Genomic DNA, 72,089 nt, shown 5'->3' with positions numbered 1-72,089 from the left:
AGTAGTAAGGGCGTGGAATGCCCTGCCTGCAACAGTAGTGGACTCGCCAACACTAAACGCATTCAAATGGTCATTGGATAGGCATATGGACGATAAGGGAATAGTGTAGATGGGGTTTAGAGGGGCTTCACGGTCGGCGCAACATTGGGGGCCGAAGGGCCTGTACTGCGCTGTAATGTTCTATGTTCTGTGTACTCCCATGCTGAAGGAAGCAGATTTAAAGGGATTTAAAAAAGCAAATGTGAGAAACATCTTTTCCACACAGCAGGTGGTTTGGTTCTGGTATGCGCTGACTGGGCGTGTGGTGGAGGCAGCTTCAATCGGGACTTTCCAGAGGGTATTGGGTGATTATTTTCAGGGGTCTGGGGAAATGGCAGGGGAACGGCAATGAGTCATGATGCTTGTTTGGAGATCCGGCTTCGACAAGATGTGCCGCATGGTCTCATTCTGCACTGATTTCTGGATAAGTCACTCTCGGCAATGGATTTAATGGAAAATTCTGCTCAGTGTCTGGGCTGTCACACCTACAACAGCGAACAGCCACTCAAGTCAGGTGCCCAGCCTGCGATCCGGGAGATATACCGTACCGTGTGTCAGAGCCCTGACAGCGAGAGAGAGAAACGGGGTCTGGAGAAGACACAATCTCACTGATACACATTGTCGTGTTATGTACTCTGGGATAACACAGGCTGCAACTGGATGCAGCTTTGGCCAAAAGATACTCCAGACCTTGAAGTTAGTTCAATCTGATTTATTGAACCTGTAGCACAGTTAGCACAGTTCTCTCTGAGTTCGGCTCTCTGCTAAACTAAGTGTGGTTACTCTATCTGACTGAACCACGTGCCACGTGCTGGAGGTGTGATACTGTACATACACCCTGACTCACTCTGTAGATGTTCATCAGTGGAAAGAGGCGGAATGTGAGCGCCTCGTGCCTTTTATAGTGAGATCCCACCCCTGAGTGTCCTGCCTGCTCATTGGTCATGTCCTGTTCTCTGTGTTGATTAGCTGCCTGAGTGTGCCTGTCGGTATATCATTATCTGCATGTCTGAATACCATGACATCTCCCTTTTTTTTCAAGTATGATACATGTGGTATCATATATTAACATATTTACAAGCGGTGGCATATGTAAACATATTTACAGGTGAAGACAGCTGTCTAATGTGAGAAAACAGAACACAGCAAACAAAACAAATGTTCATAAGTCCAGTCTCTGGGGCTTGCGTCTGATCCTTGCCGACCGCCGGAGAGGTGGTGGTGGGGACGACGGAGCCTTGACAAGTGGGACGGAAGCCTGACTGGTGGCCTCATAGTTCGAGGTATCAGGAGGTGGCAAAACAACGGACAGAAACAGAGAAGAAAGCGGTTGCGGGCAGGCAACTTTGCGCAGTGCCCGTCTGTTTTGTTGCACAACAGAACCATCAGCCATACGTTCAACATACGAGCGGGGCACAGCTGGAGCAGACTAGCCACCATCTGGTATCTTGATCCTGGCAGTGTCTGCCGGGGATAACACGGGCAAATCGGTGGCATGAGCATCATAGCCCTGCGTTTGCTGGTTTCGGAGCAGCTGCACCTTCTGCAGCACCGGGAGGTGAACAAAGAACAAAGAACAAAGAAAAATTACAGCACAGGAACAGGCCCTTCGTCCCTCCCAGCCTGCGCCGATCCAGATCCTCTATCTAAACCTGTCGCCTATATTTTAAGGATCTGTATCCCTCTGTTCCCGCCCATTCATGTATCTGTCCAGATACATCTTAAATGATGCTATCATGCCCGCCTCTACCACCTCCGCCGGCAATGCATTCCAGGCACCCACCACCCTCTGCACATCTCTCCACGCACATCTCCCTTAAACTTTTCCCCTCTCACCTTGAACTTGTGACCCCTAGTAATTGAGTCCTCCACTCTGGGAAAAAGCTTCTTGCTATCCATCCTGTCCATACCTCTCATAATTTTGTAGACCTCAATGACGTCCCCCCTCAACCTCTGCCTTTCTAATGAAAATAATCCTAATCTACTCAACCTCTCTTCATAGCTATCACCCTCCATACCAGGCAACATCCTGGTGAACCTCCTCTGCACCTTCTCCAAAGCATCCACATCCTTCTGGTAATGTGGCGACCAGAACTGCAGGGAGTATTCCAAATGTGGCCGAACCAAAGTCTTATATAACTGTAACATGACCTGCCGACTCTTGTACTCAATACCCCGTCCGATGAAGGCAAGCATGCTGTATGCCTTCTTGACCACTCTATCAACCTGCGTTGCCACCTTCAGGGTACAATGGACCTGAACTCCCAGATCTCTCTGTACATCAATTTTCCCCAGGACTCTTCCATTGACCATATAGTCGTGAATTGGATCTTCCAAAATGCATCACCTCGCATTTGCCTGGATTGAACTATATCTGCCATTTCTCTGCCCAACTCTCCAATTCATCTATATTTTGTTGTATTCTCTGACAGTCCCCTTCGCTACCTGCTACTCCACCAATCTTAGTGTCATCTGCAAACTTCCTAATCAGATCACCTATACCTGCCTCCAGATCCTCCAGAGGATCTCCAGAGGGGCTGGTTTAGCTGACTGGGCTAAATCGCTGGATTTTAAAGCAGGCCAGCAGCACGGTTCTATTCCCGTACCAGCCTCCCCAGATAGGCACCGGAATGTGGCGACTACGGGCTTTTCACAGTAACTTCATTGAAGCCTACTTGTGACAATAAGCAATTTTCATTTCATTTCATTTTTCATTTCCGATCCTATATGTGTATCACAAACAGTGGTCTGAGCACGGATCCCTGTGGAACACTACTGGTCACAGTTCTTCATTTTGAGAAACTCCCTTCCACCACTACTCTCTGTCTCCTGTTGCCCAGCCAGTTCTTCATCCATCTAGCTAGCGCACCCTGGACCCCATGAGACTTCACTTTCTCCATCAGCCTACCATGGGGAACCTTATCAAATGCCTTACTGAAGTCCATGTATATGACATTTACAGCCCTTCCCTCATCGATCAACTTTGTCACTTCCTCAAAGAATTCTATTAAGTTGGTAAGACATGACCTTCCCTACACAAAACCATGTTCTCTATCACTGATAAGCCCATTTTCTTCCAAATGGGAATAGATCCTATCCCTCAGTATCTTCTCCAGCAGCTTCCCTACCACTGACGTCAGGCTCACCGGTCTATAATTATCTGAATTATCCCTGCTACCCTTCTTAAACAAGGGGACAACATTAGCAATTCTCCAGTCCTCTGGTACCTCACCCGTGCTCAAGGATGCTGCAAAGATATCTGTTAAGGCCCCAGCTATTTCCTCTCACTTCCCTCAGGAACCTGGGATAGCTCCCATCCGGACCTGGGGACTTGTCCACCTTAATGTCTTTTAGAATACCCAACACACCTTCTCTCTTTATGCCGACTTGAGCTAGAGTAATCAAACATCTATCCCTAACCTCAACATCCGTCATGTCCCTCTTCTTGGTGAATACCGATGCAAAGTACTCGTTAAGAATCTCACCCATTTTCTCTGACTCCATGCATAACTTTCCTCCTTTGTCCTTGAGTGGGCCAATCCTTTCTCCAGTTACCCTCTTGCACCTTATATATGAATAAAAGGCTTTGGGATTTTCATTAACCCTGTTTGCTAAAGATATTTCATGACCCCTTTTAGTCCTCTTGATTCCTCGTTTCAGATTGGTCCTACATTCCCGATATTCTTCCAAAGCTTCGTCTGTCTTCAGTCGCCCAGACCTTATGTATGCTTCCTTTTTCCTCTTAGCTAGTCTCACAATTTCACCCGTCATCCATGGTTCCCTAATCTTGCCATTTCTATCCCTCATTTTCACAGGGACATGTCTGTCCTGCACTCTGATCAACCTCTCTTTAAAAGCCTCCCACATATCAAATGTGGATTTACCTTTAAACAGCTTCTCCCAATCCACATTCCCTAGCTCCTGCCGAATTTTGGTATAGTTGGCCTTCCCAAATTTAGCACTCTTCCTTTAGGACCACTGTCGCCTTTGTCCATGAGTATTCTAACACTTAGGGAATTGTGATCACTATTCCCAGAGTAATCCCCGACTGAAACTTTAACCCACCTGGTCGGGATCATTCTGCTGGTGATCCAGGTTGGGCAAGTGTATGGCTGCAAGTGTCGTTCGCAGGTCCCAGTTGATCAGGAGTTGAGCCGGCGACATGCCAGTGGACAGTGGGGTCGCCCTGTACGCAAGCAACGCAAGGTAGATATCAGAAGCAGAATCCGCGGCCTTGCAAATAAGCTGTTTCACAATGTGCATCCCTTTTTCAACCTTCCCATTGGACTGCGGATAGTGTGGGCTGGAAGTGACATGTTTGAAATGGTGTGACTTGGCAAACATAGACCACTCGTAGCTGTTGAAGCACGGGCCATTGTCACTCATGACAGTGAGTGTCCTGCCTGCTCATTGGTCATTCCTGTTCTCTGTGTTGATTAGCTGCCTGTCTGTGCCTGTCTGTATATCATTATCTGCATGTTTAAATATCATGACACACATCACGGCTGAAAGTTTCATACTTATCTTCAGTGAAGCAGATAACAGAATCCTGGAGCAAAGTCAAACGACCTTTGAGTACTTTGGAGGTACTCCCCATTAATCTTTATGGTTTATTAACAATTGCAGAGAATTGCACAAAAGTATTTGTATCGTTCATAGAATCATAGAATTTACAGTGCAGAAGGAGGCCGTTCGGCCCATCGAGTCTGGAGAGACTCTTGCAAAGAGCACCCTACCCAAGCCCACACCTCCACCCTATCCCCATAACCCAGTAACCCCACCCAACACTAAGGGGCAATTTATCATGGCCAATCCACCTAACCTGCACATCTTTGGATTGTGGGAGGAAACCGGAGCACCCGGAGGAAACCCACGCAGACACGAGGAGAACGTGCAGACTCCACACAGACAGTGACCCAGCGGGGAATCGAATCTGGGACCCTGGAGCAGTGAAGCAATTGTGCTAACCACTGTGCTGCTGTGCTGCGCTCCTTTCCTTTCTACTTCTCTTTCTTAATATTTGACTTCATCAAAGGCCGTGACCTTTCAAAGCCTCTCGAGTGTTTTCAGCGGCCCGTTCTCTGTGATCCCCTTACCCCATGTTCAGCATTTGGGCTGTTCGATGGGGTTGGTATTTTTCCCCATTTCCCTCGGCAGTAATGAAGATTGTTGGAGGATAATCGGCACTATGGCCCCTGTACGTCTAACGCTACACCATTCTTACGTAAGATGCCAAGCTACTTATCTGCTGGGGATTGGCATATCAGGACCTCATTCCTTTCACATCCAACATCCGTCGGGAAACACTGGCACGCGATGCAGGGGGTTGGACCCAGGCAGATTGTCCTTCACTCAGCGAGGAATAGCAGCTGGTCCTCTGTCTTGCTGCTGCAGGATCGGAGGTGAGGGATTGTGCCTGGATCTCCTGGTCTGTGTCAGCCATGCCTCAGTGTCTCACACAGCAGCCTCTCAGTCACAACGCTCCAGTGGCATAATCGAGGAAGTGCTGGTGGGGTTGTGGTGCTGTCCCTTGAGACACATTAACCCGAGGCCCCATCTACCCTCTCAGACAATCACTAATGGTCCCTTTTCAAAGACACTTGCCGTTATTAATCAAGATTACAAAAGCAGGGAGGTCATGTTGGAGTTGTGTAGAACTTTGGTGAGGTCACAGCTGGAGTACTGTGTGCAATTCTGGTAATCACATTATAGGAAGGATATGATTGTACTGGAGGAGGTAGCATAGGGCAGTACGGTAGCACAGTGGTTAGCACAGTTGCTTCACGGCTCCAGGGTCCTAGGTTCGAATTCCCGGCTTGCGTCACTGTCTGTGCGGAGTCTGCACGTTCTCCCCGTGTGTGCGTGGGTTTCCCCCGGGTGCTCCGGTTTCCTCCCACAGTCCAAAGATGTGCAGGTTAGGTGGATTGGCCATGATAAATTGCTCTTAGTGTCCAAAAATGGTTAGGTGGGGCTACGGGGTTATGGGGATAGGGTGGAGGTGTGCGCTTGGGTAGGGTGCTCTTTCCAAAGGCTGGTGCAGGCTCGATGGGCCGAATGGCCTCCTTCTGCACAGTAAATTCTATGATTCTATGATCCATGTAAACCGCTAACTGCTCTGGGGACATGGGTTCAAATCCCAGCACGGCAACTAGTGGAGTTTAAATTCAATGAATAAATCTGGAATATGAAGCTAGTCTCAGTAACAAAAACCCATCTGGTTCAGTAACGTCCTATCGGGAAGGAAATCTGCCGTCCTCACCATGTCTGGCCAACATCTGACTCCAGACCCACAGCAATGGGTTTGACTCGTAACTGCCCCCCTCTGGAATGGCCAAAAAGGTTAAAGTGGGGTTACTGGGTAACGGGGATAGGATGGAAGTGTGGGCTTGGGTAGGATGCTCTTTCCAAGGGCCGGTGCAGACTCAATGGGCCGAATGGACTCCTTCTGCACTGTAAATTCTATGAAAACAAAAATTCTATGAGGTGCAGAGGTGATTCACTGGGATGGAACTTATAGTTATGAAGAGAAGTTGGATAGGCTTGGGCTGTTTTCACTGGAGCAGAGACTGAGGGGCGGCCTGATCGAGGTGAACAAGATTGTGAGGGGCATGGACAGGGTGGATAGGTTAGCACGGTGGCGCAGTGGGTTAGCACTGCTGCCTCACGGCGCTGAGGTCCCAGGTTCGATCCCGGCTCTGGGTCACTGTCCGTGTGGAGTTTGAACATCCTCCCCGTGTCTGCGTGGGTTTCACCCCCACAACCCAAAGATGTGCAGGGAAGGTGGATTGGCCATGATAAATTGCCCTTATTGTTGGGTGGGGTTACTGGGTTACGGGGATAGGGTGGAGGTGTGGGCTTGTGGGATGCTCTTTCCAAGAGCCAGTGCAGACTCGATGGGCCGAATGGCCTCCTTCTCCACATAATTTTTATGAGCTGTTCCCGTTAGTTAAAGGGTCAGTTATGAGGGGGACACAAGTTCAAGGTGAGGGGCAGGGAGTTTAGGGGGGATTTGAGGAAAAACCTTTTTACCCAGAAGGTGGTGAGGGTCTGGAACGCGCTGCCTGGGAGGTGGGTAGAGGACGGGTTGCCTCACACCCTTTAAAAAGTACCTGGAAGGGCACTTGGCCTGTCCCAACATTCCAGGCAATGGACCAAGGCTATGGACCAAGTGCTGGCAAATGGGATTATGTCGGCAGGTCAGGTGTTTTTCTTGCGTCAGTGCAGACTAGATGGGCCAAAGGGCCTCTTCTATGTTCATAGAATTTACAGTGCTGGAGGAGGCCATTCAGCCCATCGCGTCTGCACCAGCCCTTACAAAGAGCACCCTATTCACGCCCACGTAACCTGCACTTAACCTTTTTGGACACCAAGGGCAATTTAGCATTGTCAATCCACCTAACCTGCACGCCTTTGGACTGTGGGAGGAAACCGGAGCACCCGGAGGGAACCTACACACACGGGGAGAACGTGCAGACTCCGCACAGACAGTGACCCAGCGGGGAATCGAACCTGGGATGCTGGAGCTGTGAAGCAACTGTGCTAACCACTGTGCTACCATGGTGTTGTATTATTCTGTGATCCTGTGATGCAGATGGAGGCTGTCACAATGTTGAGCTGTTGAGAAAATAAACTTGCTGAAGGTAAAAAAACAAGATTCAGATTTATTCCGTCACAATGTCCTTTTACTGGAATTAGCATAAAAGAAAGGACTTTGTGTTGTGAACGATGCTGTAAAAATGGAAGACTGGCTTTGTCATTGTTATATATCTTGGCCGGGATTTTCCAAGCTTCTGCACCGAAATGGCATTTGGCGCGGGGGCGGAGAATGGAGCCTCTGACCCGCGATTGGGTCCGACGCCGGGATGCGATTCTCCGGCGACCAGAGGATCGGTGGCAGTTGCGTGCGCGAGGTTAACGCGCCGCTGATTAGGGGCCGTTGAAAGAGGCCCCCGCAGTGAGTCTCCGCGGTCGACTGGCCGAGTTCCCGCTGGCATGGTTCACGTATGGTTCCACCTGGCAGGGGCTCGGAGTCGCGGCTGCCGTGGCCGTCCTGGTGAGGGGCTTCCACAATCGAGGGCGACTGATTGGCAGGCGTGCACGATCTGTGGGTGGCATACCTTCTTCCGAGCCAGCCTGCTGTGTGGCTCCGCCATGTTGCATGGCGCTGGCGTGGAATATCCGCCGCGTGCATGCGCGGACCCGCGGACGGCAGTGCAGGGCTGCGTATGGGAGCATGCGCAGCACGATGCACTCCTGCATCGTGCTGGCCCCTTATGGCTTCCATAATGGCTGGGCCAAGAGGCCCATTGACGGCGACGTGAAATACTCTGGTGTTTACATCAGCGTAAACACTTAGCCGCATTTTGGAGAATCCCGGCCCTTATATCTCACATCTGTGCAGAGAAAATCCAAAAACGAGGATTCAACGTAGTATCCATGAGGCGCTGTGGGCCATCAGGGCAGCACGGTAGCATTGTGGATAGCACAATCGCTTCACAGCTCCAGGGTCCCAGGTTCGATTCCGGCTTGGGTCACTGTCTGTGCGGAGCCTGCACATCCTCCCCGTGTGTGCGTGGGTTTCCTCCGGGTGCTCCGGTTTCCTCCCACAGTCCAAAGATGTGCGGGTTAGGGTGCATTGGCCATGATAAATTGCCCATAGTGTCCAAAATTGCCCTTAGTGTTGGGTGGGGTTACTGGGTTATGGGGATAGGGATGAGGTGTGGACCTTGGGTAGGGTGCTCTTTCCAAGAGCTGGTGCTGACCCGATGGGCCGAATGGCCTCCTTCTGCACTGTAAATTCTATGTAAATCAAATCAGCAGCAGCAGAATTGTATTCAATCACAATCTGTAACTTCATGGCCCAGCATATCCCCCACTCTACCATTACCACCCAGCCGGGGGATCAACCCTGGTTCAATGAAGAGTGCAGGGGAGCATGGCAGGGGAAACATCAAGCATAGCGGATAATGAGGTGTAAACCTGGTGAAGATACAACACAGGATTACCCGTGTGTCAAACAGCATAAGCAGCAAGTAATGGACAGAGCTCAGCAATTCCACAACAAACGCATCAGTCCTAAGCTCTGCAGTCCTCCCACATCCAGCCGTGAATGGTGGGGGACAATTAAACGACTCACTGGAGGAGGAGGCTCCACAAATATCCCCATCCTCAATGATGGGGGAGCCCAGCACATCTGTGCAAAAGACAAAGCTGAGGCATTCGCAACAATCTTCAGCCAGAAATGCCGAGTGGATGATCCATCTTGGTCTCCTCCGGAGATTCCCAGCATCACAGATGTCAGTCTTCAGCCAATTCGATTCACTCCATGTGAATGGCTGAAGGCACTGGATACTGCAAAGGCTCTGGGTCCTGATAATATTCCGGTAATAGTGCTGAAGACTTGTGCTCCAGAACTCGCCGCACCCCCCAGCCAAGCTGTTCCTGTACAGCTACAACACTGGCATCTACCCAGAAATGTGGGAAACTGCCCAGGTGTGTCCTGTACACAAGAAACAAGACACATCCAACCCAGCCGATTACCGCCCTATCAGTCTACTCTCCATCATCAGCAAAGTGATGGAAGGAGTCATCAACAGTGCGATCAAGCAGCACGTACTCACCAATAACCTGCTCACGGACACTCAGTTTGGGTTCCGCCAGGGTCACTCAGCTCCTGATCTCATTACAGCCTTGGATCAAACATGGACAAAAGAGCTGAATGCCAGAGGTGAGGTGAGAGTGACTGCTCTTGACATCAAGGCAACATTTGACCGAGTGTGGCATCAAGCAGCCCGAGCTAAACTGGAGTCAATGAGAATCAGAGGGGGAAACTCTCTGCTGGTTGGAGTCATACCCGGCACAAAGGAAGATGGTTGCCTGATGGTTGTGTCAATCATCTCGGCTCCAGGACCTCACTGCAGGAGTTCCTCAGGATAGTGTCTTCAACCCAACCATCTTCAGCTCTTCATCAGTGACCTCCCTTTCATCATAAGGTCAGAAGTGCACAATGTTCAGCACTATTCGCAACTCCTCAGGTAATGAAGCAGTCCATGGCCAAATGCAGCAAGACCCGGACAATATCCAGGCTCGAGGCTGACAAGCGGCAAGTTACATTCAGACCACACAAGTGCCCGGCAATGACCATCTCCTACAGGAGAGGATCGAACCATCGCCCCTTGACATTCAATGGCATTACCATCACTGAACCCCCCCCCACCATCAACATCCTGGGTGTTACCATTGATCAGAAACCGAACTGGACCCAGCCACATTAATACTGTGGCTACCAGGGCAGGTCAGAGGCTGGGAATCCTGTGGTGAGTAACTCACTTCCTAGACCCCAAACTGCCACACCTCACATCCCCCACCCCCGTCCCCTACCCCCTATTTCCCCACCCCCATACTCCCCACCTCCCATCCCCCCTCATCCCCCAGTCCGCATCCCTCCCATCCCCCACCCCCGTCCTCACCACAATCTCCAATCCCCCTTCCCCACCCCATCCCCCACTCCCATCTCCCACCCCCCTTCCCCACCCCCCTTCCCCACCACCATCTCCCACCCCCTATTTCCCCACCCTCCCAATGCTCCCCACCACCCCATCCCCACCCCCTATTTCCCCACCACCCCAATGCTCCCCACCTCCCCATCCCCCACCCCATCACCCACCCCCCCTTCCCCACCCCCCTTCCCCACCCCCATCTCCCACCCCCCTTCCCCACCCCTATCCCCCACCCCCATCCCCACTCCCAAACCTCTCCCACTCTAACCGCCTGGCATTGCCGTGGTTGGACGGATTTTACAGGTTGATTCTCAACCTGTTTGGCCACTTTATGAACCCACCTTCCTCGGCCATCGAGTCCTGGGCTGGGAACCCAGAGCTCCTGGCCCAGAGGGAGGGTCCTGGCCAAGAGGGAGGGTCCTGGCCCAGAGGGAGGGTCCTGGCCCAGAGGCAGGGTCCTGGCCCAGAGAGAGGGTCCTGGCCCAGAGGGAGGGTCCTGGCCCAGAGAGAGGGTCCTGGCCCAGAGGGAGGGTAGCTGACCCAGAGGGAGGGTCCTGGCCCAGAGGGAGGGTAGCTAACCCAGAGGGAGGGTCCTGACCCAGAGGGTAGCTGACCCAGAGGGAGGGTCCTGGCCCAGAGGGAGGGTCTTGGCCCAGAGGGAGGGTCCTGGCCCAGAGGGAGGGTCCTGGCCCAGAGGGAGGGTAGCTAACCCAGAGGGAGGGTCCTGACCCAGAGGGTAGCTGACCCAGAGGGAGGGTCCTGGCCCAGAGGGAGGGTCCTGGCCCAGAGGGAGGACCCTGGACCAGAAGGAGGGTAGCTGACCCAGGGGGAGGGTCCTGACCCAGAGGGAGGGTCCTGGCTCAGAGGGAGGGTCTTGGCCCAGAGGGAGGGTCCTGGCCCAGAGGGAGGGTAGCTGACCCAGAGGGTCCTGGCCCAGAGGGAGGGTCCTGGCCCAGAGGGAGGGTCCTGGCCCAGAGGGAGGGTCCTGACCCAGAGGGAGGGTCCTGGCCCAGAGGGAGGGTCCTGGCCCAGAGGGAGGGTCCTGGCCCAGAGGGAGGGTCCTGGCCCAGAGGGAGGGTCCTGACCCAGAGGGAGGGTCCTGGCCCAGAGGGAGGGTCCTGGCCCAGAGGGAGGGTCCTGGCCCAGAGGGAGGGTCCTAGCCCAGAGGGAAGGTAGCTGACCCAGAGGGAGGGTCCTGGCCCAGAGGTAGCTAACCCAGAGGGAGGGTCCTGGCCCAGAGGGAGGGTCCTGGCCCAGAGGGAGGGTCCTGGCCCAGAGGGAGGGTAGCTGACCCAGAGGGTCCTGGCCCAGAGGGAGGGTCCTGGCCCAGAGGGAGGGTCCTGGCCCAGAGGGAGGGTCCTAGCCCAGAGGGAAGGTAGCTGACCCAGAGGGAGGGTCCTGACCCAGAGGGAGGGTCCTGGCCCAGAGGGAGGGTCCTGGCCCATAGGGAGGGTTGCTGACCCAGAGGGAGGGTCCTGGCCCAGAGGGAGGGTCCTGGCCCAGAGGGAGGGTTCTGGCCCAGAGGGAGGGTCCTGGCCCAGAGGGAGGGTCCTGGCCCAGAGGGAGGGTCCTGGCCCAGAGGGAGGGTCCTAGCCCAGAGGGAGGGTCCTGGCCCAGAGGGAGGGTCCTGGCCCAGAGGGAGGGTAGCTGACCCAGAGGGAGGGTCCTGGCGCAGAGGGAGGGTAGCTGACCCAGAGGGAGGGTAGCTGACCCAGAGGGAGGGTCCTGGCCCTGAGGGAGGGTCCTGGCCCAGAGGGAGGGTAGCTGACCCAGAGGGAGGGTCCTGACCCAGAGGGAGGGTCCTGGCCCAGAGGGAGGGTCCTGGCCCAGAGGGAGGGTAGCTGACCCAGAGGGAGGGTCCTGGCCCAGAGGGAGGGTCCTGGCCCAGAGGGAGGGTCCTGGCCCAGAGGGAGGGTCCTGGCCCAGAGGGAGGGTTGCTGACCCAGAGGGAGGGTCCTAGCCCAGAGGGAGGGTCCTGGCCCAGAGGGAGGGTAGCTGACCCAGAGGGAGGGTCCTGTCCCAGAGGGAGGGTAGCTGACCCAGAGGGAGGGTCCTGTCCCAGAGGGAGGGTCCTGACCCAGAGGGAGGTTCCTGGCCCAGAGGGAGGGTCCTGGCCCAGAGGGAGGGTCCTGGCCCAGAGGGAGGGTCCTAGCCCAGAGGGAGGGTCCTGGCCCAGAGGGAGGGTCCTGGCCCAGAGGGAGGGTCCTGGCCCAGAGGGAGGTTCCTGGCCCAGAGGGAGGGTCCTGGCCCAGAGGGAGGGTCCTGGCCCAGAGGGAGGGTCCTAGCCCAGAGGGAGGGTCCTGGCCCAGATGGAGGGTCCTGGCCCAGAGGGAGGGTCCTGGCCCAGAGGGAGGGTAGCTGACCCAGAGGGAGGGTCCTGGCCCAGAGGGAGGGTAGCCAACCCAGAGGGAGGGTCCTGGCGCAGAGGGAGGGTAGCTGACCCAGAGGGAGGGTAGCTGACCCAGAGGGAGGGTCCAGGCCCAGAGGGAGGGTAGCTGACCCAGAGGGAGGGTCCTGGCCCTGAGGGAGGGTCCTGGCCCAGAGGGAGGGTAGCTGACCCAGAGGGAGGGTCCTGGCCCTGAGGGAGGGTCCTGGCCCAGAGGGAGGGTAGCTGACCCAGAGGGAGGGTCCTGACCCAGAGGGAGGGTCCTGGCCCAGAGGGAGGGTCCTGGCCCAGAGGGAGGGTAGCTGACCCAGAGGGAGGGTCCTGGCCCAGAGGGAGGGTCCTGGCCCAGAGGGAGGGTTGCTGACCCAGAGGGAGGGTCCTAGCCCAGAGGGAGGGTAGCTGACCCAGAGGGAGGGTCCTGTCCCAGAGGGAGGGTAGCTGACCCAGAGGGAGGGTCCTGTCCCAGAGGGAGGGTCCTGACCCAGAGGGAGGGTCCTGGCCCAGAGGGAGGGTAGCTGGCCCAGAGGGAGGGTCCTGACCCAGAGGGAGGGTCCTGGCCCAGAGGGAGGGTCCTGGCCCAGAGGGAGGGTTCCTGGCCCAGAGGGAGGGTCCTGGCCCAGATGGAGGGTCCTGGCCCAGAGGGAGGGTCCTGGCCCAGAGGGAGGGTAGCTGACCCAGAGGGAGGGTCCTGGCCCAGATGGAGGGTCCTGGCCCAGAGGGAGGGTCCTGGCCCAGAGGGAGGGTAGCTGACCCAGAGGGAGGGTCCTGGCCCAGAGGGAGGGTCCTGGCCCAGAGGGAGGGTAGCTGACCCAGAGGGAGGGTCCTGGCCCAGAGGGAGGGTCCTGGCCCAGAGGGAGGGTCCTGGCCCAGAGGGAGGGTAGCTGACCTACTGAGCCACAGGGAACCACACAAATTATTCAATATTCTCAGGTCCCCGCTGAGAAAGAGCCATTTTGGAAGTGTTATCACCGTTTTAACAATGTGGGTTTACTGGGAGGTAAGTTCTGAGATGGCAAATGAGGCGCATTCAATCTGTGGAATTAATCATTCATCTAATTGCTGGCGTTTTTGCCCATTAACTAGCAAGAAGTGGTGACAGAAATCTTTTTAAAGAAAGCAATAGCTTCTCGAAACTAAGATTTCTGACCAATTATTTTTAAAATTCTGTTCGGAAACCAAGTCCGAAATAAAGTTTGCCGACAAAATCAGCAGGAGTTTGATCAGCTGGGAGGAATGACTGCATCGACCATGTCGCTACAGAGACGATTCAACATTCCTGCCACAAGAAATGTGACATTTCATTAATTCAACTTAATTGCAAAGACAGGCACAGTTAGACCTGCCTTGATCATTAGGCAGTGAGTTTATTATTCATGTCCAGCTTCCCACTCTACTGCCCAGAGCAATATCCCACCAATGTGAGTATCTACAGTTAACCCAACCATGAAAGGCATTGCAACTGAATGTTCGGCAAAGCAGCACCGGCTCGAAGGCAGAACTGAAAACGCCTCTTTCTCAACGCAAAGTTGGCAGCAGGTGGGGGAACACTGTGGATTCCACAAGAACCTGCTTACAGTCTGACCCACGTGGAACATAATTATCCTTTCCCTTATGGCTGTCGGGGTCCACCTGGGGGCAAACACAAATCACCCACAACAATATATTTATATAATGTCTTAGCACTGCTGTCTCACAGAGTCAGGGACCTGGGTTCAATTCTACCGAGTCTGCACGTTCTCCCCGTGTCTCCGTTCCTCCGGGTGCTCCGGTTTCCTCCCACAGTCCAAAGATGTGCAGGTTAGGTGGCGCTCCAGGGATAGGGCGGGGGTGGACAGGTGCTCCTTCAGAGGGTCAGTGCAGACTCGATGGGCCGAATGGCCTGCTTCTGCACTGCAGGAATTCTATGGTTCTCTGCATGGTGTTTATTGTGATATCAGAATGGATGCCGTAATGTTCACAAAGACGACAGGAGCTAAATTCAACAACAAAGCTAGCATTTAATTCACTGCTTATTAAAACTCGACTACATACTCCTATAGCAAGTAATAATCTAGTAATCTACAATCTACACTCCACTAACACTTAGTCTCTATACTCTCTCTATAACTGTACTCTGAACTGTCTAGGCATCTCCTCTGCACACTCACTGCTCTCTCTCCTCTGCACACTCACTGCTCTCTCTCCTCTGCACACTCACTGCTCTCTCTCCTCTGCACACTCACTGCTCTCTCTCCTCTGCACTCTCTCTGCTCTCTCTCCTCTGCACACTCACTGCTCTCTCTCCTCTGCACTCTCTCTGCACTCTCTCCTCTGCACTCTCTCTGCTCTCTCTCCTCTGCACACTCACTGCTCTCTCTCCTCTGCACTCTCTCTGCTCTCTCTCCTCTGCACTCTCTCCAGCCTTCTCCCAGAAACCTGAGTCTGTGCTTTCTCTAGAATCATAGAATTTACAGTGCAGAAGGAGGCCATTCGGCCCATCGTGTCTGCACCGGCTCCTGGAAAGAGCACCCTACCCAAGCCCACACCACCCTATCCACGGAACCCAGTAACCCCACCCAACCCAACCTTTTTTTGAACACTCAAGGCAATTTATCATGGCCAATCCACCTAACCTGCACATCTGATGTTGAGAGTAGTGAGGTCAGGGATAGGGTTAAAAGGTCGAAAGAGGGCACCGGCAAGCAGGACGCTGGTTTGACGTGTGTCTACTTCAACGCCAGGAGCATCCGGAATGAGGTGGGTGAGCTTGCAGCATGGGTTGGTACCTGGGATCTCGATGTTGTGGCGATTTCGGAGACATGGGTAGAGCAGGGACAGGAATGGTTGTTGCAGGTTCCAGGATTTAGATGTTTCAGTAAGAACAGAGAAGATGGTAAAAGAGGGGGTGTGGCATTGTTAATCAAGGAAAGTATTACAGCGGTAGAAAGGACACTTGAGGACTCGTCTACTGAGGCAGTATGGGCCGAGGTTAGGAACAGTAGAGGAGAGGTCACCCTGTTGGGAGTTGTCTATAGACCTCCGAATAATTCCAGAGATGTAGAGGAAAGGATTGCAAAGATGATTCTTGACAGGAGCGAGAGTAACAGGGTAGTTGTTATGGGGGACTTTAACTTTCCAAATATTGACTGGAAATACTATAGTTCGAGTACTATAGATGGGTCAGTTTTTGTGCAGTGTGTGCAGGAGGGTTTTCTGACACAGTATGTAGACAGGCCAACAAGGGGCGAGGCCACATTGGATTTGGTACTGGGTAATGAAACCGGCCAGGTGTTAGATTTAGATGTAGGTGAGCACTTTGGTGATAGTGATCACAACTCGGTTATGTTTACTTTAGCAATGGGCAGGGATAGGTATATACCGCAAGGCAAGAATTATAGCTGGGGGAAAGGCAATTATGATGCTATTCGGCCAAAATTTAGGATGTATAGGATGGGGAAGGAAACTGCAGGGGATGGGTACAATCGAAATGTGGAGCTTTTTCAAGGAACAGCTACTGCGTGTCCTTGATAAGTATGTACCTGTCAGGCAGGGAGGAAGTTGTCGAGCAAGGGAACCGTGGTTTACTAAGGAAGTTGAAGCACTTGTCAAGAGGAAGAAGAAGGCTTATGTTAGGATGAGACATGAAGGCTCATTTAGGGCACTTGAGAGTTACAAGTTAGCCAGGAAGGACCTAAAGGGAGAGTTAAGAAGAGTGAGGAGAGGACTCAAAAAGTCGTTGGCGGATAGGATCAAGGAAAACCCTAAGGCTTTCTATAGGTATATCAGGAACAAAAGAATGACTAGAGTAAGATTAGGGCCAATCAAGGATAGTAGTGGAAAGTTGTGTGTGGAATCAGAGGAGATAGGGGAATCATTAAATGGATATTTTTGGTCAGTGTTTACACTGGAGAAAGACAATGTTGTCGAGGAGAAAACCCAGGTTCAGTCGACCAGGCTAGATGGAATTGAGGTTCAAAAGGAGGAGGTGTTAGCAATTTTGGAAAATGTCAAAATAGATAAGTCCCCTGGGCCAGATGGGATTTATCCTAGGATTCTCTGGGAAGCCAGGGAGGAGATTGCTGAGCCTTTGTCCTTGATCTTTATGTCGTCTTTGTCGACAGGAATAGTGCCGGAAGACTGGAGGATAGCAAATGTTGTCCCCTTGTTCAAGAAGGGGAGTAGAGACAACCCTAGTAATTATAGACCTGTGAGCCTTACTTCGGTTGTGGGTAAAATGTTGGAAAAGGTTATAAGAGATAGGGTTTATAATCATCTTGAAAAGAACAAGTTGATTAGCGATACTCAACACGGTTTTGTGAAGGGTAGGTCATGCCTCACAAACCTTATTGAGTTTTTTGAGAAGGTGACCAAACAGGTGGATGAGGGTAAAGCTGTTGATGTGGTGTATATGGATTTCAGTAAGGCGTTTGATAAGGTTCCCCACGGTAGGCTATTGCAGAAAATAAGGAAGTATGGAATTGAAGGTGATTTAGCGGTTTGGATCAGTAATTGGCTAGCTGAAAGAAGACAGAGGGTGGTGGTTGATGGCAAATGTTCATCCTGGAGTTCAGTTACTAGTGGTGTACCGCAAGGATCTGTTTTGGGGCCACTGCTGTTTGTCATTTTTATAAATGACCTGGAAGAGGGTGTAGAAGGATGGGTTAGTAAATTTGCAGATGACACGAAGGTCGGTGGAGTTGTGGATAGTGCTGAAGGATGTTATAGGATACAGAGGGACATAGATAAGCTGCAGAGCTGGGCTGAGAGGTGGCAGATGGAGTTTAATGCGGAAAAGTGTGAGGTGGTTCACTTTGGAAGGAGTAACAGGAATGCAGAATGGGCTAATGGCAAGATTCTTGGTAGTGTATATTAAACAGAGAGATCTCGGCATCCAGGTACATAAATCCCTGAAAGTTGCCACCCAGGTTAATAGGGCTGTTAAGAAGGCATATGGTGTGCTAGCCTTTATAAGCAGGGGGATTGAGTTTCGGAACCACAAGGTCATGCTGCAGCAGTACATAACTCTGGTGCGGCCGCTCCTGGAGTACTGCGTGCAGTTCTGGTCACCACATTATAGGAAGGATGTGGAAGCTTTGGAAAGGGTTCAGAGGAGATTTACTAGGATGTTGCCTGGTATGGAGGGAAGGTCTTACGAGGAAAGGCTCAGGGAATTGAGGTTGTTTTCGTTAGAGAGGAGAAGGCTGAGAGGTGACTTAATAGAGACATATAAGATAGTCAGCGGGTTAGATAGGGTGGACAGTGAGAGTCTTTTTCCTCGGATGGTGATGACCAACACGAGGGGACATAGCTTTAAATTGAGGGGTGATAGATATAGGACAGATGTCAGAGGCAGTTTCTTTACTCGGAGAGTAGTTGGGGTGTGGAACGCCCTGCCTGCAACAATAGTAGACTCGCCAACTTTAAGGGCATTTAAGTGGTCACTGGATAGACATATGGATGAAAATGGAATAGTGTAGGTCAGATAGGCTTCAGATGGTTTCACAGGTCGGCGCAACATCGAGGGCCGAAGGGCCCGTACTGCGCTGTAGTGTTCTATGTTCTATGTTCTATGTTCTATCTTTGGACTGTGGGAGGAAACCGGAGCACCCGGAGGAAACCCACGCACACACGGGGAGGACGTGCAGGCTCCACACAGACAGTTACCCAAGCCAGAATCGAACCTGGGACCCTGGAGCTGTGCAGCAACTGTGCTAACCACTGTGCTACCGTGCTCTCCCATATTACTGCATCTAGCTCCATCTAGTGGTCAATTATGATATTACATTAACCCTTTATATTCTATGATATGGAGATGCCGGCATTGGACTGGGGTGAGCACAGTAAGAAGTCTTACAACACCAGGTTAAAGTCCAACAGGTTTGTTTCAAACACTAGCTTTCGGAGCACAGCTCCTTCCTCAGGTGAATGGAGAGGCATGTTCCAGAAACATATATCTAGACAAAGTCAGAAATGCTGGACAATGCTTGGAATGCGAGCATTTGCAGGTAATCAAATCATTACAGATCCAGGGAGAGGGATAATCACAGGTTAAAGAAGTGTAAATTGTCTCACGCCCGAACAGTTGGTAGGATTTTGCAAGTCCAGGCCAGATGGTGGGGGGTGGATGTAATGCGACATGAATCCAAGATTCCTGTTGAGGCCGCACTCATGCGTGCGGAACTTAGCTATAAGTTTTTGCTCGGCGATTCTGCGTTGTCGCGCGTCCTGAAGACTGCCTTGGAGAACGCTTACCCGGAGATCAGAGGCTGAATGCCCTTGACTGCTGAAGTGTTCCCCGACTGGAAGGGAACATTCCTGCCTGGTGATTGTTGCGCGATGTCCATTCATTCGTTGTCGCAGTGTCTGCATGGTGTACCACGCTTCGGGACATCCTTTCCTGCAGCGTAAGAGGTAGACTACATTGGTCGAGTCGCACGAGTATGTGCCGTGTACCTGGTGGGTGGTGTTACCACGTGTAATGGTGGTATCCATGTCGATGATCTGGCATGTCTTGCAGAGATTGCCCTGGCAGGGTTGTGTGGTGTTGTGGTTGCTGTTCTGAAGGCTGGGTAATTTGCTGCAAACAATGGTTTGTTTGAGGTTGCGCGGTTGTTTGAAGGCCAGTAGTGGGGGTGTGAGGATGACCTTGGCAAGATGTTCATCTTCATTGATGATGTGTTGAAGGCTGCGAAGAAGATGTCGTAGTTTCTCCGCCCTAGGAAAGTACTGGACGACGAAGGGCACTCTGTCAGTTGTGTCCTGTGTTTGTCTTCTGAGGAGGTCGGTGCGGTTTTTTGCTGTGGCGCGTTGGAACTGTCGATCGATGAGTCAAGCGCCATATCCCGTTCGTACGAGAGCATCCTTCAGCGTCTGTAGGTGTCTGTTACGCTCCTCCTCGTCTGAGCAGATCCTGTGTATACGGAGGGCTTGTCCATAGGGGATGGCTTCTTTAATGTGTTTCGGGTGAAAGCTGGAGAAGTGGAGCATCATACATAGAACATAGAACATAGAACAGTACAGCACAGAACAGGCCCTTCGGCCCTCGATGTTGTGCCGAGCAATGATCACCCTACAAACCCACGTATCCACCCTATACCCGTATCCCAACAACCCCCCCCCTTAACCTTACTTTTTAGGACACTACGGGCAATTTAGCATGGCCAATCCACCTAACCCGCACATCTTTGGACTGTGGGAGGAAACCGGAGCACCCGGGGGAAACCCACGCACACACGGGGAGGACGTCGTGAGGTTGTCTGTGGGCTTTCGGTAGAGCGAAGTGCTAAGGTGACCGTCCTTGATGGAGATGAATGTGTCCAAGAATGCAACAGAATTTGGAGAATAGGCCATGGTGAGTCTGATGGTGGGATGGAACTTATTGATCTCATCGTGTAGTCGTTTCAGTGATTCTTCGCTGTGGGTCCAAAGGAAAAAATTGTCATCGATGTATCTGGTGTATAACATCGGTTGCAGGTCCTGTGTGGTGATTAAGTCTTGTTTAAACTTGTGCATGAAGATGTTGGCATATTGAGGTGCGAATCTGGTCCCCATGGCTGTTCCATGCATTTGGATGAAGAATTTGTTGTCGAAGGTGAAGACGTTGTGATCTAGAATGAAGCGGATGAGTTGCAGAATTGTGTCTGGGGAGATTGACAGTTGTCAGTGTTGAGTACTGAGGCTGTTGCAGCAATGTCGTCATCATGGGGGATGCTGGTGTAGAGTGCCGAGACATCCATTGTGACGAGGAATGTTCCTGGTTCAACTGGTCCATGGGTGCTGAGTTTCTGTAGGAAGTCCATCGTGTCGCGACAGAAGCTGGGTGTACCCTGTACGATGGGTTTCAAGATGCCCTCGATGTAGCCAGAGAGGTTCTCACACAGGGTCCCATTGCCTGAAACGATAGGACGGCCTGGTGTGTTGGCCTTGTGTATTTTCGGGAGGCAGTAGAGATCTCCAGTGCGGGGATTACGTGGGATGAGAGCACATAGGGTGTTCCTTGGTTGGATCTGCGGGTAACTGTCTGCAGTGTTCCTGGTTGTTGAGTTGTCGGTATACTTCTTTGCAGTAGTCCGTTCTGTTCAGTATGACGGTGGCCCCTCCTTTGTCTGCTGGTTTGATGACGATGTTGCGGTTGGTTTTGAGAGCACGGATGGCGTTGCGTTGTACTTGGGTGACGTTCGGGGCTGTCTTGTGAATGCGACTGATGAATCTGGCATTGACATGACTTCTGACGGATTCAGCATACATGTCGAGTTTAGGGCAGCGGCCTTCCGGAGGGGTCCAATTGGACTCTTTCCTTTTAGTTTGCTGCACCGCAGATCTTGCGTCCGCTGTTCCTCTTTACACCTCTTTAACCTGTGATTATCCCTCTCCCTGGATCTGTAATGATTTGATCACCTGCAAATGCTCGCATTCCAAGCATTGTCCAGCATCTCTGACTTTGTCTATATAAATGTTTCTGGAACATACCTCTCCATTCACCCGAGGAAGGAACTGCTCTCCGAAAGCTAGTGTTTGTAACAAACCTGTTGGACTTTAACCTGATGTTGTCAGACTTCTTACTTTATATTCTAGACATTCACCATAATGTCACACTTTGTTTCTACCGCAACGCACTTCATAGGAACATTATTGGATCACATGATTAAACGGCAGGTCAGAGGGAGTCGGTTTTAAGGAGTGTCTTTGAAGGACGGAGGTGGGGTAGTGAGGGAGAGAGGTTGAGGGAGAGAATTCTGGAGCTCGGGGCCCAGGGAACTGAAGGCACGGCTGCCATTGGTGGAGTGATTGTAGTCAGTGATTCACATGTGGCCAGACTTAGAGGATCTGAGAGGCCTCCTGGGGTTGGCGGAGATTACAGAGATGGGAGGGGGGAGGGCACCACAACTTCATGGAGGGATTTCAAAACTTTAAAATTAAGACGTTGTTTAACTGGGAATCAGTGTGTGGTCAGTGTGGGGTCAATGTAGGGTCAGTGCGGGGTCAGTGTGGGTCAGTGTGGGGTCAGTGTGGGGTCAGTGTAGGGTCAGTGCGGGGTCAGTGTGGGGTCAGTGTGGGGTCAGTGTGTGGGGTCAGTGTGTGAGGTCAGTGTGGGGTCAGTGTGGGGTCAGCGCAGGGTCTGTGTGGGGTCAGTTTGGGGTCAGTTTGGTTCCGTGTGGGGTCAGTGTGGGGTCAGTGTGGGGTAAGTGCGGGGTCAGTGTGTGGTCAGGGTGGGTCCCTCGCTCCTCCGGCAGCGAGTTCCAGGCACCCACTGCCCTCTGTGTAAAAAAACTTGCCTCGTACATGTAATGAACTCCAATTGGCTTTATTGGTTGGCCAATTGGAGTATGAGCTCCCTCAATGAGACCTCATTGAGGGGGCCCAGATAAGCACCTGTGTAGGCTTTGTGAGCCAGTCTTAAGTTGACTGGACTGCCAGCAGCACTGTTTGTAGCTGCTCCTGTAATATCGTATTGTAAATAAATATTGGTGTGGTGACCGAACTCCTGCCTCCCGTAGATTACTACAGTGGCGACGAGGTAAACTAAGAATTTTGCGGAGACCAGCTGCCGCACTCGGAGGTGCCATTTTACAAATGTCGTTTTTTTGGGAGGTTAGAGGCATTCGACCCGGCTATTGAGGACTGGTCCCAGTAAGTGGAGAGAATGTGTTACTTCTTCCGGGCCAATGATATACTGATGGACAAAAGGAGACGGCTTATCCTGCTGTCGGTCGGCGTGCGGACCCTCCGCTTTCGCCATTATACGTAGTCTGACTTATCCCGATGCGCCGGACACGAAAACTTTCCAAGAATTAACAGAATTGGTGAAAGAGCACTACGACCCAAACCCACCCCTCAATTTGCGTAGGTACAGATTCTACACAGCGAAGCGGGAAGACAGGGAGTCAGTCACGAATTTCTTGACCCGCCTGTGAAGGCTGGCGGAAAAATGTGAGTTCGGCCCGACGCTAAATGAAATGCTTCGGGACCGGTTAGTGTGTGGTATAAACGACCTTACAATACAGAAACGCCTGTTGGCGGAAACGGAGCTAGACTGCAGGCAGGTATTACAGCTCGCACTGTCCCTAGAAAAGGCAGCAAGTGGGGCGCAGGAACTACAGGGCACGCCAATGGAGGTAGATACCTGTGAGAGGGACTACCACAACGGGTCCTGCTACCAGATAGCCACTCTCAGGAAAAGCCTGAGGAATAGAGGGAAAAAGGAAAACCCCAGAACTGCCCCCAAGTCTGCCAGGACTAACTGGAGACAGAGGGAAGTACCGGCTGAGGCTCCCCCAACAGAGAAGGACCGTTTCTGGCACCAGACAGAGTGGGGTAACAGCGATAGAAACCCTAGAAGGAGGTGGCAAAAGAGGAATAGCAGGTGGGGACGCAGGGAAGTACACAACCTAGACGCCCCATCCTCCTCCGAAGGGGAACAATTATATAACATTGCAACGAAGAAATCAGAACCCATTAAGATTACCCCACGGGTGAACGGGCGGCCGACAATAATGGAAATAGACACGGGTGCGGCCGAATCAGTAATCGGAGTGGCAGCATTTAGAAAAATCAAAGATGGACTCCAGCCACTAACCCTAACAAAAACATCGACAAAACTTAAAACCTACACGGGGGAACCCCTGGAAGTACTAGGCACGACTCATGTACCCGTGGAATATGAGAAAGAATTGCTCAGATTACCGTTGACGATAGTAGAGGGCTCCGGACCGAGCTTAATTGGACGGAACTGGCTGAAAGACCTAAAATTAGATTGGATGAAAATTTTCCAGAGTGGAAGCGGGCAGTTGAGTGGAGTACTCCAAAAATACCCGGAGGTCTTCCAGGAAGGTTTAGGGGAAATCATAGGAGCCAAAGCAACTTTGCACGTGGACCCAAAAGCTCTTCCGAAATTTTGTAAGGCCAGGCCGGTACCTTTTGCATTAAGGAAGAAAGTAGATGATGAAACGGAAAGGTTACGGCGCGACGGCATTATCAAAGAACAAAGAAAATTACAGCACAGGAACAGGCCCTTCGGCCCTCCCAGCCTGCGCCGATCCAGAACCTTTATCTAAACCTGTCTCCTATTTTCCAAGGTCTACTTCCCTCTGTTCCCGCCCATTCATATACCTGTCTAGATGCTTCTTAAATGATGCTATCATGCCCGCCTCTACCACCTCCGCTGGTAAAGCGTTCCAGGCACCCACCACCCTCTGCGTAAAAAACTTTCCACGCAAATCTCCCTTAAACTTTCCCCCTCTCACCTTGAAATCGTGACCCCTTGTAACTGACACCCCCACTCTTGGGAAAAGCTTGTTGCTATCCACCCTGTCCATACCTCTCATAATTTTGTAGACCTCAATCAGGTCCCCCCTCAACCTCCGTCTTTCCAACAAAAACAATCCTAATCTACTCAACCTTTCTTCATAGCTAGCACCCTCCATACCAGACAACATCCTGGTGAACCTCCTCTGCACCCTCTCCAAGGCATCCACATCCTTCTGGTAATGTGGCGACCAGAATTGCACACAGTCTTCCAAATGTGGCCTAACCAAAGTCCTATACAACTGAAACATGACCTGCCAACTCTTGTACTCAATACCCCGTCCGATGAAGGCAAGCATGCTGTATGCCTTCTTGACCACTCTATCAACCTGCGTTGCCACCTTCAGGGTACAATGGACCTGAACTCCCAGATCTCTCTGCACATCAATTTTCCCCAAGACCCTTCCATTGACCATATAGTCCGCTCTTGAATTTGATCTTCCAAAATGCATCACCTCGCATTTGCCTGGATTGAACTCCATCTGCCATTTCTCTGCCCAACTCTCCAATCTATCTATATTTTGCTGTATTCTCTGACAGTCCTCGCTATCTGAAACTCCACCAATCTTAGTATCATCTGCAAACTTGCTAATCAGACCACCTATACCTTCCTCCAGGTCATTTATGTAGATCACAAACATCAGTAGTCCGAGCACGGATCCCTGTGGAACACCACTAGTCACCCTTTTCCATTTTGAGACACTCCCTTCCACCACTACTCTCTGTCTCCTGTTGCCCAGCCAGTTCTTTATCCATCTAGCTAGTACACCCTGAACCCCATACGACTTCACTTTTTCCATCAACCTGCCATGGGAAACCTTATCAAATGGCTTACTAAAGTCCATTTATACGACATCTACAGCCCTTCCCTCATCAATTAACTTTGTCACTTCCTCAAAGAATTCCATTAGGTTTGTAAGACATGACCTTCCCTGCACAAAACCATGCTGCCTATCACTGATAAGTCTATTTTCTTCCAGATGTGAACTATCCTATCCCTCAGTATCTTCTCCAACAGTTTGCCTATCACTGACGTCAAGCTCACAGGTCTATAATTCCCTGCATTATCCCTGCTACCCTTCTTAAACAAAGGGACAACAGTAGCAATTCTCCAGTCCTCCGGGACCTCACCCGTGCTCAAGGATGCTGCAAAGATATCTGTTAAGGCCCCAGCTATTTCGACCCTCGCTTCCCTCAGTAACCTGGGATAGATCCCATCCGGTCCTGGGGACTTGTCCACCTTAATGTCTTTCAGAATACCCAAAACTTCCTCCTTCCGTGTGACAACTTGACCGAGAGTATTTAAACATCCATCCCTCGCCTCAACATCCATCTTGTCCCTCTCCATTGTGAATACCGATGCACAGTACTCATTAAGAATCTCACCCATTTCCTTTGAGTCCACGCATAAATTCCCTCTTTTGTCTTTGAGTGGGCCAATCCTTTCTCTACGAATAAAATGCTTTGGGATTTTCCTTAACCCTGTTAGCCAAAGATATTTCATGACCCCTTTTAGCCCTCTTTATTGCGCGTTTGAGATTCGTCCTACTTTCCCGATATTCCTCCAAAGCTTCATCAGTTTTGAGTTGCCTCGATCGTATGTATGCTTCCTTTTTCATCTTAGCTAGTCTCACAATTCCACCCGTCATCCATGGTTCCCTAATCTTGCCATTTCTATCTTTCATTTTCACAGGAACATATCTGTCCTGCACGCTAATCAACCTTTCCTTAAAAGACTTCCACATTTCAAATGTGGATTTACCCTTAAACAGCTGCTTCCAATCCACATTCCCTAGCTCCTGCCGAATTTTGTTATACACTGCCTTTCCCCAATACCAGGTCCAGTATGGCCCCTTCCCGAGTTGGACTATTTACATACTGCTCTAAAAAACTCTCCTGGATGCTCCTTACAAATTCTGCTCCATCTACGCCTCCAACACTACACAAATCCCATTCAATGTTGGGGAAGTTAAAATCTCCCATCACAACCACCCTATTGCTCCTACATTTTTCTATAATCTGTCTGCATATTTGTACCTCCACTTCATGCTCACTTTTGGGAGGCCTGTAGTAAAGTCCCAACAATGTTACAGCACCCTTCCTATTTCTCAGCTCCACCCATATTGCCTCAGTGCTCGAATCCTCCATCGTGCCCTCCTTAATCACAGCTGTGATATCATCTCTGACGAGTAATGCAACTCCTCCCCCCCTTCAGACCAGTACAGTTCTCAGAATGGGCAGTGCCGGTGGTACCAATTTTGAAGCCAGGCGGCTCGATACGTTTCTGTGGAGATTTCAAACAGACGGTAAACAAATACGCACTGCTGGACAAATACCCAATCCCGAAAATAGATGGCCTATATGCCAAATTGGCAGGTGGGCTTTTGTTCACGAAACTAGACATGAGCCACGCCTACCTGCAGTTAAAACTGGACAAGGACTCCCAGAAGTTCGCTACGATCAACACCCTGAAGGGCCTTTTTCGTTATACTAGGCTACTAGCGTACAATGGAAAATATTCTGCAGGGACTACCGCAGGTGGCGATTTATTTGGACGATGTCTTAATCACGGGTAGGACAAACAGGGAACACTTAAGGAACCTGGAGGAAGTGCTCGGGTGTTTCGCAAAGGCAGGCGTTCGGCTAAAAAGGGAAAAATGTGTTTTTCTGGCCCCACAAGTGATGTACCTGGGATATAAAGTAGACGAGTCAGGCTTACACCTATTAGAAGACAGAATAAGGGCAATAAAAGAAGCCCCAGCTCCCACCACGGTCCAGGAGTTATGATCATTTCTAGGGTTGGTAACCTATTATGGAAAATTTATAGAAAATAGGGCATCCATCCTAGAACCCCTCCACCAGCTACTAAAAAAGGGGCAAGAATGGAAATGGTCCACCCGCCAAAACCGAGCATTTAGGGACATTAAGGAACAGCTGTCATCCGAAAATGTCCTGGAGCATTATGACCCAAGGAAGGAGTTGGTGGTCACTTGTGACCATTTGTTTGAGTGAAGACAAGCATCCAGCAGAGGGCAGCAGAGCAGAGCTACTGATCAGCTGTTCTGGGGGAATTTGCATACGTGCAGTGCGGTCAGCCTAAGTTGAAGGGGAACCGGCGAAAGAGACCCAAGGAGTTTGAGTGAAGACAAGCATCCAGCAGAGGGCAGCAGAGCAGAGCTGCTGATCAGCTGTTCTGGGGGAATTTGCATACGTGCAGTGCGGTCAGCCTAAGTAGAAGGGGAACCGGCGAAGGAGACCCAAGGAGTTTGAGTGAAGACAAGCATCCAGCAGAGGGCAGCAGAGCAGAGCTACTGATCAGCTGTTCTGGGGGAATTTGCATACGTGCAGTGCGGTCAGCCTAAGTTGAAGGGGAACCGGCGAAGGAGACCCAAGGAGTTTGAGTGAAGACAAGCATCCAGCAGAGGGCAGCAGAGCAGAGCTACTGATCAGCTGTTCTGGGGGAATTTGCATACGTGCAGTGCGGTCAGCCTAAGTTGAAGGGGAACCGGCGAAGGAGACCCAAGGAGTTTGAGTGAAGACAAGCATCCAGCAGAGGGCAGCAGAGCAGAGCTACTGATCAGCTGTTCTGGGGGAATTTGCATACGTGCAGTGCGGTCAGCCTAAGTTGAAGGGGAACCGGCGAAGGAGACCCAAGGAGTTTGTGAAGACAAGCATCCAGCAGAGGGCAGCAGAGCAGAGCTACTGATCAGCTGTTCTGGGGGAATTTGCATACGTGCAGTGCGGTCAGCCTAATTTGAAGGGGAACCGGCGAAGGAGACCCAAGGAGTTTGAGTGAAGACAAGCATCCAGCAGAGGGCAGCAGAGCAGAGCTACTGATCAGCTGTTCTGGGGGAATTTGCATACGTGCAGTGCGGTCAGCCTAATTTGAAGGGGAACCGGCGAAGGAGACCCAAGGAGTTTGAGTGAAGACAAGCATCCAGCAGAGGGCAGTAGAGCAGAGCTACTGATCAGCTGTTCTGGGGGAATTTGCATACGTGCAGTGCGGTCAGCCTAAGTTGAAGGGGAACCGGCGAAGGAGACCCAAGGAGTTTGAGTGAAGACAAGCATCCAGCAGAGGGCAGCAGAGCAGAGCTACTGATCAGCTGTTCTGGGGGAATTTGCATACGTGCAGTGCGGTCAGCCTAAGTTGAAGGGGAACCGGCGAAGGAGACCCAAGGAGTTTGAGTGAAGACAAGCATCCAGCAGAGGGCAGCAGAGCAGAGCTACTGATCAGCTGTTCTGGGGGAATTTGCATACGTGCAGTGCGGTCAGCCTAAGTTGAAGGTGGTTTGTGGAGGGGCTGTTGGCAAGTGATAGTTAAACCCGAAACACTTCGTCAGTGTTTCCCACCCTACCTCCTCCTCTAACAAACCCCCCCACCCCACGGTGGTTGGGAAGCGGGAGCAGGGGCCTGTCGTGAAGGTGAGTGAGTGCCTTTAAATTTGCTTAACTTTCAGCGGGAGCAGGGTTTGAGGTAATATCAGGTAAGCTCTTTTCTTTTTCTTTTCTTGTTTTTTTTAAATCTAGAGGTGATGTCAGGGAAGACAGTACAATGCTCCTCCTGCAGAATGTTTGAGGTGAGGGACGCCGTCAGTGTCCCTGCTGATTTCATCTGTGGGAAGTGCACCCAGCTCCAGCTCCTCAAAAACCGTGTTAGGGACCTGGAGCTTGAGCTGGATGAACTTCGGATCATTCGGGAGGCAGAGGGGGTCATCGATAGGAGCTTCAGGGAAGTAGTTACACCAAAGACTGGAGATAGATGGTTAACTGTAAGAGGGACTGGGAAGAAGCAGTCAGTGCAGGGACCCCCTGCGGTCGTTCCCCTGAGTAACAAGTATACCGTTTTGGATACTTGTGGGGGGGACGACTTACCAGGGGTAAGCCATGGGGTACGGGCCTCTGGCATGGAGTCCGTCCCTGTTGCTCAGAAGGGAAGGGGGGAAAGGAGTAGAACATTAGTAATTGGGGACTCAATAGTCAGGGGCACAGATAGGAGATTTTGTGGGAGCGAGAGAGACTCACGTTTGGTATGTTGCCTCCCAGGTGTAGGGTAAGTGATGTCTCGGATCGTGTTTTCCGGGTCCTTAAGGGGGAGGGGGAGCAGCCCCAAGTCGTAGTCCACATTGGCACTAACGACATAGGTAGGAAAGGGGACAAGGATGTCAGGCAGGCCTTTAGGGAGCTAGGATGGAAGCTCAGAGCGAGAACAAACAGAGTTGTTATCTCTGGGTTGTTGCCCGTGCCACGTGATAGTGAGATGAGGAATAGGGAGAGAGAGCAATTAAACACGTGGCTACAGGGATGGTGCAGGCGGGAGGGATTCAGATTTCTGGATAACTGGGGCTCTTTCTGGGGAAGGTGGGACCTCTATAGACAGGATGGTCTACATCTGAACCTGAGGGGCACCAATATCCTGGGGGGGAGATTTGTTAGTGCTCTTTGGGGGGGTTTAAACTAATTCAGCAGGGGCATGGGAACCTGGATTGTAGTTTTAGGGTACGGGAGATTGAGAGTATAGAGGTCAGGAGCACAGATTTGACTTCGCAGGAGGGTGCCAGTGTTCAGGTAGGTGGTTTGAAGTGTGTCTACTTCAATGCCAGGAGTATACGAAATAAGGTAGGGGAACTGGCAGCATGGGTTGGTACCTGGGACTTCGACGTTGTGGCCATTTCAGAGACATGGATAGAGCAGGGACAGGAATGGTTGTTGCAGGTTCCGGGGTTTAGGTGTTTTAGTAAGCTCAGAGAAGGGGACAAAAGAGGGGGAGGTGTGGCGCTGCTAGTCAAGGACAGTATTACGGTGGCGGAAAGGATGCTAGATGGGGACTCTTCTTCTGAGGTAGTATGGGCTGAGGTTAGAAACAGGAAAGGAGAGGTCACCCTGTTGGGAGTTTTCTATAGGCCACCTAATAGTTCTAGGGATGTAGAGGAAAGGATGGCGAAGATGATTCTGGAAAAGAGCGAAAGTAATAGGGTAGTTGTTATGGGAGACTTTAACTTTCCAAATATTGACTGGAAAAGATATAGTTCGAGTACATTAGATGGGTCGTTCTTTGTACAATGTGTGCAGGAGGGTTTCCTGACACAATATGTTGACAGGCCAACAAGAGGCGAGGCCACATTGGATTTGGTTTTGGGTAATGAACCAGGCCAGGTGTTAGATCTGGAGGTAGGTGAGCACTTTGGAAACAGTGACCACAATTCGGTGACCTTTACGTTAGTGATGGAAAGGGATAAGTATACCCCGCAGGGCAAGAGTTATAGCTGGGGGAAGGGCAATTATGATGCCATTAGACATGACTTAGGATGTGTAGGTTGGAGAAGTAGGCTGCAAGGGTTGGGCACACTGGATATGTGGAGCTTGTTCAAGGAACAGCTATTGCATGTTCTTGATAAGTACGTACCAGTCAGGCAGGGAGGAAGGGGTCGAGCGAGGGAACCGTGGTTTACCAAAGAAGTGGAATCTCTTGTTAAGAGGAAGAAGGAGGCCTATGTGAAGATGAGGCATGAAGTTTCAGTTGGGGCGCTTGATAGTTACAAGGAAGCGAGGAAGGATCTAAAGAGAGAGCTAAGACGAGCAAGGAGGGGACATGAGAAGTCTTTGGCAGGTAGGATCAAGGAAAACCCAAAAGCTTTCTATAGGTATGTCAGGAATAAAAGAATGACTAGGGTAAGAGTAGGGCCAGTCAAGGACAGTGGTGGGAAGTTGTGTGTGGAGGCTGAGGAGATAAGCGAGATACTAAATGAATACCTTTCGTCAGTATTCACTCAAGATAAAGATAATATTGTGGAGGAGAATGCTGAGACCCAGGCTATTAGAATAGATGGCATTGAGGTGCGTAGGGAAGAAGTGTTGGAAATTCTGGACAAGGTGAAAATAGATAAGTCCCGCGGGCCGGATGGGATTTATCCTAGGATTCTCTGGGAAGTCAGGGAAGAGATTGCTGAGCCTTTGGCTTTGATTTTTAGGTCATCATTGGCTACAGGAATAGTGCCAGAGGACTGGAGGATAGCAAATGTGGTCCCTTTGTTCAAGAAGGGGAGTAGAGATAACCCCGGTAACTATAGGCCGGTGAGCCTAACGTCTGTGGTGGGTAAGGTCTTGGAGAGGATTATAAAAGATACGATTTATAATCATCTAGATAGGAATAATATGATTAGGGATAGTCAGCATGGTTTTGTGAAGGGTAGGTCATGCCTCACAAACCTTATCGAGTTCTTTGAGAAGGTGACTGAACAGGTAGACGAGGGTAGAGCAGTTGATGTGGTGTATATGGATTTCAGTAAAGCGTTTGATAAGGTTTCCCACGGTCGGCTATTGCAGAAAATATGGAGGCTGGGGATTGAGGGTGATTTAGAGATGTGGATCAGAAATTGGCTAGTTGAAAGAAGACAGAGAGTGGTAGTTGATGGAAAATGTTCAGAATGGAGTTCAGTTACGAGTGGCGTACCACAAGGATCTGTTCTGGGGCCGTTGCTGTTTGTCATTTTTATAAATGACCTAGAGGAGGGCGCAGAAGGATGGGTGAGTAAATTTGCAGACGACACTAAAGTCGGTGGAGTTGTAGACAGTGCGGAAGGATGTTGCAGGTTACAGAGGGACACAGATAAGCTGCAGAGCTGGGCTGAGAGGTGGCAAATGGAGTTTAATGTGGAGAAGTGTGAGGTGATTCACTTTGGAAAGAATAACAGGAATGCGGCATATTTGGCTAATGGTAAAATTCTTGGTAGTGTGGATGAGCAGAGGGATCTCGGCAGCGCCGGCTCTAGGGTTGCTGGCGCCCCGGGCAAGCTGAACTTCGGCGCCCTTGGGGGGGGCGGGGCCGGCGGGGGCGGGGCCGGGGCCGAGGGGTGGCGGGGCCGAGGTGGGGGCGGGGCCGAGGAGGGGCGGACCCGGGGGGGGCGCACACGCGGGGGGGCGGACGCGGGGGCGGGCGGACCCGAGGGCGGAGCGGGGCGGGGGGGCGGACCCGAGGGGGGCGGACCCGAGGGGAGCGGGGGGGGCGGACCGAGCCGGGGGGCCGCCCTGGGGGCGGGCGGCCACCGCGCATGCGCTGGTTGGCACCGGCCCAACTGCGCATGCGCGGGACCCGAGTCTCTGGCGCCCCCGAGCACATGGCGCCCCGGGCAACAGCCCGAGTTGCCGGTGCCTTGAGCCGGCCCTGGATATCGGTGTCCATGTACATAGATCCCTGAAAGTTGCCACCCAGGTTGATAGGGTTGTGAAGAAGGCCTATGGTGTGTTGGCCTTTATTGGTAGAGGGATTGAGTTCCGGAGCCATGAGGTCATGTTGCAGTTGTACAAAACTCTAGTACGGCCGCATTTGGAGTATTGCGTACAGTTCTGGTCGCCTCATTATCGGAAGGACGTGGAAGCTTTGGAACGGGTGCAGAGGAGATTTACCAGGATGTTGCCTGGTATGGAGGGAAAATCTTATGAGGAAAGGCTGATGGACTTGAGGTTGTTTTCGTTAGAGAGAAGAAGGTTAAGAGGTGACTTAATAGAGGCATACAAAATGATCAGAGGGTTAGATAGGGTGGACAGCAAGAGCCTTCTCCCGCGGATGGAGGTGGCTAGCACGAGGGGACATAGCCTTAAATTGAGGGGTAAGAGATATAGGACAGAGGTCAGAGGTGGGTTTTTTACGCAAAGAGTGGTGAGGCCGTGGAATGCCCTACCTGCAACAGTAGTGAACTCGCCAACATTGAGGGCATTTAAAAATTTATTGGATAAGCATATGGATGATAAGGGCATAGTGTAGGTTAGATGGCCTTTAGTTTTTTTTCCATGTCGGTGCAACATCGAGAGCCGAAGGGCCTGTACTGCGCTGTATCGTTCTATGTTCTATGTGATGCATCCCCCTACAGGGTATGAGCCGTCTTAGCCCATAGAGGAAGGAATGGGGAAGAATGGCCAATAGCCTATGCTTCGAGGACCTTGGCGATGGCTGAGAGGAAGTACGCCCAAATCGAGAAGGAAGGACTGGCAGTGATATTCGCACTAAAAAAATTTCACCAGTATCTGTACGGGCGGAAATTCACCATAGTGACGGACCATAAGCCGTTATTAGGGTTATTAAAAGAAGACAAGCCCCAATTGCATCAGCTAGAATCCAACGCTGGGCGTTGCTACTGGCGGCATATAGATAAGTTCTGGAGCACAGACCGGGAACGCGAGTAGCAAATGCAGATGCTTTGAGCAGACTTCCCCTCCTGGACACTCCGCCGCAAATACCAAAAGTAGAGGAGACAGTAATGACTCTAAATTTTTTGGACACCCTACCAGTAGACGCACAACATATTCGGTTGTGGACACAAAAAGACCCAGTTTTAGCCAAGATGAAGCATTTACTGCTAACAGGGGAACTGGAAAGACCAGTGGAGCCCCAGATGCACCCATACAGGAGCAGAAGGGACCAAATGACCGTAGAAGACGGGAGCCCGGGTAATAGTCCCAGCTCAGGGCCGTCTTAACTGAGTTACATCACGGACACCCAGGGGTGTCTAAAATGAAGATGCTAGCTCGAAGCTACGTTTGGTGGCCAGGTTTGGACACAGACATAGCAGCCTTGGTACGTCGGTGCCAGGAGTGCCAACAGGGGCAAAGAGTGCGGCGCCATTGCACCCGTGGGAACGGCCAGGCAGACCGTGGACCCGCCTGCATATTGACCACGCCGGCCCTTTCATGGGCTCAATGTTTTTGGTGATAGTGGACGCCCACTCCAAATGGTTGGACGTCCACCGGGTAAACACGGCAAGCACAGCATCGACAATTGAAAAGCTCAGGGCCTCGTTTGCAACACATGGACTTCCGGAGGTATTGGTGTCGGACAACGGAACGGCATTCACAAGTGGGGAATTTGGAAAATTCCTGAAGGAAAACGGAGTCCGTCACATCAAAACGGCCCCTTACCATCCAGCGACCAACGGCCTGGCAGAGAGAGCGGTCCAGACACTTAAAGCGGGACTCAAGAAGCAGCCGGCAGCGTCAATAGACACAAAGCTCTCCGCTGGCTGTTTGATTACAGGACCACACCGCATTCCACAACGGGCATACCGCCAGCTGAACTCTTAATGGGAAGGCGGCTGCGAACGAGGCTGAGTCTCCTTTTCCCAAATTTAACGGGGAAAGTGGAGAAACAACAGGAGGCCCAACGTAGGGGGCATGATAATAGTCGGCAGCAGAGACATTTCCAGGTGGGGGCACCGGTTTGGGTCAAGAATTATGGGAATGGACCAACGTGGGTCAAAGGCACGGTAGAGTCCCAAACAGGGCCCATATCCTATGAGGTTTCGATAGGAGGTAAGGTGCTGAAGAAACACCTAGACCAAATAAGGGCAGCGGAACCACACCTGGAGGCAGGTGAAGCAGGACCGCCTCAAGCTGGGATAGCCCAGACGGAAAGGATACCCACACCCCAGCCCCGAGCAATTTCTCCAGACCCCGTTATCCAGTCGTCAGAGTCGGAGATGGACACGTTCGACGAGGCTGCCGCGACACCTCTCCCCGAGGAGGAGGAAGAACAACTTCCAAGGAGGTCGTCAAGGAAAAGACGGGCACCTATAAGGCACTTCGGAGAACGACCCGGCGGACGACACAGAGGTGACAGACCCAGACATGAGGAGCAGGAAGAAGCTCAGAGGAATGCCAGCTGGCAGGAATTCCTCGGAATTTGGGGTGAGGGGTGTAATGAACTCCAATTGGCTATATTGGTTGGCCAATTGGAGTATGAGCTCCCTCAATGATAGCTCATTGAGGGGGCCCATGTAAGCACCTGTGTAGGCATTGTGAGCCAGTCTTAAGTTGACTGGACTGCTAGCAGCACTGTTTGTAGCTGCTCCTGTAATATCGTTATTGTAAATAAATATTGATGTGGTGACGGAACTCCTGCCTCCCGTGGATTACTACAGTACATCTACTCTAAACCTTGCCCCTCGCACCTTAAACCTATGCCCCCTAGTAATTGATCCCTCTACCCTGGGAAAAAGCCCCTGACTATCCACTCTGTCTATGCCCCTCATGATTTTGTAGACCTCTATCAGGTCGCCCCTCAACATCCGTCGTTCCAGTGAGAACAAACCGAGTTTATCCAACCTCTCCTCGTAGCTAATGCCCTCCATACCAGGCAACATCCTGGTAAACCCCTCCTGTACCCTCTCCGAAGCCTTCACATCCAAAACACTACATTCCAAAGCAGCCAACTAAGATTCAATAAAGTTGAAACATGACTTGCTAATATTTAACTCAATGCCCCAGCCAATGAAGGCAAGCATGCCGTATGCCTGCTTTTTAAAAAATAAATTTGAGCGCTCAATTCATTTTTCCCAAATAATGGGCAATTTAGCGTGGCCAATCCACCTACCCTGCACATCTTTGGGTTGTGGGGGTGAAATCCACGCAGACACGCAGACACCCTTCGGAGAGGGTACAGGAGGGGTTTACCAGGATGTTGCCTGGTATGGAGGGCATTAGCTATGAGGAGAGGTTGGATAAACTCGGTTTGTTCTCACTGGAACGACGGAGGTTGAGGGGCGACCTGATAGAGGTCTACAAAATCATGAGGGGCATAGACAGAGTGGATAGTCAGGGGCTTTTTCCCAGGGTAGAGGGATCAATTACTAGGGGCAGCAGGGTAGCATGATGGTTAGCATAAATGCTTCACAGCTCCAGGGTCCCAGGTTCGATTCCCGGCTGGGTCACTGTCTGTGTGGAGTCTGCACGTCCTCCCCCTGTTTGCGTGGGTTTCCTCCGGGTGCTCCGGTTTCCTCCCACAGTCCAAAGATGTGCGGGTTAGGTGGATTGGCCATGCTAAATTGCCCGTAGTGTCCTAATAAAAAAAAAGTAAGGTTAAGGGGGGGGTTGTTGGGTTCTGGGTATAGGGTGGATACGTGGGTTTGAGTAGGGTGGTCATGGCTCGGCACAACATTGAGGGCCGAAGGGCCTGTTCTGTGCTGTACTGTTCTATGTTCTATGTACACGGGGAGAATGTGCAAACTCCACACGGACAGTGACACAGAGCCGGGATCGAACCTGGGTCCTTGGCGCCGTGAGGCAGCAGTGCTAACCACTGTGCCACCGTGCTGCCCCGTATGCCTTCTTGACTATCTTCTCCACCTGTGCCATTTTCAGTGACCTGTGGACCTGTAATCACAGATCCCTCTGCCTGTCAATATTCCGAAGCAATCGGCCAATTAATGCATATTTCCCATCGGTATTAGACCTTCCAAAATGCATGACTGGTGGAAGCAGGAACGATAAGGGCTGTCTTGACAAATACATGAATAGGATGGGAATAGAGGGATATGGATCCCGGAAGGGTAGAAGTGTCAGTTCAGACGGGAACCCTGCATTAGCTTGCAGTTTGACACCTCGAAATGCAGTCGAGACTGAACACCACCATTTTCAGGCTGTGGTTCTCTTTGACAATGAGGTGATCGTGAACAATGAGCGAGCAGCTGGTGTCGTCCAACCCTCCTCCACCACCCAACAGGCCTCCAACTCTGGTCCTCCCCCACGCCCTGAACCCTCCCTTCAGTTAACCCCTACCGGTGGAGGTGCAGGTTCCTGAATAGCAGCTCTCTAACAATGGCTAGTGATGGTAAAGCCTCCAACATTGGGTGGCATGTTGGCACAGTGGTTGGCACTATGGTTTCACAGTGCCAGGCACCTGGGTTTGATTCCCGGCTGGGTCACTGTCTGTGCGGAGTCTGCATGTTCTCCCCGTGTCTGCGTGGGTTTCCTCCCGGGTGCTCCTGTTTCATCCCACAAGTTCCGAAAGACGGGAGGGGCCTGAAGCCCACTCCCGCCAGTTGCCGAATTCTCCGGCGTTTTGGCAGGGGCGGGAATTGCACCGCGCCGGTCGGGGCCGTTGGCAGCGCCCCCCCCGGCAATTCTCCGGCCTGCAATGGGCTGAGTGGCCGCCCTTTTCGGCCGGTCCCGAAAATCACAACAGGTCCTTACCGGCGGGACTTGGCTGCATGGGCGGCCTGCAGGGTCCTCGGAGGTGCACGGGGGGGGGGGAGACGATCTGACCCCGGGGGGGGTGTCCCCACGGTGGCCTGGCCCGTGATCGGGGCCCACCGATCTGCGGGCAGGCCTGTGCCGTGGGGGCACTCTTTTCCTCTACAACGCCCGCTGTCAACCACCGCTTTGGCCGGTGCGGAGAAGCACACGCTGGCACTCCCGTGCATGCACCAACTCGCAGCGGCCGGCTGGCATGGCAACAAACACACTGGCGCCGACCTCGCCCCTGAAGCTGCGGAGGAGTCCGCGCCTTCGGGGCAGCCCAACGCCGGAGTGGTTCACGTCACTCCTCGGCGCCGGAGTGACCCGTCCCGCTGATTCACGGAGAATCCCGCCCTTGATGTTAGGTAAACAGGACATTCTGAATTCTCCGTCACTGTATCCGAACAGGTGCCGGGATGTGGTGACCAGGAGATTTTCACAGTAACTTCATTGCAGTGTTAATGTCAGCCTACTTCTGACAATACAGATTATTATTATTATTGTACTCCTGACAGACATTGATCAGTTCGCCATGGAAGGTAGGCAACTCCTGCAAGTTTGTATGGAGGCCTCCCCAGGTCAATTAACAGGAGTTTCTGCTCAAAGACAATCGATATCCTTCACTATTTCTCTGGCACTGAACAATGTAGTTGAGACGACATTAACAACCCATATTGTTGTGGGTCTGGGATCCTCCTCCCCAACTCCCCTCACCAATGTCAATAAATCAGAGAAGTTTTGTGACAATCTCATAGAGACTGGATTTATTCCAGATTTATTGAATTTAAGTTCCCCAGCTGCCCAGGTGGAATTCAATCCGGATGGAATTCAATGTCATTAACCCAAACCTCTGGAATACCAGTCCAGTGATATGAGCAGTAAACTACTGTTCCCAGATGTACTTGGGAAAAAAGTCCTTTGGGTTCACGGAGCAAGAGGAACTCTCAGGGAATTCAGAAGAAAATACATAGAAGCAGGAGGAGGCCATTCGGCCCTTCGAGCCTGCTCTGCCATTCAACAAAATCCTGCTCGACCTTCGACCTCGGCAGCACTCTTCCACCCCTATCCCGTAATGTCCACAAATCTCCAACGTGAACTTTGTACCTTTCAATGGGATCGTCTTCTGTTTGTCAAAACTACAGGGAAAATGTGTCCCTTCTCCTCACTATCTCCACACAGGACACTACCGTCATCCCCGGAGCCAGTCTCGGAGTTCCCAGGCTGCGGGATCAGGCCAGCCGTCGGACCATTGGGACTTTTCAAGCTTTACTCATCTGCAATTTATGAAACACATGTAAAGGCTAAAAGTCAGCTCCAACATCTAATGAGACAATTAGACATTGCCTGTGGCGACTGGAGATCCGTAATGAGGAATCTAATCTACTCTAACACAGTTAAAAGGATTGAGTAAGAGCTGTGACTGATCAGTATTAACAGCAATGTCAACTCTGAATTGCCCCCCCCCACCACTCCTGCTACTGACAGGAAAGCGACAATATCCAGGCTCGGGCTAACAAGTGGCAAGTATTTTTTTGTTAAATAAGTTTTATTGAAATTTTTACAAAATATAAACATCACAACAACATTAACAAATCAACCGCGGTAAAAACCCAAGAACAATACCCACCCAACTTCAAAAGCAACTACAAACAAAAGAAAAAACAAAAGAACACCCAAACAACAAAAGGGAAAGAGACAACACCCGCCACATCCCACAAACCCATGTACACAGTTCTCCCTCCCACTGAACCAAACCACCTCCCCCCCGGTTGCTGCTGCTGCGGCCTATTTCCCTACCGTTCCGCCAGGAAGTCCAGGAAAGGGCTGCCACCGCCTAAAGAACCCCTGTACTGATCCCCTCAGGACAAATTTCACCTTCTCCAATTCAATGAACCCCGCCATATCATTGATCCAGGCCTCCACGCTTGGGGGCCTCGCATCCTTCCATTGGAGCAAGATCCTCCGCCGGGCTACTAGGGACGCAAAGGCCAGAACACCGGCCTCTTTCGCCTCCTGCACTCCTGGATCCACTGCAACCCCAAAAATTGCGAGTCCCCAGCCTGGCTTGACCCTGGATCCCACCACCCTCGACACCTTCTTTGCTACCCCCTTCCAAAACTCCCCCAGCGCTGGGCACGCCCAAAACATATGGGCGTGGTTCGCTGGGCTCCCCGAGCACCTAGCACACCTGTCTTCGCCCCCGAAAAACCTATTCATCCTCGTCCCAGTCATGTGGGCCTATGCAGCACCTTGGACTGTATGAGGCTAAGCCTTGCACAGGAAGAGGAGGAATTCACTCTCTCCAGGGCATCTGCCCACGTCCCCTCCTCAATCTCCTCACACAGCTCATCTTCCCATTTTCCCTTCAGTTCCTCCACCAAGGCCTCGTCTACCTCCTGCATTACCCGGTATATGTCCGAAATCCTCCCTCCTCCAACCCACACCCCCGAGACTAACCTGTCCCGTACCCCACGTGGGGGCAGCAAGGGGAACCCCTCCACCTGCAGCCTGGCAAACGCCCTAACCTGCATGTACCTAAACATGTTCCGGGGGGGAGCCCAAACTTCCCCTCTAACTCCCCCAAGCTCGCAAACCTCCCCTCCACAAACAGGTCCCTCAACCTCCTAATCCCTACCCTGTGCCAGCCCAGAAATCAGCCATCAATGCTCCCTGGGACAAACCGATGGTTCCCCCGTATCGGGGCCTCCATCGAGACTCCCACCTCTCCCCTATGCCGTCTCCATTGCCCCCAAATTTTGAGGGTAGCCGCCACCACCGGGCTCGTGGTAGACCTCGTTGGAGGGAGTGGCAACGGCGCCATTACCAGCGCCTCCAGGCTCGTGCCCACACATGACGCCAGCTCCATCCTCTTCCATGCTGCCCCTTACTCGTCCATTACCCACTTACGCACCATCGCTGCATTGGCAGCCCAATAGTACCCACAGAGGTTGGGCAACGCCAGCCCCCACCTATCCCTGCACCCTCGGAGTCCCATGCGCCCACACAAATCCCGTAATACTCCTGTTGACCCTCCTAAAAAAAGGCCTTCAGGATAAGGATGGGGAGGCACTGGTACAGGAACAAAAACCTCGGGAGCACCGTCATCTTAACAGACTGCACCCTCCCCGCCAGTGACAGCGGTAACATATCCCACCTCTTGAACTCCTCCTCCATCTGCTCCACCAACCTTATGAGGTTGAGCTTGTGCAGGGGACAAGTGGCAAATTACATTCACACCACACAAGTGCCAGGTGATGGAACCATCAATTCACCAGACACGTGTTTCCGATTTGAATCTAGGCTTTAATCGACTTACTACAGAGCCAGCCTGTTACCCGTTGATGAACTCTCAGTGAACTGCAGGCTGACTCTGGACAAGGGTATTTATACAGCTGCACTAGGGGAGGAGTTGTGAGCGGAGCCAAGGGTGGAGCCCTGTACAAGTTCTTGAGTACTCCCAGAGCTACTCCCCATAGTGGTCGGATAACGCTATTGCACTTACAAAGACATAGTGTGAAATATCATATTACATTCACCACATTCACCCTCTGCAAAAAAATCAATGTCCGGCGGGGGTGGTGAGCTACAACGTCAGTCTGCCTGGTGGTCGAATTGTCCGTTGTGATCTGCGGAGCACCGGGGTTTCAGCCTCTTGTGGTGGCTGGATGGCTGGGGTACGATGGCGGACTCCAGGGAGGGTTGGATCCGAGCTTTATACTCTCCTGGTTCGACCGGGGACTGGGGGCGCTGGGGGTTGGCCGGCACGGGTGCACGGAACTGGTGGAGCGAGCTCGCAGGCTCGGGAGCGCGAGGGGGCGGCAGCATGGTGTGTAGGGTGAGGGGTCCTTCTGTGGGTGCCAGATCCCGGAGGGATACCGTGTCCTGACGGCTGTCAGGGAACTCGACGAATGCGTATTAGGGATTGGAGTGGAGCAGGCGCACCTTTTCAACAAGGGGGTCGGTTTTGTGCGCCCTGACGTGTTTCCTCAGAAGTACGGGGCCCGGTGTCCTCAGCCATGCCGGAAGTGAGACCCCCGTGGTAGTGCCCCTGGAAAAAATGAAGAGCCTCTCGTGAGGGGTCTGATTGGTCGTACTGCACAAAAGGGACCTAATACATAGAACATAGAACATAGAACGATACAGCGCAGTACAGGCCCTTCGGCCCTCGATGTTGCACCGACATGGAAAAAAACTAAAAGCCATCTAACCTACACTATGCCCTTATCATCCATATGCTTATCCAATAAACTTTTAAATGCCCTCAATGTTGGCGAGTATATACATGGACACCGAGATCCCTCTGCTCATCCAGACTACCAAGAATTTTACCATTAGCCAAATATTCCGCATTCCTGTTATTCTTTCCAAAGTGAATCACCTCACACTTCTCCACATTAAACTCCATTTGCCACCTCTCAGCCCAGTTCTGCAGCTTGTCTATGTCCCTCTGTAACCTGCAACATCCTTCCGCACTGTCTACAACTCCACCGACTTTAGTGTCGTCTGCAAATTTACTCACCCATCCTTCTGCGCCCTCCTCTAGGTCATTTATAAAAATGACAAACTGCAACGGCCCCAGAACAGATCCTTGTGGTACGCCACTCGTAACTGCCATTCTGAACATTTCCCATCAACCACCACTCTCTGTCTTCTTTCAACTAGCCAATTTCTGATCCACATCTCTAAATCACCCTCAATCCCCAGCCTCTGTAATTTCTGCAATAGCCGACCGTGGGGAACCTTATCAAACGCTTTACTGAAATCCATATACACCACATCAACTGCTCTACCCTCGTCTACCTGTTCAGTCACCTTCTCAAAGAACTCGATAAGGTTTGTGAGGCATGACCTACCCTTCACAAAACCATGCTGACTATCCCTAATCATATTATTCCTATCTAGATGATTATAAATCGTATCTTTTTCAATCCTCTCCAAGACTTTACCCACCACAGACGTTAGGCTCACCGGCCTATAGTTACCGGGGTTATCTCTACTCCCCTTCTTGAACAAAGGGACCACATTTGCTATCCTCCAGTCCTCTGGCACTATTCCTGTACAGTAAGAAGTCTTACAACACCAGGTTAAAGTCCAACAGGTTTGTTTCAAACACGAGCTTTCGGAGCACGGCTCCTTCTTCAGGTGTGCTCACCCCAGTCCAACGCCGGCATCTCCACATCATGACTATTCCTGTAGCCAATGATGACCTAAAAATCAAAGACAAAGGCTCAGCAATCTCTTCCCTGGCTTCCCAGAGAATCCTATCAGGCCCCGGGGACTTATCTATTTTCATCTTGTCCAGAATTCCCTACGCACCTCAATGCCATCTATTCTAATAGCCTGGGTCTCAGCATTCTCCTCCACAATATTATCTTTTTCCTGAGTGAATACTGACGAAAAGTATTCATTTAGTATCTCGCTTATCTCCTCAGCCTCCACACACAACTTCTCACCATTGTCCTTGACTAGCCCTACTCTTACCCTAGTCATTCTTTTATTCCTGACATACCTATAGAAAGCTTTTGGGTTTTCCTTGATCCTACCTGCCAAAGACTTCTCATGTCCCCTCCTTGCTCGTCTTAGCTCTCTCTTTAGATCCTTCCTCGCTTCCCTGTAACTATCAAGCGCCCCAACTGAAACTTCACGCCTCATCTTCAGATAGGCCTCCTTTTTCCTCTTAACAAGAGATTCCACTTCTTTGGTAAACCACGGTTCCCTCGCTCTACCCCTTCCTCCCTGCCTGACTGATACGTACTTATCAAGAACACGCAATAGCTGTTCCTTGAACAAGCTCCACATATCCAGTGTGCCCAACCCTTGCAGCCTACAACCTACACATCCTAAGTCATGTCTAATGGCATCATAATTGCCCTTCCCCCAGCTATAACTCTTGCCCTGCGGGGTATACTTATCCCTTTCCATCACTAATGTAAAGGTCACCGAATTGTGGTCACTGTCTCCAAAGTGTTCACCTACCTCCAGATCTAACACCTGGCCTGGTTCATTACCCAAAACCAAATCCAATGTGGCCTCACCTCTTGTTGGCCTGTCAACATATTGTGTCAGAAAACCCTCCTGCACACATTGTACAAAGAACGACCCATCCAATGTACTCGAACTATATCTTTTCCAGTCAATATTTGGAAAGTTAAAGTCTCCCATAACAACTACCCTGTTACTTTCGCTCTTTTCCAGAATCATCTTCGCCATCCTTTCCTCTACATCTCTAGAACTATTAGGTGGCCTATAGAAAACTCCCAGTAGTGTGACCTCTCCTTTCCTGTTTCTAACCTCAGCCCATACTACCTCGGAAGAAGAGTCCCCATCTTGCATCCTTTCTGCCACCATAATACTGTCCTTGACTAGCAGCGCCACACCTCCCCCTCTTTTGCCCCCTTCTCTGAGCTTACTAAAACACCTAAACCCCGGAACCTGCAACAACCATTCCTGTCCCTGCTCTATCCATGTCTCTGAACTGGCCACAACATCGAAGTCCCAGGTACCAACCCATGCTGCCAGTTCCCCTACCTTATTTCGTATACTCCTGGCATTGAAATAGACACAATTCAAACCACCGACCTGAACACTGGCGCCCTCCTGCGAAGTCAAATCTGTGCTCCTGACCTCTCTACTCTCAATCTCCCGTACCCCAAAACTACAATCCAGGTTCCCATGCTCCTGCTGAATTAGTTTAAACCCCCCCAAAGAGTACTAACAAATCTCCCCCCCAGGATATTGGTGCCCCTTAGGTTCAGATGTAGACCATCCTGTCTATAGAGGTCCCACCTTCCCCAGAAAGAGCCCAGTTATCCAGAAATCTGAATCCCTCCCGCCTGCACCATCCCTGTAGCCATGTGTTTAATTGCTCTCTCTCCCTATTCCTCATCTCACTATCACGTGGCACGGGCAACAACCCAGAGATAACAACTCTGTTTGTTCTCACTCTGAGCTTCCATCCTAGCTCCCTAAAGGCCTGCCTGACATCCTTGTCCCCTTTCCTACCTATGTCGTTAGTGCCAATGTGGACTACGACTTGGGGCTGCTCCCCCTCCCCCTTAAGGACCCGGAAAACACGATCCGAGACATCACTTACCCTTGCACCTGGAAGGCAATATACCAAACGTGAGTCTCTCTCGCTCCCACAAAATCTCCTATCTGTGCCCCTGACTATTGAGTCCCCAATTACTAATGCTCTGCTCCTCTCCCCCTTCCCTTCTGAGCAACAGGGACAGACTCCGTGCTAGAGTCCCAACCTCATGGCTTACCCCTGGTAAGTTGTCCCCCCCACAAGTATCCAAAACGGTATACTTGTTACTCAGGGGAACGACCGCAGGGGGTCCCTGCACTGTCTGCTTCTTCCCAGTCCCTCTTACAGTTACCCATCTATCTCCAGTCTTTGATGTAACTACTCCCCTGAAGCTCCTATCTATGACCACCTCTGCCTCCCGAATGATCCGAAGTTCATCCAACTCCAGCTCCAGTACCATAACTCGGTCTTGTAGGAGCTGGAGCTGGCTGCACTTCCTGCAGGTAAAATCAGCAGGGACACTAACAGCATCCCTCACCTCAAACATCCTGCAGGAGGAACATTGCACTACCTTCCCTGCCATACCACTTAATTTCAACCAAGTTCTGGTAAACAAATATAAAATAAATAAAAAATAATAATATAATATAGCACTTACCTGCTCACCCCAATGGGTCTTATTATTAGGTTAGAGGAGGAGGGCGGGTGTGAGACACTATACGTGTAGTGTCTCGGGTTTCCTCTCCACCAGAATTTATTGGCTGGGAGAAAATCCTTCCCAGAAGTCCGCGGGTCGTACTTACGGTTCCCGTCTTATATTATCTTTGCTCCCACTGGCACCCCGCCGCTCCCCCGCTCTCAATGTGTCCCCTCCCGCTCTTTCACTGGCACCCCGCCGCTCTCCTCGCGCTCTTTTATCCTGTGTCCCTCTGAACTCCCGCTGCTTTATGGGCTCTCTCTCTCTGAACTCCCGCTGCTTTCTGGGCTCTCTCTCTGTCTCTGAACTCCCGCTGCTTTCTGGGCTCTCTGTCTCTGAACTCCCGCTGCTTTCTGGGCTCTCCCTCTGTCTCTGAACTCCCGCTGCTTTATGGGCTCTCCCTCTGTCTCTGAACTCCCGCTGCTTTATGGGCTCTCTGTCTCTGAGCTCCCGCTGCTTTCTGGGCTCTCTCTCTGTCTCTGAACTCCCGCTGCTTTCTGGGCTCTCTCTCTCTCTCTCTCTGAACTCCCGCTGCTTTCTGGGCTCCCTCTGTCTCTGAACTCCCGCTGCTTTCTGGGCTCCCTCTGTCTCTGAACTCCCGCTGCTTTATGGGCTCTCTCTCTGTCTCTGAGCTCCCGCTGCTTTCTGGGCTCTCCCTTTGTCTCTGAGCTCCCGCTGCTTTCTGGGCTCTCCCTTTGTCTCTGAGCTCCCGCTGCTTTCTGGGCTCTCCCTTTGTCTCTGAGCTCCCGCTGCTTTCTGGGCTCCCTCTGTCTCTGAACTCCCGCTGCTTTCTGGGCTCTCTCTCTCTGAACTCCCGCTGCTTTCTGCGCTCTCTCTCTCTGAACTCCCGCTGCTTTATGGGCTCTCTCTCTGTCTCTGAACTCCCGCTGCTTTCTGGGCTCTGTCTCTGAACTCCCGCCGCTTTCTGCGCTCTCTGTCTCTGAACTCCCGCTGCTTTATGGGCTCTCTCTGTCTCTGAATTCCCGCTGCTTTCTGGGCTCCCTCTGTCTCTGAACTCCCGCTGCTTTCTGGGCTCTCTCTCTCTCTCTGAACTCCCGCCACTTTCTGGGCTCTCTCTCTCTCTCTCTGAACTCCCGCCACTTTCTGGGCTCTCTCTCTCTCTCTGAACTCCCGCTGCTTTATGGGCTCTCTCTCTCTCTCTGAACTCCCGCTGCTTTCTGGGCTCTCTGTCTCTGAGCTCCCGCTGCTTTATGGGCTCTCTCTCTGTCTCTGAGCTCCCGCTGCTTTATGGGCTCTCTCTCTGTCTCTGAACTCCCGCTGCTTTCTGGGCTCTCTGTCTCTGAGCTCCCGCTGCTTTATGGGCTCTCTCTCTGTCTCTGAGCTCCCGCTGCTTATGGGCTCTCTCTCTGTCTCTGAACTCCCGCGCGTCTGGGAGGACTTCCTGCCACTGGGAGACTTGGAGCTTTCTAGACCGGAGGGTCAGTAGGACGGTCTTCCAGACCGTCGCGTTCTCCCTCTCCACCTGCCCGTTCCCCCTGGGGTTGTAGCTGGTAGTCCTGCTCGAGGCAATGTCCTTGTCGAGCAGGTACTGACGCAGCTCATCGCTCATGAAGGACGAACCCCGGTCGCTGTGTACGTAGCTGGGGAAAACAAACAGGGTGAAGATGCTATGCAGGGCCCTAATGACTGTGTGGGAGGTCATGTCGGAGCACGGGATAGCGAATGGGAAACGGGAGAACTCGTCTACGACGTTTAAAAAGTAAACGTTCTTGTTAGTTGAGGGGAGTGGCCCTTTGAAATCAATCGCGAGGCATTCAAAGGGCCTAGACGCCTTGACCAGGTGGGCCCTGTCTGGTCTATAGAAGTGCGGTTTTCACTCCGCACAGATCGGGCAATCCCTGGTGACTGCTTTTACCACCTCGTTGGAGAAAGGCAGGTTTCGGGCCCTGATGTAGTGGGCGAGCCGGGTGACCCCCGGGTGGCAGAGGTCATTGTGGATGACAGGAATGCGGAATATTTGGCTAATGGTAAAATTCTTGGTAGTGTGGATGAGCAGAGGGATCTCGGTGTCCATGTACATAGATCCCTGAAAGTTGCCACCCAGGTTGATAGGGTTGTGAAGAAGGCCTATGGTGTGTTGGCCTTTATTGGTAGAGGGATTGAGTTCCGGAGCCATGAGGTCATGTTGCAGTTGTACAAAACTCTAGTACGGCCGCATTTGGAGTATTGCGTACAGTTCTGGTCGCCTCATTATAGGAAGGACGAGGAAGCTTTGGAACGGGTGCAGAGGAGATTTACCAGGATGTTGCCTGGTATGGAGGGAAAATCTTATGAGGAAAGGCTGATGGACTTGAGGTTGTTTTCGTTAGAGAGAAGAAGGTTAAGAGGTGACTTAATAGAGGCATACAAAATGATCAGAGGGTTAGATAGGGTGGACAGCGAGAGCCTTCTCCCGCGGATGGAGGTGGCTAGCACGAGGGGACATAGCCTTAAATTGAGGGGTAATATAGGACAGAGGTCAGAGGTGGGTTTTTTACGCAAAGAGTGGTGAGGCCGTGGAATGCCCTACCTGCAACAGTAGTGAACTCGCCAACATTGAGGGCATTTAAAAATTTATTGGATAAGCATATGGATGATAAGGGCATAGTGTAGGTTAGATGGCCTTTAGTTTTTTTTTTCCATGTCGGTGCAACATCGAGGGCCGAAGGGCCTGTACTGCGCTGTATCGTTCTATGTTCTATGTTCTATGTTCTATGACTTTCAATCGGTCAATCTGCGCGCTGGCGCATGTCCCGCGGGATAGGGCATCCGGAGGCTCGTTGAGGTTCCCGGGTCCAAACTTAATGTCGTAATTGAAGGTTGAGAGTTCGATCCTCCACTTCAGAATTTTGTCGTTTTTAATTTTGCCCCTTTGCGAGTTGTCGAACATGAAGGCAACCGATCTTTGGTTGGTGATGAGGGTGAACCTCCTACCTGCGAGGTAGTGCCTCCAGTAACGAATAGCCTCCACAATGGCTTGTGCTTCTTTCTTGACTGAAGAGTGTCGGAGTTCTGAAGCGGAGAGGGTACGGGAGAAAAATGCGACTGGTCTCCCTGCCTGATTTAATGTGGCTGCTAGAGCTACCTCTGAGGCGTCGCTCTCTACCTGGAATGGAGTGGATTCATCCACCGCCCACATGACCGCTTTGGCGATGTCCTCCTTGATGCCGTTGAAGGCCTGGCATGCCTCGGCTGACAGGGGAAATCGTGTGGCCCTAAAGAGTGGGCGGGCTTTGTCCGCATATTGAGGGACCCACTGGGCGTAGTAGGAAAAGAAACCCAAGCACCGTTTGAGGGCTTGGGGCAATGGGGGAGGGGGAGTTCCGCTGCTTTATGGGCTCTCTCTCTGTCTCTGAACTCCCACTGCATACGGTCCGGGTCTGGGCCCAGGACTCCGTTTTCCACGGCATAGCCGAGGATGGCTAGTCTGGATGTGCGGAAAACGCATTTCTCCTTGTTGTACGTGAGATTCAGTTTCTGTGCCGTCTGGAGAAAACGGTGGAGGTTGGCGTCGTGGTCCTGCTGGTCATAGCCGCAGATGGTGACATTGTCCAAGTACGGAAACGTAGCCCGCAGCCCGTACTGGTCCACCATTCGGTCCATTGCTCGTTGGAACACCGAGACCCCATTAGTGACGCCGAAAGGGACCCGGAGGAAATGGAAGAGGCGGCCATCGGCCTCGAATGCCGTGTAGTGACGGTCCTCTGGGCGGATTGGGAGCTGGTGGTAGGCAGACTTCAGATCCACCGTGGAAAAGAGCCGGTACTGGGCGATCTGGTTTACCATGTCTGCAATCCTGGGGAGGGGATACGCGTCGAGGAGCGTAAATCTATTTATAGTCTGACTGTAGTCGACAATCATACGGAAATTTTCCCCGGTCTTAACGACCACCACCTGAGCTCTCCAGTGACTATTGCCGGCCTCTATAACCCCCTCACTGAGTAGCCTTCGGACCTCTGCTCTGGCAAATACCCTACCCTGCAGGCTATACCGCCTGCTATGAGTGGCTACGGGTTTACAGTCCTTTGTGAGATTGGCAAAGAGAGGAGGGGGGGGGGATTCGCAGCGTAGCGAGGCTGCAGATAGTGAGTGGGGGCAGGGGCCCTCCGAAGCTGAGGGTGAGGCTCTTGAGGTTACATTGGAAGTCTAGGCCTAATAAGAGTGGCGCGCAGAGGTCGGGCAAAGGGTAGAGTTTGAATTTTGAGTAGCTAGCGCCTCGGATTGTGAGTGTCGCAGCGGTGCGCCCCTGGATCTGGACTGAATGGGAGCCTGAAGCGAGTGAGATAGTTTGCTGCACGGGGAAAACGGGGAGCGACCAGCGCGTTGCCAGGTCTGGGTGTATGAAGCTCTCCATGCTCCCGGAGTCGAAGAGGCATGGCTTTTTGTACCCGTTGATATGGACCTCTGCCATCGAATTTCGCAGATGCTTCGGGCGTGATTGGTCCAGAGTGACTGCGCTGAGTTGCGGGTAGTCGACGGCTCGATCAGCTGTGCTGGAGTGGCCCCGTGATGACTGCCCTCTGAGTTCATAGTCGTATTCTTCCGATGAGTTGTCCAAGCTTGGAGATGCAGGTCGGGCCCGTGGATCGCACGTGGCGGGCAGCGAGGGAGATGGCTTCCAAGATGGCGGCTCCCATGAGTCGCACGTGGCCGGCCGCATGGTGGAGGTTTGCCAAGATGGTGGCCCCCATGGATCGCACGTAGCTGGAGGGGGCGGAGTCGGGGCATAGGCCGCAGCGTTTCGGGCCCCGCGGACCTGCGAGTGAGGGGAGCGATTACTTCGTGCCTCTAGGGAGTTGGAAGCTGGGGCCCTTTTTGCGAGGCACACTAGCGTAATGGCCTTTCCGCCCGCAGCTGCTGCAGGTCGTGTTGCGGGCCGGGCAGTGCTGCCGCGGGTGCTGATTCTGGCCGCAGAAATGGCAGGCTGGAGCAGCATAGTGGCAGGCTGGAGCAGCATAGTGGCCGGCTGGGGCAGCATAGTGGCTGGAGCAGCATAGTGGCTGGCTGGGGCAGCATGGTGGCTGGCTGGGGCAGCATAGTGGCTGGCTGGGGCAGCATAGTGGCTGGCTGGAGCAGCGTAGTGGCTGGCTGGGGCAGCATGGTGGCTGGCTGGGGCAGCATAGTGGCTGGGGCAGCATAGTGGCTGGCTGGGGCAGCATAGTGGCTGGCTGGGGCAGCATAGTGGCTGGCTGGAGCAGCGTAGTGGCTGGCTGGGGCAGCATGGTGGCTGGCTGGGGCAGCATAGTGGCTGGGGCAGCATAGTGGCTGGCTGGGGCAGCATGGTGGCTGGCTGGAGCAGCATGGTGGCTGGGCGGCCGCGTAGCACAGGCCTGGGGGAGTCGCTGGTCGGGGGCCCATGATTGGGTCGCGGGGTCCGCGGGGAACGAGTTAAGGCTGCGGAAGGAGACCTCCATCGTGGTAGCAGCTTCCACAGTCATTTCTAAGTCTTGGGCCCCCTTTTCCAGCAATCGTTGGTGCACATAATTAGACCTGAGGCCCGCTACAAAAACATCGCGTACCGCAAGTTCCCTGTGTTCAGCCGCGGTAACCGCTTGGTAATTACAGTCATTGGACAAATTATTGAGTTCCCTTAGAAATTCGGTGAGTGATTCTGTCGGCTGCTGGCGGCGAGTTGTGAACACATGGCGAGTGTCCCAGTGGGCAGAGTGTGAAGGGACAGAGGATGGGGGAGGTGACCCAGTGGGCAGGGTGTGAAGGGACAGAGGATGGGGGAGGTGACCCAGTGGGCAGGGTGTGAAGGGACAGAGGATGGGGGAGGTGACCCAGTGGGCAGGGTGTGAAGGGACAGAGGATGGGGGAGGTGACCCAGTGGGCAGGGTGTGAAGGGACAGAGGATGGGGGAGGTGTCCAAGTGGGCAGGGTGTGTGAAGGGACAGAGGATGGGGGAGGGGGGGTGTTTGTCATGCAGGGTTGTCTCACTTGTTGCAGCTCCGCCAACCTCGCATTGCGCAATCTTCCGGGTGGCAGATCCCCCAACAAGGTCCAGTGCCCTCTGCTCAAACGTGGTGAGGGGGTGCAGAATGGGCAAACCCCCTCCAGTCTTGTTCCACTCAGGAGTGTTGTGAGCGGTCTTGTCCTGTTGGGGTAGGGGGTATAGGTAGATCATTACAATACGGCAGGTATCAGCAGTCTGTTCAGATACTGGCACAGGTTGGAGGTCAAGTTGTAACAAGACCATTGCATCTCTCCAGGGGGGCCAGAGCGCTGGGTCTGTGACAACTTAGTGAACCACCCTCAACTCACTCTGCCCCAATCCCCCTCCACCCCCGTGCCGGGGGGGAGGTGGGTGATTAAGTAAAGAGGGGGGGAGGGATGGTTGTGACCCGGGGGCACCCTCTTGGCACTTACCCTGGCAGCCCTGGTGAAGTCGTGCATCTTCTTCCTACATTGCTCTGCAGAGCGAGGGGTCTGCCCCACAGCACTGACGGCAGCAGCCACGTCACGCCAGGCCTGGCGCACCGCGCTGGCAGGGTGGCGATGCCCTCTACGCGGGCAGATGATGCCCCTCCTCTGCTCGATTGAATCCAGCAGCGTCTCCACGTCAGCCTCCAAGAATCGTGGGGCTGCTCTCCTTGGCCTACAGTTTCTGTGCTCGCCCGCGCCTTTTTACGGCGTCGGGCGGCGTCACGTGGGCGTGTCCGTGTCGTTGCCGCGTTCCGGCGTCATCGCGCACGTGATTTACGCGGCCTCGTTCCTAGCCGACTTCGCGATTTTCCGCGGGTGCGGAGAATCGCGCCCCACAACTGTGATCTGTTTTAATAATCAGAGTGTCCTACCCCCCCTCCCTGTACGTTGGCATTGAGGGGAGGGTTCCCTGATTCTCCAACACTAAATTATTGTTTGATCCCTCTGGCCTTCTATATATTTTTTACTGTTTTAATAAAAAATATGGGGTGGGATTCTCCGACCCCCCCCCGCCGTGTTGGAGAATCGCCCGGGGCCGGCATCAATCCCGCCCCCGCTGTGTCCCGAATTCTCCGCCCCCCGAGATTCGGCGGGGGCGGGAATCGCTCCACGCCGGTCAGCGGGCCCCCCCGCGGAGATTCTCCGGCCCGCGATGGGCCGAAGTCCCGCCGCTGACAGGCCTCTCCCGCCAGCGTGGATTAAACCACCTACCTGACCGGCGGGAGCAGGCGGCGCGGGCAGGCTCCGGGGTCCTTGGGGGGGGCGCGGGGCGATCTGACCCCGGGGGGTGCCCCCACGGTGGCCTGCCCGCGATCGAGGCCCACCGATCGGCGGGCTGGCCTGTGCCATGGCCTTCACCACGGCAGAGGCGGAAGTGACCCTGCATATGCAGACTTACGCCGACCGTCAAAGTCCTTTCGGCCCCGGCTGGTGTGGCGCCAAAGGCCGTTCACGCCAGGCGGCGGAATGGGAACCACCCTGGCGCAGGCCTAGCCCCTCAATGTGAGGGCTTCGCCCCTAAAGGTGCGGAGACTTGCCCGACGCCGGAGTGGGTCACGCCACTCCATCCCGCCAGGACCCCCCGCCCCGCCGGGTAGGGGAGAGTCCCGGCCATGGTCGATGCACTGAACCTGCACATCGTTGGATTAATACTCAATTCATTACTTGATGTGTTAGCAAGGATTGAAAAGTAATCTGTAGCACAACAAATTTATCTGTTATAATTATAAATACTTAAAACTTGATTTTAATATCATTCTTAAATGTCATGAGAATTTTAAACAGCGTAGAATGATAACATGAAGTTATTCGAACTTGATTGAAGGAACGAGTCGTCTTTACTCAAATGTCTCGATTATAAATGACAGTTATGTTAACAGATTATTTGTTAACACTTAGGCTAACTCAAGATAGGAGGAAGCAATTCGGACCAACATTCCTATTTCTTTACTCTTTACTCTTTTACTCTTCGTACCCCTGGGCGTGATTCTCCGCTCCCCACGCCGGGTGGGAGAATCGCGGGAGGGCCGAGCGAATCACGGCACGCCGCCCTGGCACCCCCCGCGATTCTCCCACCTCCAGCTCGGAGAATCGCCGCTCGTTGTTTTTCACGGCAACCGGCGATTCTCCGGCTCGGATGGGCCGAGCGGCCTGACGTTCCCAACCTGTTCACGCTGGCGGCAACCACACCTGGTCACTGCCGGCGTGAACTTAGCGCGAAAGGTAAGTTTGGGGCCTGTGGGGGGTGGAGAGGGGATTGAGCACCACGGCCGTGCTCGGGAGGGGACTGGCCCGCGATCGGTGCCCACCAATCGTTGGGCCGGCGTCTCTAAGAGACACACTCTTTCCCCTCCACCGCCCCACAAGATCAAGCCGCCACGTCTTGCGGGGGCAGCGGAGGGGAAGACGGCAACCGCGCATGCGCGGGTTGGAACCGGCCAATCTCCGCATGCGCGGCTGACGTCACTTAGGCGCCGCCGTCGCGTCATTCTCGGCGCACCGCTTTGACGCAAGCGTCAAGGCCCGGCGGCCGAGTTTCTCACAACGCCACTCCTAGCCCCCTGGGGGAGGGTGAATAAGGTGCGAGGAGCGGCCTCTGACGCCGTCGTGAAACTGGGCCGAGTACATGCTGGCCTTCCCAATGCCGTGCGGGAGCGGAGAATCACGCCCATAGTTTAAGAGAAGCCATTTGTCTCAGACTATGTAATTAGTTCAAACACAATGGGTTAACTCTTGTTTCATTGTTAACAAAGTATAGACCAATTGGCTATTTCCCTACAATTAACAAAGGTGGCCTTTTACTATCTTGTAGGTTTTAAAAAAGGATCTCAAGGAGCCACGTTGGGGTGTGTTTTATATCTTATCCACGTGTTGTCAGACATCACCACCTCCTGATCTGAGAACAGTGGTGTTAAATCTGCTCAATTGTTAATTGTTTCTCCTCGTCCTGTTAATTACTGCTAATTGCTGTTAACTGACACTTTGCCTTATATCTTTCTGAGTTGTTACCTTTTTAATAGTTAATTAACTTTCCGAATACACCATTTAAAGTGTTCTTTCTTCCCATATGGCCTGAATTCGCCATTTCAAGTCTTGCCGTATGGTGAAGTCTCTACAACCTGGTGTGATTTGTGATTGGGGAGTGCAGCCCTGGCCCTAAGCCTGATGCAGGCTGGGTCGATGTGGACTGCACTTGATGCAGTGTAGCAAGAGACAGACTTCCAACACTTGATAAGATGCAACACGATTTTATTTAACGCCGTTTCTGCCGCCCTGATGTGGGAGTACCGGTTGTTAGCATGTTCGTGTAGGACGCACGTTTCGATGGCGAGGGTGAGGGTGAGCTGCTTGACTTTCAGGAGCTGCTGGCGAAGGGAATCGGAGTGGACCCCGAAAACAATCTGATCCCAGATCATGGAATCAGTTGTCAAGTGATAGTTACATGACTGCACGAGGATGCGGAGCTGGGTCAAAAGAGATTGAAAAGGTTCATCCTTACCCTGGAGCCTCTGCTGGAAAACGTACTGTTCAGTAGAACAGTAGAACAGTACAGCACAGAACAGGCCCTTCAGCCCTTGATGTTGTGCCGAGCCATGATCACCCTACTCAAACCCACGTATCCACCCTATACCCGTAACCCAACAACCCCCCACCCCTTAACCTTACTTTTTAGGACACTAAGGGCAATTTATCATGGCCAATCCACCTAACCCGCACGTCTTTGGACTGTGGGAGGAAACCGGAGCCCCCGGAGGAAACCCACGCACACACGGGGAGGACGTGCAGACTCCGCACAGACAGTGACCCAGCCGGGAACCGAACCTGGGACCCTGGAGCTGTGAAGCATTTATGCTACCGTGCTGCCTGTTCAAAGCTCTCATTCACCTCAGTGTCGCCGTGGCTGTCGGACTTCAGCAGGGCTGTTTTAAATTTCGTCTTGTCTTCACCTTCAGCGAATGTGAGGGAGTTGTAGATGTGGATGGCGTGGTCCCCGGCTGTGGAGAGGAATAGTGCGATCTTCCTGGCGTCCGATGCGGCTTCGAGGTCGGTGGCTTTGAGATAGAGTTAGAACTTTCGTTTGAAGATCTTCCAATTTGCACCGAGGTTGCCGGCGATGCGGAGCTGCGGAGGAGGGCGGACGTTTTCCATGTCACCGGATGGCTGTTTGCTGGCCAACGCTGATTCACTCAAGGTAGGTCCGTCAATTTTCAGCATCACCACCTGGTACCATGATGTGTTGGGCAGGCTGGGTCGATGTGGACTGCGTTTGATGCAGTGTAGCGAGAGACAGACCTCCAACACTTGATGAGACGCAACACGATTATATTTAACATCTAAACTATTATACATGTTCAACTGTGGGTTGACACTATGCTGACTTGACTGGAGACCTGAGGCTAACCTAACCAGACTAACTGACTACCACATGGTGTTTGTTCTAGTTGTTGCTGACGAGCTCTGACTGTCTCAGAGGCTGGATCCCAAGAGAGCGGGAAAACTGGTGCCCTCTGGCTTTGTAGTGGCCGTGTCCTGTCTGGTGATTGGCTGCTGTGTTCTGTGTGCTGACTGGTCATCCTGTGTGTCAATCTCTGCCTGTCTGCACTCCATTATATACATAGATGTATATTATGACAAAGCCTACTGGGAAATATGGCCGTTAAAAGAGACACTCCAACCTGGTGGGTATTCGTAAAGCAAATCCTGATGGTTAAAAAGGCCAACTCTATATCAGTATAAGCAACATAAACAGTGCGAGTCGGCAGCAAAGACCAGGATGCTGAACAGGACATTGAGTATAAGAATTGGCAAGTCATGTTGCAGCTGTATAGAACCTTAGTTAGGCCACACTTGGAGTATAGTGTTCAATACTGGTCACCACACTACCAGAAGGATGTGGAGGCTTTAGAGAGGGTGCAGAAGAGATTTACCAGGATGTTTCCTAGAGGGCATTCGCTATGAGGAGCGGTTGAATAAACTCGGTTTGTTCTCACTGGAACGACGGAGGTTGAGGGGCGACCTGATAGAGGTCTACAAAATTATGAGGGGCATAGACAGAATGGATAGTCAGAGGCTTTTCCCCAGGGTAGAGGGGTCAATTACTAGGGGGCATAGGTTTAAGGTGCGAGGGGCAAGGTTTAGAGGAGATGTACGAGGCAAGTTTTTTACACAGAGGGTAGTGGGTGCCTGGAACTCGCTGCCGGAGGAGGGGGTGGAAGCAGGGACAATAGTGACATTTAAGGGGCATCTTGACAAATACATGAATAGGATGGGAATAGAGGGATACGGACCCAGGAAGTGGAGAAGGTTTTAGGTTAGACGGGCAGCATGGTCAGCACAGGCTTGGTGGGCCGAAGGGCCTGTTCCTGTGCTGTACTGGTCTTTATTCTTTTTTCTTTGTTGTGCAGTCGGGAGTGAACACTGGATCTCATTGGACAATTCTGTGGCTGTTCCTTGGACAGACAGTGATTGAACACAGACCCCTATGTGTCGTGCTCCTGAGAAGAAATAAGACTCCTGAGTGAGTAACAACTCTTTGAACATCCGTAACACAAGGACAGTGATTAATTCCTTGCCGTGTGAGAACATGACTGGAAACATGAGATCAGTTCCAGTGAGATCAGTACAGGAGGGAGAGACAGATTTCATCAGCAAAACCTCAATGAACAATATTGCAGAAGGAAGACCCCTCAAGCCTCCATCTTGAAGATGGACTCATCCCTACTTATGCCCTGTGCAATAGTGCACTTACCACTTACTTCCTCCACAAGTCCACTAGAAATTACTTAAGTATGAACAGTATTATAATTAACAGACCTTGTGGTCTTGTAGTGATAGCGATGAAAATAGAATCATTTATGTGATTCGCTACAGTGTATGTTTCTTATTAATAGTGATAAGCATTGGGATTTTAACTTGTGTTCAGTAAAGAAGTGATTTAATTCAGAGTTAAATGTGTTGTGTCAATTAATCGACTGAAGCAAGGGTATCAGTCAACAAAAGTTATTGCAAAGAAGTGAACCTTTTAGTTCAAATCAATCTACGCTGGGCGCAATTCTCCGCTGCCCACGACGGGTCAGAGAATAGCGGGAGGGCCTTCCCGACAATTTTCACGCCCTCCCGCTATTCTCCCCCCACCACGGCCCCCCACGACACGAATCGCTGCTCGCCGTTTTTTACGGCGAACAGCGATTCTCCCCAGGCCGATGGGCCGAGTTCCCAGGGTTTGACGCGTCTGCGTGATGATGTCATCCGCGCATGCGCGGGTTGGAGCCGTCCAACCCGCGCATGCGCGGCTGACGTCACCTTGCGCGTCAGCCGGCGTGACGCTTGGCACGCGGACTTAGCGACGGTCGCTAAGGCCGCGATGCCGTGCTTCACGGGGCCCCGCTGCTAGCCCCGCCCGGGGGGGAGAATCGGGTCCCGGGAGGGGGCGTGGAGGCTGCCGTGGAACACGGCCAGTTTCACGGTAGCCTTTACGACTCGTCGCATTTGCGGAGAATCGCGCCCATTGTAACTGAAATTGTAGACTAGTTGGATTTGGAATTCGCTGCCTGAGAGTGTAATCGGGGCAGATTCAATGTGGTTTTCAAAAGGGAATTGGGAAAAAGAATTCCAGGGCTATGAGGTAAAGATGGGATTGAGTGAGATTCTTTACATGGAGCCAGCATCGACCTGAGGGACCACATGGCCTCCTTCTCTGGTTTAATAATTCTCTGATTCTTGTCATACCATTAGAAGACTACAAAGGATGGCGAGAACTCTAACCCACTCCGTACATAACTCCCTGGACAACAGCACTTCCCAACCCCTTTCAGAAACTGTCCCAATGCCCACAGGCACCTTCAGTGTGTCTGGGGCAGCAAGGACCCGCTCTTCAATTCAGCTGATGAAGTGAATCTCAATGGAAAATGGACAGGTTGGTCTTTGACAATCTTCTTGTTATCTCTTCAACAGATACACTTTCAGCCGTATCTGCAGCCTTTCAATTTTAGTTTTAGTTTTAACTACATTATTGACCTAAAAGTGGGAGATATTATAGAATATAAGTAATTACTCTGTGAAAATGGATTTCTTAACCACTTCTCAATCTTTGTCTCAAATGTGAGTAAAGAGTATGGTCCTCACAGCAAAAGGGTTTCATCCAGTAGAATTTAGTTTAATGCAGTGATTGGGGTGGATTTATTGGGGCGATTGGGGTGGGTTTATTGGGGTGATTGGGTTGAGTTTATTGGGGCGATTGGGGTGGGTTTATTGGGGTGATTGGGGTGGGTTTATTGGGGTGGGTTTATTGGCGAGATTGGGGTGGGTTCATTGGGGTGGGTTTATTGGCGAGATTGGGGTGGGTTTATTGGGGCGATTGGGGTGGGTTCATTGGGGTGATTGGGGTGGGTTTATTGGGGTGGGTTTATTGGCGAGATTGGGGTGGGTTTATTGGGGTGATTGGGTTGAGTTTATTGGAGTCATTGGGGTGGGTTTATTGGGGTGATTGGGGTGGGTTTGGGGGGGGTGATTGGGGTGGATTTCTTGGGGTGATTAGGGTGGGTTTATTGGGGTGATTGGTGTGGGTTTATTGGGGTGATTGGGGTGGGTTTATTGGGGTGATTGGTGTGGGTTTATTGGGGTGATTGGGTGGGTTTATTGGGGTTCTTGGGTTGGGTTTATTGGGGTTTATTGGGGTGGGTATGTTGAGGTGATTGGGGTGGGTTTATTGGGGTGATTGGGGTGGGTTTATTGGGGTGATTGGGGTGGGTTTATTGCGGTGATTGGGGTGGGTTTATTGGGGTGGGTTTATTAGGGTGAATGTGCTGGGTTAATTGGGGTGGGTTTATTGGGGTAATTGAGGTGGGTTTAATGGGGAGATTGGGGTGGGTTTATTGGGGTGATTGGGGTGGGTTTATTGGGGTGATTGGGGTGGGTTTATTGGGGTGATTGGGGTAGGTTTATTGGGGTGATGGGGTGGGTTTATTGGCGTATGTTTATTTGGGTGATTGGGGTGGGGATTATTGGGGTGATAGGGGTGGGTTTATTGGGGTGATTGGGGTGGATTTATTGGGGTGATAAGGGTGGGTTTATTGGGGTGATTGGGGTGGGTTTATTGGGGTAGGTTTATTGGGGTGATGGGGTGGGTTTATTGGGGTGTGTTTATTTGGGTGATTGGGGTGTGGATTATTGGGGTGATAGGGGTGGGTTTATTGGGGTGATTGGGGTGGGTTTATTGGGGTGATAAGGGTGGGTTTATTGGGGTGAGTTTATTGGGGTCATAGGGGTGGGTTTATTGGGGTGATTGGGGTGGGTTTATTGGGGTGATTGGGGTGGGTTTATTGGGGTGATTGGGGTAGGTTTATTGGGGTGATTGGGGTGGGTTTATTGGGGTGATTGGGGTGGGTTTATTGGGGTGATTGGGGTGGGTTTATTGGGGTGATGGGGTGGGTTTATTGGGGTGGGTTTATTGGGGTGATTGGGGTAGGTTTATTGGGGTGATGGGGTGGGTTTATTGGCGTATGTTTATTTGGGTGATTGGGGTGGGGATTATTGGGGTGATAGGGGTGGGTTTATTGGGGTGGGTTTATTGGGGTGGGTTTATTGGGGTGATTGGGGTGGGTTTATTTGGGTGGGTTTATTGGGGTGATTGGGGTGGGTTTATTGGGGTGTGTTTATTTGGGTGATTGGGGTGGGTTTATTGGGGTGATTGGGGTGGGTTTATTGGGGTGATAAGGGTGGGTTTATTGGGGTGAGTTTATTGGGGTCATAGGGGTGGGTTTATTGGGGTGATTGGGGTGGGTTTATTGGGGTGATTGGGGTGGGTTTACTGGGGTGATTGGGGTGGGTTTATTGGGGTGATTGGAGTGGGTTTACTGGGGTGATTGGGGTGGGTTTATTGGGGTGATTGGGGTGGGTTTATTGGGGTGATTGGGGTGGGTTTATTGGGGTCATTGGGGTGGGTTTAGTGGGTGATTGGAGTGGATTTATTGGGGTGATTGGGGTGGGTTTATTGGGGTGGGTTGATTGGGGTGATTGGGGTGGGTTTATTGGGGTGTTTAGGGTGGGTTTATTGGGGTGATTAGGGTGGGTTTATTGGGGTGATTGGGGTGGGTTTATTGGGGTGATTGGGGTGGGTTTATTGGGGTGATAGGGGTGGGTTTATTGGGGTGTTTGGGGTGGGTTTATTGGGGTGATGGGGTGGGTTTATTGCAGTGATTGGGGTGGATTTATTGGAGTGGGTTCATTGGGGTGGGTTTATTGGGGTGATTGGTGTGGTATATTGGGGTTTATTGGGGTGGCTCTATTGGGGTGATTGGGGTGGTTTTATTGGAGTGAAACCCCAATAAACCATTGGGGTGAACGCGGTGGGTTTATTGGTGTGTTTGGGGTGGATTTATTGGGGTGATGGGGTGGGTTTATTGGGGTGATTGGGGTGGGTTTATTGGGGTTTATTGGGGTGGTTTATTGGGTTGATTGGGGTGGATTTATTGGGGTGATTGGGGTGGGTTTATTGAGGTGATTGGGGTGAGTTTATTGAGGTGATTGGGGTGAGTTTATTGGGGTGATTGGGGTGTGTTTATTGCAGTAATTGGGGTGGGTTTATTGGGGTGTTTGGGGTCGGTTTATTGGTGTGATTGGGGTGGTTGATTGGGGTGATTGGGGTGGGTTTATTGGGGTGGGTTTATTGGGGTGATTGGGGTGGGTTTATCGGGGTGATATGTGTGGGTTTATTGGGGTTATAGGGGTGGGTTATTGGGGTGGGTTTATTGGGGTGTTTGGGGTGGGGTTATTGGGGTGATTGGGGTGGGGTCATTGGGGTGTTTGGGGTGGGTTTATTGGGGTGATTGGGGTGGGTTTATTGCAGTAAATGGGGTGGGTTTATTGGGGTGTTTGGGGTCGGTTTATTGGTGTGATTGGGGTGGTTGATTGGGGTGATTGGGGTGGGTTTATTGGGGTGGGTTTATTGGGGTGATTGGGGTGGGTTTATCGGGGTGATATGTGTGGGTTTATTGGGGTTATAGGGGTGGGTTATTGGGGTGGGTTTATTGGGGTGTTTGGGGTGGGTTTATTGGGGTGTTTGGGGTGGGGTTATTGGGGTGATTGGGGTGGGGTCATTGGGGTGTTTGGGGTGGGTTTATTGGGGTGATTGGGGTGGGTTTATTGGGGTGTTTGGGGTTGGTTTATTGGGGTGATTGGGGTGGGTTTATCGGGGTGATAGGGGTTGGTTTATTGGGGTGATTGGGGTGGGTTTGTTGGGGTGATTGGGTTGGGTTTATTGCAGTGATTGGGGTGGGTTTATTTGGGTGGGTTTATTGGGGTGATAGGGGTGGGTTTATTGCAGTGATTGGGGTGGGTTTATTGGGGTGATTGGGGTGGGTTTATTGGGGTGATTTGGGAGGGTTTATTGGGGTGGGTTTATTGGGGTGTTTAGGGTGGTTTTATTGGTGTGATTGGAGTGGGTTTGTTGGGGTGATTGGGGTGGGTTTATTGGGGTGATAGAGGTTGGTTTATTGGGGTGAGTGGGGTGGGTTATTGGGGTGGGTTTATTGGGGTGATTGGGGTGGGTTTATCGGGGTGATTGGGGTTGGTTTATTGGGGTGATTGGGGTGGGTTATTGGGGTGGGTTTATTGGGGTGATAGGGGTGGGTTTATCGGGGTGATTGGGGTGGGTTTATTGGGGTGATTGGTGTGTGTTTATTGGGTTGATAGGGGTGGGTTTATTGCAGTGATTGGTGTGGGTTTATTGGGGTGATTGGCGTGGGTTTATTGGGGTGATTGGCGTGGGTTTATTGGGGTGATTGGCGTGGGTTTATTGGGGTGATTGGCGTGGGTTTATTGGGGTGATTGGCGTGGGTTTATTGGGGTGGGTTTATTGGAGTGTGTAATGAACTCCAATTGGCTTTATTGGTTGGCCAATTGGAATATGAGCATCCTCAATGATAGCTCATTGAGTGGGACCTTATAAGCACCTGTGTCGGCTTTGTGAGCCAGTCTTAAGTTGACTGGACTTGTAGCAGCACTGTTTGTAGCTGCTCCTGTAATATCGTTGTTGTAAATAAATATTGGTGTGGTGACCGAACTCCTGCCTCCCGTAGATTACTACAGTGGCGACAAGGTAAAATAAGAATTTTGCGAGACCAGCTGCCACACTCGGAGGGTAAGCCTTGCCATTTTAAAAATGCCATTTTTTGGGAGGTTAGAGGCATTCGACCCGGCTATTGAGGACTGGTCCCAGTATGCGGAGAGAATGTGTTACTTCTTCCGGGCAAATGATATACTGATGGACGCAAAGATACGGCTTATCCTGCTGTCGGCATGCGGACCCTCAGCTTTCGCCATCATACGTAGTCTGACTTATCCCGATGCGCCGAACACAAAAACTTTCCAAGAATTAACCGAATTGGTGAAAGAGCACAACGACCCAAAACCACCCCTCAATTTGCGTAGGTACAGATTCTACACAACAAAGCGGGAAGAGAGGGAGTCAATTACGAATTTCTTGACCCGCCTGTGAAGGCTGGCAGAAAAATGTGAGTTCGGCCCGACGCTAAATGAAATGCTTCGGGACCGGTTAGTGTGTGGTATAAACAACCTCACAATACAGAAACGCCTGTTGGCGGAAACGGAGCTGGACTGCAGGCTGGCGTTACAGCTCGCACTGTCCCTAGAAAAGGCAGCAAGTGGGGCGCAGGAACTACAGGGAACGCCAATGGAAATAGACACGGGTGATGCCGTATCAGTAATTTAGAAAAACCAAAGATGGACTCCAGCCACTAACTCTAACAAAAACATTGACGAAACTTAAAACCTACACGGGGGAACCCCTGGAAGTTCTAGGCACGACTCATGTACCCGTGGAATATGAGAAACAATTGCTCAGATTACCGTTGACGATAGTAGAGGGCTCCGGACCGAGCTTAATTGGACGAAATTGGCTGAAAGACCTAAAATTAGACTGGATTAAAATTTTCCAGAGTGGAAGCGGGCAGTTGAGTGGAGTACTCCAAAAATACCCGGAGGTCTTCCAGGAAGGTTTGGGGGAAATCATAGGCACCAAAGCAACTTTGCATGTGGACCCAGAAGCCCTTCTGAAATTTTGTAAGGCCAGACCGGTACCTTTTGCATTAAGGAAGAAAGTAGATGACAAAATAGAAAAGTTACGGCGCGATGGCATTATCAGACCAGTACAGTTCTCAGAATGGGCAGCGCCGGTGATACCAATATTGAAGCCAGACAGCTCGATACGTTTCTGTGGAGATTTCAGACGGTAAACAAATACGCACTGCTGGACAAATACCCAATCCCGAAAATAGACGACCTATATGCCAAATTGGCAGGTGGGCTTTTTTTCACGAAACTAGACATGAGCCACGCCTACCTGCAGGTAAAACTGGACAAGGGCTCCCAGAAGTTCGCTATGATCAACACCCTAAAGGGCCTTTTTCGTTATACTAGGCTACCTTTTGGAGTGTCATCATCGTGCGCTATATTCCAGCGTACGATGGAAAATATTCTGCAGGGACTACCGCAGGTGGCGATTTATTTGGACGCTGTCTTAATCACGGGTAGGACAAACAGGGAACACTTAAGGATCCTGGAGGAAGTGCTCAGGCGTTTCGCAAAGGCAGGCATACGGCTAAAAAGGGAAAAATGTGTTTTTCTGGCCCCACAAGTGACGTACCTGGGATATAAAGTAGACGAGTCAGGCTTACACCTATTAGAAGACAGAGTAAGGGCAATAAAAGAAGCCCCAGCTCCCACCAAGGTCCAGGAGTTACGATCATTTCTCGGGTTGGTAACCTATTATGGAAAATTTATTGAAAATAGGGCGTCCATCCTAGAACCCCTCCACCAGCTACTAAAAAAGGGGCAAGAATGGAAATGGTCCACCCGCCAAAACCGAGCATTTAGGGACATTAAGGAACCACACCTGGTCATCCGAAAATGTCCTAGAGCATTATGACCCAAGGAAGGAGTTGGTGGTCACTTGTGATGCATCCCCCTACAGGGTAGGAGCCGTCTTAGCCCATAGAGGAAGGAATGGGGAAGAACGGCCAATAGCCTATGCTTCGAGGACCTTGGCGATGGCTGAGAGGACGTACGCCCAAATGGCGTACACTGGCGGTGATATTCGCAGTAAACAAATTTCACCAGTATCTGTACGGGCGGAAATTCACCATAGTGACGGACCATCAGCCGTTATTAGGGTTATTAAAAGAAGACAAGTCAATACCCCCCGATTGCATCAGCTAGAATCCAACGCTGGCCGTTGCTACTGGCGGCGTATAGATACGTTCTGGAGCACAGACCGGGAACGCGAGTAGCAAATGCAGATGCTTTGAGCAGACTTCCCCTCCCGGACACTCCGCCGCTAATACCAAAAGTAGAGGAGACAGTAATGACTCTAAATTTTTTGGACACCCTACCAGTAGACGCACAACATATTCGGTTCTGGACGCAAAAAGACCCAGTTTTAGCCAAGATGAAGCATTTACTGCTAACAGGGGAACTGGAAAGACCAGTGGAGCCCCAGATGCACCCATACTGGAGCAGAAGGGACCAAATAACCGTAGAAGACGGGAGCCCGGGTAATAGTCCCAGCTCAGGGCCGTCAGGCAATCTTAACCGAGTTACATCACGGACACCCAGGAGTGTCTAAAATGAAGATGCTAGCTCGAAGCTACGTTTGGTGGCCAGGTTTGGACACAGACATAGCAGCCTTGGTACATCGGTGCCAGGAGTGCCAACAGGGGCAAAGAGTGCCACCAACGGCGCCATTGCACCCGTGGGAATGGCCAGGCAGACCATGGACCCGCCTGCATATTGACCACGCCCACCCTTTCATGGGCTCAATGTTTTTTGTGATAGTGGATGCCCACTCCAAATGGTTGGACGTCCACCGGGTAAACACGGCAAGCACAGCATCGACAATTGACAAGCTCAGGGCCTCGTTTGCAACACATGGACTTCCGGAGGTATTGGTGTCGGACAACGGTACGGCATTCACAAGTGGGGAATTTGGAAAATTCCTGAAGGAAAACAGAGTCCGTCACATCAAAACGGCCCCTTACCATCCAGCGACCAACGGCCTGGCAGAGAGAGTGGTCCAGACACTTAAAGCGGGACTCAAGAAGCAGCCGGCAGCGTCAATAGACACAAAGCTCTCCCTCTGGCTGTTTGATTACAGGACCACACTGCATTCCACAACGGGCATACCGCTAGCTGAACTCTTAATGGGAAGGCGGCTGCGAACGAGGCTGAGTCTCCTTTTCCCAAATTTAACGGGGAAAGTGGAGAAACAACAGGAGGCCCAACGTAGGGGGCATGATAATAGTCGTCAGCAGAGACATTTCCAGGTGGGGGCACCGGTTTGGGTCAAGAATTATGGAAATGGACCAATGTGGGTCAAAGGCACGGTAGAGTCCCAAACAGGGCCCATATCCTATGAGGTTTCGATAGGAGGTAAGGTGCTGAAGAAACACCTAGACCAAATAAGGGCAGCGGAACCACACCTGGAGGCAGGCGAAGCAGGACCGCCTCAAGCTGGGAAAACCCAGACGGAAAGGATACCCACACCCCAGCCCCGAGCAATTTCTCCAGACCCCGTCATCCAGTCGTCAGAGTCGGAGATGGAGACGTTCGAAGAGGCCGCCGCGACACCTCTCCCCAAGGAGGAAGAACAACTTCCAAGGAGGTCGTCAAGGAAAAGACGGGCACCTATAAGGTACACCCCGCCCACGTCGGAGAACGATCCGGCGGACGACACAGAGGTGACAGAACCAGACATGAGGAGCAGGAAGAAGCTCAGAGGAATGCCAGCTGGCAGGAATTCCTCGGAAATTGGGGGGGAGGGGTGTAATGAACTCCAATTGGCTTTATTGGTTGGCCAATTGGAGTATGAGCTCCCTCAATGATAGCTCATTGAGGGGGCCCATATAAGCACCTGTGTAGGCTTTGTGAGCCAGTCTTAAGTTGACTGGACTGCTAGCAGCACTGTTTGTAGCTGCTCCTGTAATATCATTATTGTAAATAAATATTGGTGTGGTGACGGAACTCCTGCCTCCCGTGGATTAATACAGAGTGATTGGGGTGAGTTTATTGGGGTGGGTTTACTGGGGTGGGTTTATTGGGTGATTGGGGTGGGTTTATTGGGGTGGGTTTAGTGGGTGATTGGCGTGGGTTTATTGAGGTGATTGGGGTGGGTTTATTAGGGTGATTGGGGTAGGTTGATTGGGGTGGGTTTATTGGGGTTTAATGGGGTGGGTTTATTGGGGTGATTTGGGTGTGTTTAATGGGGTGATAGGAGTGGGTTTATTGGTGTGATTGGGGTGGGTTGATTGTGGTGATTGGGGTGGGTTTATTGGGGAGATAGGGGTGGGTTTATTGCAGTGATTGGGTTGGGTTTATTGGGGTGTTTGGGGTGGGTTTATTGGGGTGATTGGGTGTGTTTATTGGGGTGATTGGGGTGGGTTTATTTGGGTGGGTTTATTGGGGTGATTGGGGTGGGTTTATTGGGGTGATTGGGGTGGGCTTATTTGGGTGGGTTTATTGGGGTGATTGGGGTGGGTTTATTGGGGTGATTGGGGTGGGTTTATTGGGGTGATTGGGGTGGGTTATTGGGGTGATTGGGGTGGGCTTATTGGGGTGATTAGGGTGGGTTTATTGGGGTGGGTTTATTGGGGTTTATGGGGTGGGTTTATTGGGGTGATTGGGGTGGGTTTATCGGAGGGATTGGTGTGGATTTATTGGGGTGATTGGGTTGGATTTCATTGGGTTGATAGGGGTGGGTTTATTGCAGTAATTGGGGTGGGTTTATTGGGGTGATTGGGGTGGGTTTATTGGGGTAGTTTGATTGGGGTCGGTTTATTGGGGAGATCGGGGTGGGTTTATTGGGGAGATTGGGGTGGGTTTATTGGGGTGATTGGGGTGGGTTTATCGGAGGGATTGGTGTGGATTTAATGGGGTGATTGGGTTGGATTTCATTGGGTTGATAGGGGTGGGTTTATTGCAGTAATTGGGGTGGGTTTATTGGGGTGATTGGGGTGGGTTTATTGGGGTAGTTTGATTGGGGTCGGTTTATTGGGGAGATTGGGGTGGGTTTATTGGGGAGATTGGGGTGGGTTTATTGGGGTGATAGGGGTGGTTTATTGCAGTAATTGGGGTGGGTTTATTGGGGTGATTGGGGTGGGTTTATTGGGGTAGTTTGATTGGGGTCGGTTTATTGGGGCGATTGGGGTGGGTTTATTGGGGTGGGGTTTATTGGGGAGATCGGGGTGGGTTTATTGGGGAGATTGGGGTGGGTTTATTGGGGAGATCGGGGTGGGTTTATTGGGGAGATTGGGGTGGGTTTATTGGGGTGATTGGGGTAGTTTTATTTGTGTGATTGGGCTGGGTTTATCGGGGTGATTGGGGTGGGTTTATTGGGGTGGGTTTATTGGGGGATTGGGGTGGGTTTATTGGGGAGATTGGGGTGGGTTTATTGGGGAGATCGGGGTGGGTTTATTGGGGAGATTGGGGTGGGTTATTGGGGTGGGTTTATTGGGGTGATTGGGGTAGTTTTATTTGTGTGATTGGGCTGGGTTTATCGGGGTGATTGGGGTGGGTTTATTGGGGGATTGGGCTGGGTTTATCGGGGTGATTGGGGTGGGTTTATTGGGGTGGGTTTATTGGGGGATTGGGCTGGGTTTATCGGGGTGATTGGGGTGGGTTTATTGGGGTGGGTTTATTGGGGTGACTGGGGTGGGTTTATTGGGGTGGGTTTATTGGGGGATTGGGCTGGGTTTATCGGGGTGATTGGGGTGGGTTTATTGGGGTGGGCTTATTGGGGTGGGTTTATTGGGGGATTGGGGTGGGTTTATTGGGGTCATTGGGGTGGGTTTATTGGGGGATTGGGGTGTGTTTATTGGGGTCATTGGGGTGGGTTTATTGGGGGATTGGGGTGTGTTTATTGGGGTGATTGGGGTTAATTGTAATAATCTATTCAAGAGAAATCAGCCGTCTCCAAGCAGGAGGAATATGAGGGGGAGTGAAATGACGGGCTATGGAGTGGAGTGAGGGATATGGGGTTTCACCCTCTTGGCCTCAGTGCCATACTGATGAATCAGTTCTGTACCACTCCCAGGCCACACTTCCCTTCCTGAGGTGTGGTGTCATGACTGAATGTAATATTCCAGATTCCATTCACTGGAACTTTGTACAGAAATATTAGTGTTGAAAGTCAGAGCTTCCAGGCCCCAGTGGCTCACTCGTTTGGTCTAGACCCCCAGGGGATACTGGGTGAAAAGGCAGTTCCCCTGCTTCATATCCCAATGGGAAATATTCCCAGTTGAACCTCACAGTTTCTCTCGAAAGATAAACATGTCTGATGCCCGAATGCCCAGGGGTGTTCCTTGCTCAATTTAATGTCTCCATCTAACCCTCCTCGGCTGGTGGTGATTGTCCAACCAGCTCCTGTCTCAAGTCCCTTGACGCCTGGAGTCAGCTGCAAGGTGGGTGGTCAGCATCACAATTGGGCAAACTAACCACTGACTTCCGATAAAACTTCCAGAAACTTTCAGCTGACTGCCATCAGGTACCATTGTATCACCATTTAGTGCAGGGAGACAGAGGGCTGGTGGCACAGGAGAGGGTGGCACAGGGCTGGGTGGCACAGGAGAGGGTTTGCACAGAGTGGGTGGCACAGGGCTGGGTGGCACAGGGCTGGGTGGCACAGGGCTGGGTGGGACAGGGCTGGGTGGCACAGGAGAGGGTTTGCACAGGGCTGGGTGGCACAGGGCTGGGTGGCACAGGGCTGGATAGCACAGGGCTGGGTGGCACAGGAGTGCATGTTACAGGATGGTAGTGCCCAGGTTCCATGGGAAGTGCCAGGGTGCCAGGCTTCCCTAACCTCAACCACACTGGTGGCTCTAATGACCTTGGCAACCCTTCCTAATGCTGTTCCAACTGGTCCACGTTTGTGTGACCAGGACTGACTGGCGCCCGAGCCAGGTCTCCCAGGCAAGTCTGATGATGCAGGGTGTCGACTAAATCCGGGAATGTAAACATTCCGATGTGGATCTTGCCCAGCGAGAGAGATCCAGATTGCATCGGGCAGAGCGAGTTGGGTGACTCGTGATTGGCCTGGCACAGAGCTCGACTGCGGGTTGACAGGTGATTCAGCCATTGCGCTCGGACCCATGCCAGGCTCAATGGGGGCACTGAATCATGCCCTGCATTTCACTGGCTGTAACCTGCTGAAGTTGTGAAAGGCATTTCATAAAATGTCCGTTCCTTCGTCAACATTTCCATCCATCACCGTTCCCTGGGATGGGTGGACACTGGAACTGGACACGACTCTTCTGTGGGATCCTGATCATTATTCCTCCACCATTGGCAGCCGGGCCTTCAGCTGACTGGGTCCCCAACTCTGCAACTCCCTCCCTCAGTCTCTCCCCCTCACCCACCTCCTGACAACCTACCTCACTGACCAAAGTCACCATCTGACCCTTTATGTAGCTCAGCGTCAGACTTGGTTTCAATGCTGCTGTGAAGCAACTTGGGATGTTTCATTCCATCAAGGGTGCTGTAGAAATACAAGTGGTTGTTGTAATCACTGATCAGTCAGGGCTGGACAGAAGTCAGGGGCAACCTTGCCCCTTTAGCTCAGGGGTGTGTTGTGTGACCAGAGTGCGCCTGTGAATGCAGGAGAGTTGCTGAACCATTTACTTTAGGAAAGGGCAGCTCCCCGTCACTGAATTCACCAACCCCGCTCCACATGGAAGCAACGCTTCACTTCAATCTGATAGCACCTCAGTGGGTCAATCCCACAGAGAGTGGGACAGCGCTCCTGCCAACACCACCCATTGGAGGGTTCAATTCCAGCTCACCCAGTGTATACCGTTGCATCATCAAATGGTTCCAGCACAGAAAGAGGCCTTTTGTCCCATCAAGCCCCTGCCCTCTCTCTGCAAGAGTAATTTGGCCAGTCCTAGCTTTGTTTTAGATCTAACACATCCCCTTGAAGGACGTTGGTGATAAATTTGCAAATACACAGCCAATACTCAGGACAGCCAATGAGGCGCAGTCATTGCTGCGCTGCAATGTTGGAATAGGCAGACAGACCCAGGTTCAATGCCTTATCACTGACACTGCAGCACTCCTCCAGTGCAGCACTCCTCCAGACTGCAGCACTCCTCCAGTGCAGCACTGGACTGGCAGGCGGCTGTTTATGCTCCTTGTCTGGACTGGGAACCCTGCCAGATAGTCTGCCGCAACAAAGTCACACAACAACCAGAGACTAATTCACGGGTGTTAACCAAGGCTAAGTGGGCTCTCTGCTCTTTCTGAAATAATGGCTGACACCTCATCCAAGGCATGGAAGCATTGGCAATGCCACATTCTGACCAAACTGCACGGGTGTGCCAACCTAGCGAGCGAGTGCTGGTGAGGCCAGAAATAGGAGAATGGACCTGGTGAATGTGCGGCTTGGGAGGTGGTAAAGGGGGGCCGATTAGCATTCCTGAGACATTGGGACTGATTCTGGGTGAGATGGGGTCTGTACAAACAGGACAGGTTGCACCCCAGCAGAACCTAGCCTATTACTGAATTTAGAAAAATGAGAGGGGATCGAATTGAAAGGTATAAAATTCTGTCAGCGCCGGACAGATGGCATGCTGGATAAGAACATAAGAACTAGGAGCAGGAGTAGGCCATCTGGCCCCTCGAGCCTGCTCCGCCATTCAATTAGATCATGGCTGATCTTTTGTGGACTCAGCTCCACTTTCCGGCCCGAACACCATAACCCTTAATCCCTTTATTCTTCAAAAAACTATCTATCTTTACCTTAAAACATGTAATGAAGGAGCCTCAACTGCTTCACTGGGCAAGGAATTCCATAGATTCACAACCCTTTGGGTGAAGAAGTTCCTCCTAAACTCAGTCCTAAATCTACTTCCCCTTATTTTGAGGCTATGTCCCCTAGTTCTGCTGTCACCCGCCAGTGGAAACAACCTGCCCGCAATCTATCCTATCTATTCCCTTCATAATTTTAAATGTTTCTATAAGATCCCCCCTCATCCTTCTAAATTCCAACGAGTACAGTCCCAGTCTACTCAACCTCTCCTCATAATCCAACCCCTTCAGCTCTGGGATTAACCTAGTGAATCTCCTCTGCACACGCCAGTACGTCCTTTCTCAAGTAAGGAGACCAAAACTGAACACAATACTCCAGGTGTGGCCGCACTAACACCTTATACAATTGCAACATAACCTCCCTAGTCTTAAACTCCATCCCTCTAGCAATGAAGGACAAAATTCCATTTGCCTTCTTAATCACCTGTTGCACTTGTAAACCAACCTTCTGTGACTCATGCACTAGCACACCCAAGTCTCTCTGAACAGCAGCATGCTTAATATTTTATTGTTTAAATAATAATCCCGTTTGCTGTTATTCCTACCAAAATGGATAACCTCACATTTGTCAACATTGTATTCCATCTGCCAGACCCGAGCCCATTCACTTAACCTATCCAAATCCCTCTGCAGACTTCCAGTATCCTCTGCACTTTTCGCTTTACCACTCATCTTAGTGTCATCTGCAAACTTGGAGACATGCCCTTGGTCCCCAACTCCAAATCATCTATGTAATTGTGAACAATTGTGGGCCCAACACGGATCCCTGAGGGACACCACTAGCTACTGATTGCCAACCAGAGAAAACACCCATTTATCCCAACTCTTTGCTTTCTATTAATTAACAATCCTCTATCCATGCTACTACTTTACCCTTAATGCCATGCATCTTTATCTTATGCAGCAACCTTTTGTGTGGCACCTTGTCAAAGGCTTTCTGGAAATCCAGATATACCACATCCATCGGCTCCCCGTTATCTACTGCACTGGTAATGTCCTCAAAAAATTCCACTAAATTAGTTAGGCATGACCTGCCCTTTACGAACCCATGCTGCGTCTGCCCAATGGGACAATTTCTATCCAGATGCCTCGCAATTTCTTCCTTGATGATAGATTCCAGCATCTTCCCTACTACCGAAGTTAAGCTCACTGGCCTATAATTTCCTGCTTTCTGCCTACCTCCTTTTTTAAACAGTGGCGTCACGTTTGCTAATTCCAATCCACCGGGACCACCCCAGAGTCTAGTGAATTTCGGTAAATTATCACTAGTGCATCTGCAATATCCCTAGCCATCTCTTTTAGCACTCTGGGATGCATTCCATCAGGGCCAGGAGACTTGTCTACCTTTAGCCCCAT

Source organism: Scyliorhinus canicula, chromosome 23, assembly GCF_902713615.1.
Source record: "Scyliorhinus canicula chromosome 23, sScyCan1.1, whole genome shotgun sequence".
Classification (NCBI taxonomy): domain Eukaryota; kingdom Metazoa; phylum Chordata; class Chondrichthyes; order Carcharhiniformes; family Scyliorhinidae; genus Scyliorhinus; species Scyliorhinus canicula.
This window is presented reverse-complemented; position numbering follows the sequence as displayed.